A 70481-nucleotide genomic window follows, 5' to 3' on the forward strand; every position below is an offset into this window, starting at 1 on the left:
CTTTATTATTGTCCATTCGCACAAGCATACAGATCAAATCAAAGGTCCACTGTTGTTCCTTCTGGAAGAAGCTTGATATGTAGGGTGACTGACCCTTTAGTAAAAACTTTGGTCTGGCTCACACTAGTGAATGAAACACAACACTAAACTATACACAATGACATGCTTAGCAACTGGCCATTTGGAAGGTGCACTGCACTAGTAAACCTTCAATGATAAGTTCACAACACAACACCGCACAAGATGAGTGACTGATGATGCACATTTCCTCAAGATTACTGCCTTGGAAATAAGGAGTAAGGGTTGCCTTGTCGGTGCTCTTCATTCAAAAACACATTTTTCACAGACAAACTATAAACTGCAGCTTACAGATTCAAACATTCAAAATAACATTACATTGGTAAATCCTCTCAAATATTAAAGAATAATAAAATCATAACACTATGTATAGAAAAAAAAGCATCAGTGGGTGATGATTAGGTATGTATGTTTTTTTAACAGTCTACACTTGATGCTTATCATTGCCCTTTAAGAAGAGTCTCCTCCCGTTTGTGACTATAAAATGGAAACAAATTCATTTTCACTGTGGCTGGAATGACTTGAGTTATAAGAACCACTGTGACATTGAAATTTGATTCTCCTACTGTGGGAACCCCAACAAATACAAATTAAGATAATACATTCTTGAAACCCATACACACTATGGATTGAACTTGGAATAAAACAATCATTTGTACAGCAAACTAAAAACTTAATTTGTTTTAAATATATAATGAAAACTATATAAAAAACAAGTTGCATTTGACTAACAAATGATAACTGTACAAATCATGCAGTGCTTGTTCTCAATACTAGCATCAGATTCAATACGCTTCACCACTCAGAAATCCCTCGGGTCAGATTTCAGCATAAAAGGGAAATGCAGCTATCCTCTAAACAGAGGTGAGGGCAAGAGGGTTTGCATCCTAACTAGGTTCAGTTATGCTTACAAGGAAAGCAAGGGCAGAACCCCGACAGACTAGTAGTGAGCAGTAAAACATTCAGAATCAACAGCAGACACTCCTCTTGAGACGCTCCACGGATTGCAGCAGTTACAATTTGGACATACTGTGTGATGGCAAACCTAGGCTGGGTAGTGCACGAAAAACAATACGTGGCGAGGTGAGTGACAGGGTGGGTGGGTGGGTGGGTGTGTGTGTGTGTGTGTGTGTGGGATAGCATGCCGTGATGGATTCGCCCCTCCATGCTGCATTTCCACCCTATGGCTCTGCTCACTTCAGATCCCCTTCATCACCCTGGATGGACTTTTTGATGCGCAGCAGGAGGGTGGTGTGCCACTGGTCCAGGCGGGAGATCGAGTCAAAATCCTTCACCTGCAGACAGACAGGGAGTGCACAGATGAGCTTGTGCAGTCAGTCACAGTTACACTGCAGCTTTGCCCACACCGTTTTAACGTGGCATATTACATAATAGTGGTCATATTTTGTACTTTGAAACAATAACATATCACTATTTTGATGTTTTGCTGTATTTTCTGATGTATTTGGAAATGACAAAATAAATGTTTGTGGAAGTGCAATTCTTGCCACCAGTATTTTGTTTTTTTCATGTCTTCATTTTGATATATATATTTGCCAACCTCTGGAACAAGAATCCCATTGTTCGTACTCTGCCCTCTCTGACTTTGGGAATGTGGAAAAGCCTTTTTAGGGGCTCAGATGTATGTGTTTACAAATCAGTATGGCATTGACGCACTGCATCAGGCTGTAACAGCTCCAAATGCACAGAAGGTCCTGGAGGGCACAATCCATAAATTTGGATTTTGGAATCCGTCTTGTTTTCATAACAAGGGATTCACATAAACTATAAGAGGCTAAGCAGTGGGGTTTCTGTGCTCACCAATAAGAATGTGTTTATTTAAAAGTTTAGATAGAACAAGTGTACTCAGATCAATGCCAATGGAGGATGTCGTTATGAAACATCTGAACTAGGCCTAGTTTGAAACTTGAGGACTTCCTTAGGGTATACATGACTTACTGCATCTGTGAAAGCTTCGCTGTTCTGTTCCTCATGAGCCTCCAGAAGTTTCTGTCAAACAAAAAATGTAGGTTAGTCACAGAAACAGAATGGATTGTGGGGGAAAAAAGTAAGACTTTTATCAAATTCCTCCAAGTTCTAGCTACCTTCAACAGCTTGCATTCTCGAGAGTCTGAAAAAGCCGGGAACATCTCCTCATACTTTTCAACAGCAATCTGTGGAGACACAGAGTTTTAACATTCAACCGCACGACTCCTCATCCCAAATCCTGAGACTGAGCCAAAGAGGTATAAACTTGCCTTAGCGTTCAGCTCATCGACAATGAAATGGCAGAGGGAGGCTTTGAAGAAGTATTCTTTGGCGCTGTATTTCAGCAATGGGTTGTCCATGGTGTTGGCTCCAACCTAGACAAATCCAATTCATACGAAGTGTGTTAAAGATGTCAGAGCCACCAAGTCAGTACCAATTCAGCAACACAAGTGCAGCAATTACACAAACACACCTGCTCATAGATCTCAATGGCCTTCTGGTACTGCTCCAACTGAGCGCTGTAAGCACCCACCTTCAGCAGACACTTGTTGGCAGAGCTAAGAGGAAAAAGTGCATAAGACGAAGGAACACAACGCATACAGAATACACAAACATAAACTACATATATATTAGGAGTGGGTGAAATCGATTCATGTGAGAATTGCGATTGCTTTTTTGTGATTCTGCATCGATGCACAAAAAAAACCAAAAGCAAATGGAGATCTGAGATTGTTTACATCTGTCATTCATGTTAGCTGCTTAACTCCATCTTGATAGCTCATGGTAGTAACATTTGTACACACAATTCATTTTTTTGCGAGATTCAAGCAAAGAAAGAACTTTTAAGAGTCACACGGTATGTGAGCTGTCACATGAAGGACTACTATGAACTTCGCCAAAGTCCATACAACAATCTGGCAAATGGTCTTGCAGAATATGAACAGGACCTTTTCTGAATCAGTAGGAGCCATCTGTAGGTTTGGCATACCAGTGATCCACCTTTCTTCAACAAAAATGTAAACTTTTATAAGGCAGCTGCCCACTGTGTTACGACTGCTGGCCCATTTAGTTGTTGAAACTGTTCAATTATGTACAACCAACAGTTTTATGCTTTGTGAGTTTTGTTTATTATGCAGTCAAGAATAATGAAAATCACAATGCACTGATTGTGATGCATCGGGAATGGAAACTGAATCGAATTGTAAGGACCCTGAAGATTCATACACCTAATATAGTCTTATGAGTGATCAATACAAGGCGTGAAATGATACTACTCCCTCACTGCTGATACTGATTGTAAGTACTCAATTTTAAGCATCAGCCAATAAGGGTACCGATCCAATGCCTTACTTTTATTGAAAAATATAGTCTTACACCTTTAGTCTCTTTCGCTTTGATTTCTCCCATTTGCACATGGCTCTATCAGACTTTAGTACTGGAGAAATTCTCAGAGGCTGATAACCTACTGTGTTTTACCCTGGGATGAAACAGTACCTGTTTGATTCTTCTCCTTTGTAGTAGTCTGCTGCTTGTTCATAATGTGCAATAGCCTTTAGAAAAAGAAAAACAACGAATGCTGTAATCTAAAGTGATCCTCGAAATTAACATACCCAATAACGGTGATATTAATAATTAATGATAGCACTATGTAACTATTAAATGTACATGTACGCGTATACACATACCTTTTCAATATCCACCAGTTCAGACTCATAGATCTCTGCAATGCTGATGTGGTGTTTGGCTGCGATGGTGAATCTTCCCTGGAGGAGGAGGAGAGGAAATCATTACTAACTGGATCCACCCAGAGGAGCCTCTCTCCAGTCAATAGCAGTGCTACATTATATTCTCAGTGCAGAGAGAGGACAGCACCAGCAGCAGCTTGTGGCTTCACACCTAGAATGTATTAGCCTTTCAAATTAAACCACGCTTGAAGCACTAACAAGGAGGGATTTGATCGAGGTATCAATGCACCTAACTGTATTTTTCTCAAGACTTGTGCTTTATGAATAATGTTTTAGTGGGGGCTCAACAAGAAGACCCGGGATTGATCGATTAAAAAAGGGGGTGCTCCGATGAAGAAAGAAAGCCAACCTCCTCATTAGTGTCTCTGATTTGCCTGCTGCAACGATATGCATCTTAGCTTCCTTGTTAAAAGAACATGGTTAGACCCCCCAAAAAATCACACTACACTAATAGATACTTCACTGCTGTAGATATACTCAATATTAGCAACTTTCTAAGCACCACATGCAGACATATAATCACTTGGGTTGGCTCTCCACTGCATTCACGAGAGAAATTATATTATATTCTCTCATTTAACTATCATTTACTAAGTAAATATTAAAAGTAGTAAATATTAAATATTAAATAAATATTTGACTGTTAGCACAACACAATGCTACATGCTACTACGTCTCCAGAAATGATGATCTTAAGACAAATTATCTGGCCAATTACAGAGTAACATGCTGTCCACAATTCAAGAAAAATTCACATCAGACAGTGGGCACAAAGGTAAGAGAGATTTACTGTACAGATGGAAGCTTTCTGTCCATGTGCATCTTACCATGTCTGTGTATATATCGATGGCTGCATTTAAACACTTGATTGCCTCTATTGGCAGCATAAAGGGAAGAGGAGGGAGTGGTTAGACACAACATTTGTTAGCTTTGTTAAAATGAGACAGACCCTTCAACAGCACAGCATACAGTATCAATCTACATGGGATGTTTATTCAATGGGGTGAAATGGGGATGAAAAGTAAAAGCAAATAAAGTTTTATTATATCTTGCCTTTAGACAGATGTTAGATAGTAGAGGTTAAATACACACAACGCCAGCACATGCAAGACCCTGTGATCTAGGGCTAAAACCACCTTCTCTTTTTTTCCTTCTGGCTTGCTGAGAATCATCTGGGTGTGGGGGATATGAAATGTGAATTTTAGCTGCTGATGTGGTCCTGTATGTCAAAGCCACCCATGCATACAGCATGGCAAACAAAGCCAGATAAGACCCAGCCAGCTACCATCCCCCAGACCACTGGCTACTCCTATACTTAGGAGAATATTAAATGAAGCCGCAGAGAGGACAAAGAGGACCATAAATCAGCTAAATGCCATTCAATTCAAGGGCAATACGTTCAGCACATTGTAATTCATCAACTGCTTCCATTAGCCAACAGCGACACAAATAAGACGGATTGTAAAAGGCTAGATTTGCCTCATAATAAAGTGCAGCCTGGTAGCTAGAGACTGAGTGGTTGACTGTCCTGATTTCTGAAGCTCTGGTAAACTGACAACACTGTGAGAATTCAGCCTGGAGACGGCAGTCAATTCTGTACTCTAGGAAAATGCTTGATCTACCATGACTCATCTCTGGAGAATTAACTTGTTTCCCAGCAGAGGACTTGTCCCACTTTATTAGCCTTATTTCCACACTGCTGGCTGTGGGAATCCTCTGACTGGCCAACTTTACTACAGCACCCGAAACAATATTCATGAAACACACTAAAAGATAAGGATTCTGATAATGCATAGCTATTTTTTCAAGGAGTGACATCTAGAGTATACATCTAGAGAATACATCTGCGATAAATAACTTGATACACTAAATGCATCATTAACCTATATAAGTGTGAGTTCAAGGAGAATGAAAAATTCAGGCACTAAAACAGTGTGAGGTTGTTTGAAGTAAACGCAGTGAGTTAATAGTACAACAGCCAGTCTCACCGTTTGGGTCAGCCTTCTTGAAAGCGTTTCCTGCGTCGATGAAACTGGTGGCACAGTCATGCTTGTTCTGGAGCTGCAGGTGGAGACGAGCGGCCTTGCAGAAAGCATTTCCAGCAGCTGGAGACAGAAGAAAGTGAGAAGAAGGGCAGAAACATACATGCACACATACACTTTGCATTTAGCTTACACTCAACACTATGCAAATCGTTCCACCTGTTTTACTTGCGGCACCTTCAGAAGTGCTGTGCTTTGCAGTTATACCGTGGGAAGCACAGTGCCAAGAAACAGCACATAAGACTACAATCTCTCAAGCGTGTGGTAAATTATAGGTAAGATATCTTTAGTGGTATGGAATTAAACAGCCTATCGTACCGCTCCAGTTCTTGGCCATCTTGAACATGTTGGCTGCTCTGCAGTACATCTCACACGCCTCTTCCACTTTGTGAGGTCCTCTAGACAAAGACAGGAGAAAGAAAGCAGGTGTACATGAATTTAATAGACAGTAGTACAAGTTTTAATTTGGTTTCCAGGGAACACTAAAGTCAAACTGGTATAAAGATCACCAGCCTGGCCAACATAGTGTAATGATGGTTCTTACAAATTAAACTGCATCTTATTAAGAGGTTTAGGGTGATGAACAGACCACCAAGCTGTTGCATTTCTCAGGAAGCTGTGTTATTCAGACTGGTGGTCTTATATAAATCCTGCTATAGGCATTATAGCTCTCTCTCCCTCCGTGACATGAAGTGGGCCCCTGGGAGCTCACTGGGCCTGGACTTGTAATAATTCTCTGGCCGTCCAATCATGACGGACGATTACATCATTGCTTAGCTAGCTTTGTCATTCTAAAGCGCCTCAAGAGTTATCAGGCGCAGCAACTGAAGACTCATAACAACTGGGGTCAAAAAGGACGGAGACTGGGAACAAAACTGAGTCATGCAGGCCCACAAGCTACGAGCTTTTTGTATTTGCACACGCACACACACAAACAAAACCTCTCCTATTCTGTGTCTATTACACATTCATATATGCAAATGTTAGAAGAAATGCATGGTTTGGGTTGACAAAGCACCCTGTTAATGTCCTAAATCAAAAACATGCTTCACTTTTATGGGAAAACAGGACAGTTATTTCTAAAAATGCTACCAATCTTGTAATTTACAGCTATTCGTTCAACTGTTAATGTATATTTTACATAGAGGCAACTATTGTGTTACTAAAATGAAAGCCTGACCTAAGCCAATCCATCGAAATATAAGCTATGTCATGTGAAATGAAATCTCCAGCCTGCATTTTAACATCATAACAACATCTGGTAGCCTGCGTGTTTGCACTAATGAAAGAAAACCATTAAAGTTTAGTCATCCCATAATTGAATACTGCTGAGTTTAATGCAATACATGGACACACATTCCCCCACTGCCTTTGGGCTTATAACGTTTGCCAAGAGTGTTCACTTTGAGGGTGTTTCTTTCTTGGCATGTGAATGCTTGAAAATGATAACAAAAATCTGGGGTCAAGAGGCAAGTGAACAAAAAAAATCACCTTCACATAAAGTAAAACCATATATCTACGGTTGTATAAGATGCCTATGTTAGCATAAATTGGGTGAAATACCTGGAAGGTGATTGCAATCAAAATCTTGCAGACAGTCTATAGGCTTATGATTACAGTTGACTGCGTAGCTGTCTAGCAAACACTGACTAACGTTACATGATTCAGTGGGAGGGAGTCGTGACCTGCTGGCTTGTTTACATTGTAATAACGGTAACAGCTAAATGGTAATCAGAGACTTTTGAATGTCACACATTCTCCCTTGTGGTTTTACATCTAGCCACCGATTTATAACATGCCCTGCTAGTTAAAAAGATCGAGAAGTGGCTGAACGTGTGCTTAAATAGAAACAGGCTGCGTGCCAAGTTTGCTAGCTGTCATGAGCTTCTTGCTAACAGTTATCGCTAGCTAGCTGTTTGTTCTTTGGTGCAGTGCTGTTGTCAGTGTCTTACCCTCCAAACATCCCTCCTAAGAAAGAGCCAGAGGACTTCACTTTTTTGTCAGCATCAGCCATGAGCTGAATCGCTTCCTTTTCTTTCCCAGAGTTGTCCATTCTGTTGTATTTAGTAGAAATTCAAACTTATGGTTAGCCAAAAAAAAATACCCGCAGAGACTTCTGCTCTGGATAGTGAGGATTACAGTCGATGGTTTTACTCAGCGTAGGCGTGCACCTGTGAGTGGCTTTGGCGAGTAACGAGGCATCATGGGACTTGGAGTGTCTTCCGTGACAAACACAGTTGGCCTTAAGGCGCATGAAACTACAACTCCCGGGAAAATAAGACGCAGTTTTTTAAAGCCCGTGTTACGTAACATCAGTTAGCATTTCGCATAAAGGATGTTTTTGTGACAGTGTATTTTCAGTCACGAAATTTGACCCAAACCATCAAGTCACGTTTTATTTTCACACCTTCATAAAAAAAAAGAAAAAAGAACACTGTAAAAGAAGCAACATAATCTGTGTACATTGCATTCATGTGCAGCAGAGGGCGCTAAAATGTTACTGCTAAAAATCTACTAGATAAAACCACCTTCCTAAGGTAATCAGAAAACACAACCTTTTCCTTACTGACCCTGGATCAGAAATCAGGAATGTGGATGGTATAAACACAGTAGGCTATATTCACCACAGGCCGGCATAAATTGGGATTTAAATTCATATTACACATTAAAGTGATACGAGGATAAATCAGATAGAAACCAAAGAATAAATTATTATTTTTCTTAAACTGCTGCTTTTTGTTTAGATTGGTGGTTGTTTGCCTTTATGATAGTCACAGAGTGGAGGTCAAAGTTTAGTTTTTATTTACTACTATAACATTGCAGAGAATGCCTTTGACCCCACCACTTGAAACTTGAAAATATTTGTTCACATTGTACTGATTGCACATAATACAGCTAGAACATAAACAATGTTTCGTTGTTCAGCAGTTAAGGCATTGCTGACAGAAATCAAACTTCTGGTGTGAGCTGGATAGTGACAATTGTGGGAAGCTTTATAAGGCTTCATGGCTGTAACTGTGTGTTAATGTGCAGTTCAAAAACCACTGGCTGTGTTTGTGTTAAATCCAGTGACCCCAATGACTCCATTTTCATACCAGTTAACCCCACATGGAGTCCCAAGAGCCTGTTGTAACCCAAACCAAAGGGGCAATATGCATCTTGTAATTTTAAATTCTCATGAGTAATCTAATATGCAGTTCATGATCTAGTTTTGTATGAACATTTGATTTATACTTTAACAATACAGGACATAAAGAAATAAGATCAGTTTCAAGGTTCACTCTGATAGATAGATGATCCATTACTCAAGATTGTCATCCTGAGATAATGAAGAAAACCCATACCATCATTAGTGCCTACTATTACAACTACTGTTATCTCTCTTGAGTGTTTGGCTGTTATATAATTCATGATTAATTGTTCTGAGAAGTGATGAAGTCAGGTTTGTCCACCTGCGCACGTTGGCATATCATGACCAAACCTGCAGTGCCAGCAGCACATGGATGGCATGTCTGGGTACTTTGCAGGGTAAAGCTAACAGGGTGGAGATGCTATCAAGTTGTTGTTATGCCTTTAACATAACCTTACTAATTCCATTATGGACAAATATGTGAACGGTAACATAGAAAACATCATGACAAGCCAATAAAATCTCAAATTAGATTTTTAGAGTTAGCTCACAGAGAATGTGGTTTGAATGGGAATCTATAAGCAGGGATTGATTGTGTTATCGTCACCTAGCCCTAAAGAAAGAAACCACATCTCATTAACTACAACCATCCAGCTATGCAAAAGCTAATCAAACTGTATCACTTGACAAACAAGACTTGTGGCCTGCAGCAAAACAAAATGGATACAAAAACCTTTTAGTCTTTGTGAGAGGGGAAAAAAGCCACAGACAAAATGTGCAAATAGAAGCTTTATTTTAATTTATCTTCACCTTTTGTAATCTTCATTCTTCTGTCCAGACATGGCACTATTACTCGCACACTGGATTCATTCAGCCAATTATTCATACATACAGAGCATGCATGACTCAAACATTAGGTTTTGTAATTAGAGATTTCATAATAAACAGAAGTATACATACAGTACACGGATGGACTTCCTCTGCTGTATTCAAAATGCAGTAGTAGCATTGCATTATCCTGATGAACCATATTACCACTGAAATGGTGGATTATTTCCAGTGCAAATTTGAACAAAAAATGATTTTGCCATACAGTAAATATAACTTAAAGTATGGGTATTGTGAAGCGAAATCGGAAAGCATTTGTTCTTTCTATACAGGAAAGAAATAGCTTGGTCTATTGTGATAAATGATAGTGAGGTACTAGTGAGATCCAAACAAGCAGCAGTAAAACAGAAACTGAAATGATTTTCCCCCCTAAGGCTGTAGGATATAAATGTCACGCTTTGTCACAAATAAAGCATTCTTCAGCTTTTCATCAAATAACGTAGATAATTAGAAATCGTTAAGAATTAAATATATCCTTTACAAGAGCAGAGCTACAATAGCTTTGAATTCCTAACAGTGAATCAAGTTGGAGTTTATAGGTGCCGAAAGCAAGATGAACTAGTTTTAACAGTCCATTCAGGAAGTCATTAACAAGATACTATCAATCAGTGTCTTATTAGATCTAAGCACCTTAGAAGTGCTGTAGTCCAGCCACCAAGAGGTGAGCATTCATTAATGGCAACATGCACGGTCATTCTAATGTACAGCTGATTGAATTATATGTGTATTAAGCTCCATTTCCTTAAAGAAAACCTAACCCACAGCAAAGGATGTGATGGATATTGTCCTGAATGATTTTGTTCTTATTATTACACCAATATAGTAACTATTATCCATTGCTATTTGAGTACAACGAAAATAACACTGTTAAAGTATTGGCTATATGCAAAAAAAAAACCCCAAAAAACCTGAAAGACTGAAAAATAGCAGTTTATGATATCCTTTACTATACAATCTGCATGTAACCCTATGTGTCGTGTATACCTGGAAAATTTCATATGCGTTACATTTTAGCACTTTGGGTATGAACAGATGCCACATATTGGCTATACAAACATTCTTCCATTCTTAGTTTGACATTATTTCATAATTATGAAGACCTCTGAATCCTATCCTTATCCCTAAAGAGGCCTTCTGTTGTCCATCAACGTCACACTTAAAAAAAAAAAAAACACAGCACAAACATTTACATGGCAGACTTGACGTTGTTTTGGCAAAGTGTCCCACTTCTTTCTCGGAAAAAATAAACAGCTGTGAGGACATTGGACTGCGTTCAAAATGTGTAAATGAGTGCAGAGTGGAGTGGAGGCCGGTTCAAGCGCAGTCACGACTGACCATGTGTGAAAGGACGAAGAAGTGGCAGAATAATCATTCCTCGCTCAAATCTTAGCCGATATATACACGCAACCCTAAACTCTCATTTATGACCAATTGCATGCTTATTTTACCATCCCATTCCCACCTCAGTCCTCTTCAATGTGGATGTGCAGTGAGGGCCGTAGGAAGGTAGGTTTCTGGGATATTTAGGAGGAGCTGAGGCCAGAATCGGACTCGGCGCTGCCAGCACGGGCCTTGGAGGCAGTGCAGGGGGCCGAGGAGCAGGGGATGGAGTAGCAGGAACAGGCGCAGCTCTTCAGCGTCTCCTCCGTGATCACTTCCTGCAGGGAGTGTTGCTCCTCTACCTTGAAGATGTTGGGCTGCTCTCCTAGGTCCTCACAGATTCTGCAGGCACAGGAGGAGGAAAGCTCATCAGTCATCAGGTCAGTCACAATGGGATATATATCGATATCTCAGGGTTAATCTTTAAATTCTGTCAGTCATTCTCTATGCCACAGTGCAAAAGACCAAAGTGTTAACCAGCAGATTTCTTGTGATGCAACATTACATTGTAGAAAATAACAGTTACTCAAAGCTACAAGTAAGTATCACCGCACAGTACAGTGGAACACAATCTCACTATTACTACTACTAAGCTACAAAAACAATACTTCAAAGTTGTCAATTAATTTTGAACAGATTTTGACATGTTTTTATGTCAGATAAGCTAAACACAAAATGACAGAATCTAAATATGACAAGACATAAAAAACTCTCCAGGTCTACTCCAAAGTAACTAATTAATGAAGGGGAAATGTTTCAATAAAATGGCACCAAACTCATTTCTTCATGCATCCATGTTTGTGAATGGCAACTGCAATATGTCCACTAGCTGCTAGCAATCATATTGGCTTATTTGTTAAAAAAATAAATAAATAAATGAAATAGCAGTACAAGCAGATCCTCCACAAACTCAAGAGGAGCAAATAAAGTTAAAGTTCAATAACTTTATTTGTACCCGGTGGGGCAATTGGTTATGCAGCAGTGGGACGCATACATTTAGCACACATAAAACACAGGGCACATAAATACAGCAATAGACCAAAAGACCTAAATACACCGTAAAAATACACAGTCAATTAAAAAGACAACGTTATGCAGACAACTACCTTTTCCTCCTAGAGTTAAGGAGGGAGACGGCAGAGGGTATGAAGGAGTGTTTGTATCTGTTGGTTTTAGCTAGTGGAGGTCTGAGGAGGGTACCAGATGGCAGAAACTAAAGGAAGATGCACTTTGGCATCTCAACAAGATACTAAAACGCGAATAGCTCTACATATGAGGCTGAAATGCAGGCTTCCCTAGGATCCAGGTGTTATTTGAGACAATCCATCCTTTTCACTTTCATTAAGAATGTTTGAAAGTTGCACAAGGTGAGTGTGCTTGGTTGAAAAGGTAGTTTTGCGCTGTGAAACTTGCACATACATCAGCACATACTGTATATCGGCCAGTAATTAAGATTCAAGATGCAGTTAAAAAATGTAGATGTAAATACACATCTTGCAGTTCATACAGAAGCCGTTATTTCAAGTAAGACTTGTCTCATGCGCTACTCAAGCCACTCAGTCTTGGTGCCTCTTCTTCAAAATGAAGCTTAACAAGCATAGGATAAGATGCTTTGTATAGCATTCTCAAAACAATATACAGGCATGAATAAGGAAGGGACCTTTATCAACGAGGGAAACTATCCTAAAAAATGATAGACAGGGCAGTTGACCAATCAAATCATTTTTAGTACAATCCAACTATTGTGAAAGTCTCAGCAGATAACCAACAATAATTTCTATTGAAACTATTCTTCTAGAGGGAGAATGTAAAGTACTGTAGAATTAAGGAGTAGGACGTTTGAGAAGTCAACCGTCTTGCACCATTTTCAAGGAACACTATTCTGTTCCTGCTGCATATTAACAAGTGAGATGTGGGCTTTCAGGCATTATTTGAGGAGAGAACCAAAAACCATCCAAGGGGTGGGGAGTGAGTAAATCAACAAAACACAACGAGGAACCAGAAAGACATTACGGGCATCTGGAGAGCTTGAGTCAAAATTTGGCACCAAGCATTCACAAATTCTGAAAGAAAGAGGCACAGTTACGACAACACCCTAGAGATGTCAAATCTCGTAATTTGAGATGCTGAGCGAAGTTACACCTGGAATCAGCAGGGACTTAAGGGATAGAATCTGGGGCAAGATGCCTATGGCCTATTTTCTGTGGGGGGCTGTAAAGATGTGGGCCACAGTTCAAACATAAATATAGCGCAAGTGTCACAGTATGAGGAAACAGGAAGAAGGCTGAACAAACAGGGCTTGCTGACCATGTAGCTTCAGTCAGCTTCAGGCCCTGTCATTTAGTTACCCTAGCGTGACAATGTGAGTGCACTAATCAGCTTGATGAAAGCCCTGTTAAATACCCCGGGGTGTAGCTGATGGACAACACCCAAGCACACAGTGTTGCTTAATAGGTGGAGACTGCTGCAAAACAGAAGTCCGGGCAGGTGTATCAACACATAACACTAAAGGGACGAGGCTGTACATGTTCAACTGGATGTTTCACCTTCGACTGGAGTAGTAGTTCTAGCCAGACAACACAGCCTTACAATGACCCTTAACATCGGCTGTATATACCGTGTTTATGTCTCTTATTAGTATTCCACACTAAAAGATGTGATGTGGTCTTGTGGGCCTACATGGCAGGCACAGATGTGCGTGTTGAGTTTTGACCTACCTATCATAGATGAGCCCATCGATACCCTGCTCTCTCAGCTTCCTCCTGTTCTCGTGGTCGTTGTTGTCGTCTCCCCAGCTGAACACCACCAGGCCTTTAGACTGGGCCTCCCTGATGTAGTTGAGGTTCTTCAGCAGCTCCTCGGTGTGGCCACTGATTCCCTGGAGGGGCAGCAGAGGAGGTCCAGTCAGCGAGGAGAAAGACAGAGTTTGGTTTAGTTTGGTTCACACAGTTCCAGTTGAGACAAAACATTTTTACACATTCACAAATGTTGATGTACAAGTACCAGTGTAAGTCTTGCGGACACATTATGACAGATATTTGACTCCATACACTACTGCTCACCAAGATGTTTTCGCTCTGGGCAAAGCTCATGGCGATCTGAGTGGTCTGGCAGCGGATGTCCATGAGCTCGGGGTAGGTGTCCGAGATGCCCTGGGTCAGGAACAGGATAGGGTACTTGTTCTGCTTCTGACGCACCCTGAGGGAGGAAAGATGGCCCTCAAGAACTGCTGGAGAGCACGCTATCTATAATCTTATCCTGGGGACACAGCGCCTGTTGTCTGGCTAAATTGGACAAACAGAATCCTATAGGCTAAGAACCATCTCACCATTTTCCGTTTTGAGATGAGTCATGTTTTGTCACATTATAATCTAAACCGACTGAAGCTGCAAATGCAAGCTGGCACATTTTCATGTAAGGTTATCGTTTTTTCTGAATAGCATGCAATTTCCACAGTGTTATCTAATCTTAGAAGCACTTGATGTATAGTATCCTCAGTGGCCAAATGTGCTTACATGGTGCAGATATCTGGATCGAAGCAGGAGAAGACGATGCGTCTTTTGCCGGCTTTCTGCAGAACGCAGGACAGGATGATGTCGAGGAAGGTATTCATGTTGAAGTAGGATGACAGGTTGCCCTCCCATGATCCATCCTGTCAATAGCAACAACAACAGCTTATTTTGAAGTGTGGCTCAAAGGGCTTTACAGTGGACAGATATACTCAAAAATCTAAAAAGTGGACAGTGGATGAGAACAAAAAAGCTGAATGCACAAAAAAAATGTTTTGTCATCATGTCAGTGACTCACAAATAGACACACATTTTACTATGGACCCCCCCATTTGCTAAGCTTTTATCCCAGAGGCACCCATTACAAGATATTTTTGTTATTAGATAGGATCTAGTACAGAATATAAGAAATAACTGTCTATGCTGTCTATATGGAGAAACAACTGTGAGACAATTAAACATATGACTAAAAGAATTATTGTCATACGTTCTTTCACTCTGAGTGAATAAAAATAGTGAAATTATACTATTCCTTATTCTACTGGAGACCCCCCCTGAACCCCACTTTAGGAACAAATGATATAGCAACTACCATTATCCCTTTTTTCCCGCTGACTGACAATACCCACCTTCATCTGGCAGATCCATTTTAGCTCAATGTTGAAGCCCACATGCTCAGGAACAGCTTGGAAGATCTATAGAAGAGACATGAAGGACGCTATTCATTTATTTTACTCTGGCATGACAGTAGACCGTGAGGAGTAATCCAAGAGGAGGAGAAGTAAGTGAAATTTAACAGGAACTTGTGATCTTAGGCCAGACATGACCATCAAACAGACCAGGGATAGGAGTGGAGGGTTCCTGTTTTTTAATGGTTATTTAATAAGGAATGTTTGGAGGAATATTAAGCTATTTAATAATGATCACCATGAAGTTATTTACCTGTGAGAGTGAGGGAAAAGGCTGATGCTCATCAATTTCCTCTTCATCTTCCAGCAGATCTGAACAAAAAACAACCCAGATGACCCAGGACATTACTCACACACATTACTCACAAACTATCAACTGGCCTACTTATACATTCAGAGCCACTTTACAGTGATGCAATGTGGAGACATACAAAGCGATGTTTCATCACAATCAAGACTTGGATTTGTGCCAATCTTTTGATGTACAGTCTGTATGAGCACATATGCAACAAGACTAGAATGAATGAAAGCACCACCTGCAATAAGGGCGCATTGCCTTATAACATGTCAATATCAATTTTAAACTTAAACTTTACTTAATCTTAATTCTTGGGCAGACAGTGACAAAGTGAAAAACAGTGATGTACCTTTGTGATCGTTTCCTTTCATGGCAGTAGCATGGGCCAGCTGTGTAACAAAACAAACCATACATCATCCACTTCATAGTCAACAACTGATAACAGTAAGACATATTCTGTTACTCATTAGATCACTGAAGAGGCTCATAGGGCAAGTTTAAAAACACTGAGTAGTCTACTGTGTTTCCCTGTAATTTGTTTTTAGCAGATGGGTGGGGTTTGATTTGGGTTCCATGTCATTCATGTGTCAGTCCCAGCTCTCGTTACTGTGCTGGTTGCAGTGCCACATTTGTACTTTTTGGATATTTTATCATTATAAAATTCTTAACTCCAACCATCTGCATTCTGCTAATTTGTACTTTGGGGGGAAATTGGACTAAAGCTATGATGTTTTGTCCAGTCCCTCAACAACTACTGTAGTTGGCACTACAGTACAGACACTAATCCCTTAATTGCTCCAGTAAGCTGATCAGTGGCTGATGGTAGACGAGTGTGGTTGTACTTCCCAGGTAGCTCCCAGCTGTGTTTAACTGTGAGTGTGAAGGAGGGTACAGCCAAAAAAACAGCTTGCATGCTCAGTCAACTTTCCCTAGATAAATAATGGCTAGAAAGTTTTGTTCATTTTGTTTTTATATTCATCTGGAAGTAAAAAAAATGTTTTGCTGTGAAACCACTGATAAATGGAAGTAGGGGAAGCACTCATGTGACTGAAGACCATGAAGCCAGATTCAGTGCCTTTAAAAGCCACCAAGCACTAACCAAGCTCCAAGACAGATGTACTGTATGTTAGTCACTGTTTAGTCACACTGACATGCAGTTTTAACCAGCACAGGCTTTTTACCTTCAGAAGCTGAAGCTGATCAAATGTCAAGTCTTTGACTGGCACCTCAATAAGCTCCAGAGAAGTCTTGTCGTTTTTCTGCCAAGGCAGAGAGAGAGAGAATTATATTGACTGTTTTTCAGCCGTTTCTGTCAAGATCTGACACTCTCACAGGGACAAACGTCCAGTGCAGCGTACATTGGCTGTAATAGGAAAACATAAAACATGGCTATGTTGTGGTCTATTACTGCAAGGGGAATTCTACAAGAACATAAAAAACCTTTCCTATTAACTAAAAGAGCATTTCATCATGCAGTAGAGCAAATTACTTTGTGTGACATACATACATGCTGACCATTTTTCTAAACAGAATCAAGCCATGCTCAATTGATTTACTCAACAGAAATGCCCACAAACCAGTATAAAACCTCTGATCCCATTATACGGACTTGTAGAGCTTTGATTTCTTTTTTTAATGATGATGATTTCTTTTTTAATGCCCAGCATCAAGTACAACAGGCCTGTATTTACCTTCTTGGTGGATATGCAGCAGGTCAGATCATGGTATACGATGGGAATGGCATCCTTGGAGAGGTGAACATCAAACTCTACATAGGCAGCACCCTACAGGCACACAAACGCAACACCATGAATAAACAAAGTAATGAGATAGGGAAACGTGAGCATCATTAATTATTCATGCCTGTATCATCTGGTTAACTTACATGTTTGGCAGCACTTTTGAATGAGGCTATGGTGTTCTCCCTGACTTTGTGGTGCCTGTAAAATACAAAGATATATATATATATCAATATTGCATAGATGCCAATTAACAAAAACACAAGACAACAGATGTAAGACGGATGTTGCATTTCTGAATATATACCTGAAAACACACGTGACTGTGAGCGTGAGAGACAGGGCATGCGTGTTCAGAGTAGGGTTGGGTATCGTTTGGATTTTAACGATTCTGATTCCGATTCCGATTCTGCTTATCGATTCCGGTTCTTAACGATTCTTGATTACGATTCTTTGAGGGGCAGGGTCAAAACAGGTCACATGCTTATTTCACAGACATTTTTTTTTTTTTTAAATATGACTTTACACAAGTCATATTCAGAAACTTCATTAAAAAAAACAAAGACCCGGGTATTTTTCAAAGTCTTTGTAAGTCTTTGTCACTCAGACTCCGGTATGAAGAAAGGTATGTATGTTGTCTGTCTCTGGAGCTGTATGTGTGTGCGTACAGTTCAATCCTACCGCACTTGAAGTAGGTGTGGAATACGTGTTCCTTAGTTCACAATCTTCTTACTGCAGGCAACAGGTTCTGTATCTTGTGGGCTGGGCTCGCCATCCAGTGCTGGATTAGTTCAGAGAGCTAATACCTTTAGTAAAAACTCTATTGCAGCTAGCGGACTTTTAGATCGCTAACGCTTTTAGCATAACTCAATGGAGTTGAACATAGCGAAAATTAGCATCACGGCTAGCGGACTTTTAGATCGCTAACGCTTTTAGCATAACTAGACTAAACTGCATAACTAAGAAACAGGAAACTTATTCTTCTTCTTCATTGGTTTTACTGGCGGACTACAAACCAAAGGTGCATGCCGCCACCACGGAAAGTGAAACTAGCGCGAGTGAAATCTGTTTAGGAACCGATAAGCAGAATCGAAATTAAAATGTCTTAATGATTCCTTTGGAATCGGAATTTTGGAACCGGTTCTCGATGCCCAACCCTAGTTCAGTGTATGGCTCATTTACGAAATACATGTGTGTCTTTATCTGTGTGTACACGGGCATGTTGAGGTGTGTCTGAAATTTTATAACAGTAGTTAATAGGTGGTAGGCAAACTGACTGATTGCACAACACACCATATATGAGAACAGATGTTGATAACACATTCCGGATTGAGATGTAATGTGTTGATAGTGGTCCTTTGCTTCAAGATTCAATACAACGTGTTGTTGTTGCGGTTTTTTTGTTTAAATTTCGGTGACATCGTTGGTGATAAGCGGCCATTGCTGTTGTGTTTTTGTACTGCACTTCCCAGAGATCCCTACACAATCAGACAGTGCAGCCAGTACCGTGAAGTCTTTTTCCTTGGATTTTCTGTTGATGGGGTTTGAGTTTGTGTGGGTAGTGTTCTTTCTTTACAACAGCAAATGTAAAAACTGTAATGAACCAGATACAGGTTGTACTGGTTTAACACAAATGTGTTATATCAAAACATACCTCTATTCATATGAAAATGTTACTAATTATTACTTCAAGTCGTCAATTAACTGAATCTAACAATCTATTTTACATTTTTGTTCGCCATGTTTGAGCTTTCAGACATGGACTGTCTGTATATGTCTCACTTGGCTGCGTGTGTGCTGCCAGCTCCTCGGTGGCCCACATCCAGAGCGCTCCTCTTCCTCCAGTACTTGGTGAAGGAGGTGCTCATGTCACACTGCTGATCCCTGATAGGCCGGATGACCAGGTAGTCCACTAGAACAGAGTAACAAAGTTGGTGAACAGGTTTGTACATGTTGAGTCACATGTTTTTTAGATTTAGAAACTGGTATGCAAAGAGAGGCTTTCAGGTCTCAGGTTACAGGTTGTGCAGCTCCTTTCCTTTCACCTGCAGTCAGATAGCGTGACCAGCTTACTGTCCTACACTGTAGGGCAAGTGCTGTGGTTGAAAAAAACATCTTTGCAGGAATGTTAAGTTAACCAAAACTCACCTCTGACTTTCCCGATGGTCTGTCTGGAATTTCGTCCCATGATAGGAAGTGTGACCACTCCAGTGTCATTGCCACTCTCCACAAAGTTGGAGGAGAGGAGGCAAGCTGTGCCCACATGTCCTGAATGAGCGTCGCCCTGCACTACGTGCTCACCCAGGTCTTCCTGCAAACAGAGATGTGAGATTAGTACAATGCTGATAAAATGCACCTAGCTAAATCTAATCTTGATGTCTGTTTTGTCTTTGCTTATTCACATTTTTTTCCAACCCAGTGAACTGATACCAAAGATAAGATAAGACAAAACTGAACCTTTAGTTATCAGTCAAGAGTCCTCCAGCATATCTTAAGGACAATTTGGTTATTTTGGATTACTGGTTCATCAGAGCGAATATATTCCCATCAGTACTACCTCAAAGAACTCGAAGGTGAGCTCCAGGTTGTCTGGGTCCATGGTGTGGATGCTGTACTCCGTCCACTGGGAAGGCTCCAGGGCGTACCCACACTCAGGCTGGGAGTGGCGCGACTTGTAGCCGCTGCCACTGATCATACTGATCTCCAGAGTGGTGGTCATCTTGTGCCAGGATGAAGGGCTGAGCTCCTTTTCCTCTTCCTCTTCCTCCTCCTCTTCCTCCTCCTCCTCCTCCTCCTCCTCAATGCCCTCTAATGTCAGCTTGATCCTGGAGAGAGAAGTAAGTGAGCTACATGTTATGGACAGACTGATAGATATACAGATAAATAAAATACATATAAAAATATATACATAAATACTTAAGAGGTCATCTATACTATTCAGGGAACCAGTATCTATTCAGAACCAGTATCTATTCAGGGGACTACGGATGAAAACTAGCCGTTTAACTAGCAGTTTAATTTAGATTTCCAGATACACTTCAGGTAATAGCACCGCAGTAATGCTCCAGTAATCTGTCTCATGTCCCTTTCAAGTGTGACTTTCACCAAGTGGTGTTATATTCCATCTGGGTGTCTGTCCTACCTGAAGCGAGACTTCTTGTATTTCTTCTTAGTGATGGACACCGGAGACTTCTTGGAATAGTGCAGACGCAGGCGAATCTCTGTCTGGCACGTCAGCCACCCAGAGTCTACACAGTTCACCCCATCTGTAGAGAGGAAGGACACACACAGGAAGAATTTGATGAGAATTTCAACACACTATGTCTCCCATGACCGCTAACCACAGAACTGGTTGCAGAGACAACAAGGAGACAGGCTATCAGTGTTTGTTCTGTTATAGAGTGATCTCGAAAACGCAGCAGTCCAGAATAGGGGAAATGTCTACAATGTATTCTGTGGGGATTTCAATTTCCCAGGGGGATCAAGCCATTTAAAGGAACTTCATTTTTACAGTATTACTCATCTCATCGGGTTTTTACTCAAGCCACAGTAAGTTAAAGACTTCCTTAATGTATTGAGCGATGATAATAGTTTAAGTTTAACTTACTGTGGATTCCAAACTGTCCATCATCAATATTCAGGTGCAACTCTGCAATAAAGCAAAAAGGCATTAGGAGGATGATAGAAGAATCTCATCCATACAACAACTAAAACTGAGGATAGATCAAAACAGAGCATTTTCAGCGCACAATTATCTAATGATAACGTCAAAGAAATTCTCCCTGTCCCAATTTGGCCTAAAACTTGACTGAACTCGTCAAACCAGATGCCAAACTTAAGCACTCACTGGTTTGCTCTGAATTTGATTTGCCTCCCGAATTTCAAGACAGTTGATGGAAATTCATCACAAATTTAATTTCATTAAATGATCAACTACATCTCTAAGTTGATCACATCATTAAAGCTAATTTAACAGGTGGTTAATAACACTTATTCAAACTCAAACAAATGCCTCTGGATATAATACAGAAATGAACCTCGTGTTTGCAACAAATTTCAATTCTACTGGGAAAAGGAAGTGTTTTCATTGGGATTTGCTAGAAGAAAAAATATCAGGGATAGGGTGACAGGCCAGGGTGACAAAGGACAACAAGCAGGGTGGGGACATGGGTGCACCAAATGTTTTGTCTGAGGTAGGCCAACACAATGGTGTTTCTACTAGAGGGATCTACAGTATCTGGTTCTAGCATCTACTACAGTGTTTCCTCTATGGCTGTAGAGTATTCCAGCTTTAACTGTAAAGCTTTATCTCTGCCCCCCTGCCTCAGCAAAAGCATGTAAACACAGAGTTATACAAGGAGCTCCAGAGGCTAGAAAGACAAAAGGCATCTGAGGAGATGAGGAAACACTGCAGTCAGGAGCAGGTATGTTAACCTGACTCAGAAGTTGCCCGTGACAACAGATTTAAGATCAAATTAGCCTATCCCCAAAATACCAACCTTCTTCTTCAGTGGGATAAGCAAGATCTGACCCTGCATCAGTGGTGAGGGGCAACTTCTACTCACAGTGCTACAATAGGGGGCATGGGAGCTCTACAGGGCTTTTACTGTACGGCACACTTCACCAAACGCAACCAAACCGCTGTTTTCTGGTGTTTCTATACCTGTGGGGCTCATCGTGCGGGGCTGCTGATGGGTCTCCCACATATTGACTATCACTTGACAGGGACCACCTGCACTCTGAAATTCCAATGTTGAGTACAAGTGTTAGGGCTTTCAGATCAGATACAGCAAACTCGTTTCCAGTCTGGTCTCAAAGCTGCCCTTGGAGTGTGAGAAAGGAATTAAAGCTAGTATAGTCACCAATCCCCAGCTAGGGCAGTCAGCCACCATGGGTTGAAATCTGAAAAGCGGATTTGTTAGTGAAGAAAAAAAGAGTTTGGGGTCACTGCTTCAGTTAGACAATAAGTTGCTCTTTATAAATCTGTGTAGTAGTGATGTTACTAACTATAGCAACAATTTATTTTACAATTACATAGTAATAGAGTTTACACGCATAAAAAAATTGTACCCCCACTGTTCAAGTCTAAAACTATGTAAGAACAAAGTCAATATTGTATCATGTAACTGGTTTACAGCATATTGCCGCTACAGTTTTATTCCAGAGGCATTAGAGCAACTTCAATTTCAAGTGTGACTCAAAAATGTATAAATGATATACAAAGGTGGAAAATGGGTACTGCTCCAACCTGGCATCAACTATTAAAGGCAAGGCATTGGCAAGTTTTGGCTTGCATGCCCTAGGTTGTTTAAAGGACTAGGCCTCTTACAAAAAGTACAGTACAAACACATGAGGAATGAGAAGTCAGTAAGCCTCCTGCTCTCAAACAATGTGGGCTACACCCTTAAAATAAAAGCAAAAACAAACAAAACGACTGAAACTTGGCAAAGTCTCCACATCCTCAGGCAACACTAGAAGAGCGCTAGCTATTACTAGACAGTCTGACACTCTCTGTCTCTTTTTTTCCAGGAAAATTCTCTCCCTAGTATGTTTGTGTGTATCTTGGCTATGCTGGCTGGCTCAGCAACATGTGAACGGCTCACGTGCTCAGATTAGAGCGAGCCAGCTGGCAGCGTGCCAACGCCTGGGGTTATGTCTAAGAGGATAAACACAGATGTGGGGAAAGTGATACAAAGAGCATGTGAGTGTTCCTAGCTTTAAGTGTGGCATATATAATGCTCTGTAATGCTTTCTTCCAAAGTCACTGGACACACTTTGGTCATAGTAAGTTCATGCTTGCTTTATACAGAATCTACAAAGCAAACAGGATAGCAAAACCATTTCATTCTCTTCCTGCTGGTGAGCTGTAAAATCACATCAATCGACAGAGTACAAATATCTCAAATCAAACATCACATGCATCAATACTTTAGAAGGCAAAAATGACTCTAACAGCATCACACAATCAGGTTTAACAATGTCTATCTTTTAAACAAATAATAATACAGCTGTGATAAGTGTGCGTTTTGACAAAGATTAGCCATGTAATCAAGTTGAAGGCTACATACAACTTGACTTGGCTGTATACTGTGAGGCTACACCGATATACTGACAGCAGACTCTCAGCTCACCTTCGACTCGAGGAAGAAGCCTTTGAAATAGCGGTACTTTGAAACAGCTCCTCTAGGCACTGTGATGGTCTTGGTCCACATATTGCTATCAAGGGAAACAACATGCACATTGTTATTTTATAAAAGAGAAATAAACAGAAAAAGTAGGTTTCCCACAGTATGTAACCTGTTGGAGATAAACAAACATGGTCATATTTTTAAGAGCAAGCTGTTACTGAATCAGGTAATAAGAATAATGTTTAACCTACCCATCATCGCCAACAGGCTGTAAGGTCACGGCTCTTTGATGACACCAGCTTCCTAGGGTCTCACAGCTACCAACCACTGCAATCACCTCACCTAGAAATGTTCACAAATCGTTACCTCTTCACCAAAATAAAAAATATAACAGAAATTCATAATGATCACTCTAATTTCCAAATCACAAAACTCTGCTTTCTTCTTAAAACACGTTTGAGACGCCTTTCTAAACAAGGAATTGTTGTGTGTACTGTGTAGTGTCCCGAATCAAAGGGCATGTGTTAAACGTTTCAAAACTTGCTTGTATGCAAATCCTAAACATTAGCATCCCAACCTCCAACTTTTTTTTCTCTACGCACTGAAGACCTAATTGTGTAGAAAAACCTGTGTGCATATGCATCACAATTCGTATGACGATTGCAACATTCAGAGATAAATGCGATATGATCTTCTGGCAATACTGTCACAAATCAGTACAAAAAACAAACATACTGTAGGCCTATGTCTTTCCACAACAAAACATATCACAAGATGACACAATGAAGCATTTAACTGGCGGCTTCAAAGTCTAGCCTATGTTAGAGATCATCTGGAGGTTTCAGCGCCTTTATCTTATGTTGTGTCTAAAGTCCAAGGTCAGCAGCCATACCTGGGGATGTGTCTCCTCTGACTGCCAAAGTCACCTGAGTAGTCTCCATGGTTCATACAGAGTATGGGAAAAGCCACAGCACAAACAAGCTGGAAGCACAACAGAACACTCTTATCTCATGCAGTGACTATCAACAACACAATATACTGTAAGATAAACGACCTAAACAATACTGAGATTATCCTACTGAGCCAACTTCAGCTACAGGCTGTTTAGAGCTCTGAAGAGAAGTGACAGCCTGATGGTTGGTGGACTAAGATGCTGTTGAATCTCACCACTGGCACAAACATTCAAAACAGTTGGAACAGAGACTACCATTACAAAAGCAAATCATTCTAACGTAATGCAAACTAATCGTATACGTTAAAGGCTTTGTTTACCTTTTTGGTTTTGGTGGTCTTAGCAGCCTTGGAGATGGAGGATTCTCAACGAAGCCCGTTTAACGTTAGTTATCCCGCTGAGAGGCATCGTTCAGAGTGAAAACAACACTGACAAGTCGGTCCAATGCTAGCCATTGTTGTCCTGCAATCAAACAGGGAACCGATATATCAGGCCTACCGTTAGCTAAATGAACAAAAATATAGTTTTTGATGCAAAAATCTCTCCTGGCTTCTTAAGATAAGACTGTCAGAAAGCGGTGATGATAGCCACCTTACCCTAACAAGAGTATGTTAAACGACCGGCATATTTCAGTTCTGACAAAGGCCGGCGGCCAAACTGCCTCGCTACCTTCATACACTACTGTCAAGCCAATCAGAATAAAAAATATAACTTCCGGTCTCAACCTTCAAAATAAAACTCCCATGAAGGAACGTGTTTCAATGTTTTGTGAGTAATACTAGGTACAGAATTGTGGAAATAAAGAATGTATTTAAGGATGAATCTGTAGCAAATTAAAATACAACTGCTTTTCATAGCCTATACTAATAGCCATAAAAGCCTATGCAACATAGGTATGCCAAAAATATGCAAAGAAATTATCAAGCACATCTCACACCAAGCAATTTGGAACAGTGTCTATCTTATAAATAGTACTCGCTTAGTAAGTTTGGTGTTTGACAATTTGTGGACGTTGACATATGCTATGGCAAGCTTGGGGCATTTCATTACTAGCTTGTGACTTCACACCAACTTGCCACTGCTGAGGGTTTAATTCAATTTTTTTTAGATAGTAGACATTCTTCAAGTTTTCTGCCATTTTTTTTGTTTAAGTCAACACATATATTTAGCCTTAAATTGACCATGTACATTTGTAGCCCCAAGAATCAAATAGTCTGGCTAGGACCAGGAAATGTAACAAAATGTATTTTCTTTCATCAGAAAATATCATGCAACATAATACAATCCTCAATACAAGTATGTATTTAACATGTACAGTTCCATTCACTACATTTGTATGATTATTTAGATACAATTTTGTTATTCTGTGTACCCCAAAACTTGCATGAGTGACAAATTTTACACTTTTATTTTGAAGCCTCATTTCCTGTGTTCTGTCTCCCTCTCTGGGTGGCTGTACGTAACTGGTTCATACCGCCCTGCTCCGGTTCTGCTGCCAGCAAACTATTTCTATGTTGCCTTGATGAACTGTCGGAAACATCACGACTACGAGTTGAGCGAACATGACGAACCAACAAGCATTACTGGGAAAGTCGCAATTTTCCATGACATTCGAGTTAATTAGATATTAGGCACGGAGAGCGTGAAAATCGTGTCACTATATGATGGTAAAATTGATGTAACGTTATGTATGTTAGTTACACTGTTTCTCCTCTTCGTTCTGTCACTGAAGCACAAAGTAGCTCTGTGCCACACAATTTATAAAGTAAAACAGCTACAAATAACTATTTTTTTATTAGGTCCATTTTGTTTTTATTACCGACTAAGTTGCATATGTGTGTGCGTCTAGTCGTATTTACGACTACCAATCTCGGAAGTAGGAGTTTACGAGTAGAGCATGAACGCAGCATCAGCTAGCTTGCTGACCTTAGCTACCCAAACGAACGTTAGCTTACGAAGACGTACGATAAATATACATAACAATGTATGGTAACAAGGTGATAACTGAAATCAATATACTGTTACCTGAAATCGATTTACTGATACACCAGCTGAGGAAATTCGGCTTGTTTTGAAGCTGCGATAGGCGTGACCACAGGATGGAGGAGGAGTGTGAAGTTGTTTACATTGACGTCAAGATGCACACACAGAAAGAAAGAAAGAAAAACATCTTTTTCATTGACATGCTCAAAATATATCGCCAAATTCACATAAAATACAGTGACCTCTATAGAATGACCTCGCCTACGAAAGCTATAAATGACATCATTGAAATGTGAATATTTTGATATGGTAAATGCTATGGTTTACGCTGATGGGTTACCAAATGACCCTCCTAGCACAAGTAACTTCCTCCAGAAGATTTGATTTGAATTTTTGTTCAATTGTTACTATTCATCTGTCAGTGTCTATAATACCTGAATTAATACACAAGGCTATATTCTTTTTGCCAAGATATGAACTTGATAGACAGACAGACAGACTGACAATTTAGTCAGATTCAATAAAATTTGCAAATGAGGATCTTTTTCATGATAAAACATGTATTTCTGGAACTTGCATTCTTTGACCTCAGGTCATGATAGCCTAATTATAATAATTTTGTGAGTGAGGGAAGTTAGGCATGCAGACTGTAGGCATTTGTTCACACATAAGAATTCAGTGACCTTGTTGTGTGACATAACCTCTGACCATATTTACATGGGAAAAAATGGAGCCACCCTGAAGCAACAAAAGAATGACCCCTGAATGAATCATGGAAGTATTGTATTATCGGTCTGAACCTCTTACACAACTGGGGTTGGATGTGAGAGGGATCACAGGGGAAACTGTTACATCAGACAGAGAGTGAAAGGGAGGGAGACAAGATTATTTTTTATGCAGACTCAACCAAATTTTAGCCTGTAGCCCCCTCCAGTGTTCAAATGAAAATAACACAGCATGCCATAGAGAAGGGAGGAGGCAAAAAATAGATGAGAGGATAAAATAGTACCAATGGCACTTCCCAATAAAACATACTGTCGGGATATAAGCGTCTTCATATATTCATAAAAACACAATCCCTCCTCTTTGGCATGCATTAGGCCTATTGTCCAACACCAATATCTATGACGAAACACATTGCAAATCCTACATGTAGCACAGAGGGAAATCTTTTGATGAATCAGGGATTATAGAGTCCCTCTGTGTGGTATTTGTCTTGGAAGAGGCAGACACCGCAGAGAACTGATGAGTGCAATGAGAATTTTCATTTTTAGCTGAACTGTTCCTTTAAGTGGGCTGTCTTCATCTGTGTCTGTTCTTTTTAATGAACACCGTTGGGACTCCACTGTAATGAGTCAGGGGCAGGGCTCAGGGAGGGAGAGAGATATTCATCTGACCTGGCAAAACGCTCTGTAGCATTGCTGCAAAACTGTTTGATTCTGTTTTTTCGGAGAGAGCTGAGTTGGGCTGCTACAGTGCATGAACAGGTCTGTAACACTGGATTAATGCCCAGCAGTTACTGATGTGGCATGAGACAGGAGGGGGGGGGGGGGGGGGAGAGAGGGATGGCGGGAGAGCGAGGACTTGATGAAAGAGGGAGAGAAACAGAGAAACCATGATGAGTGGAGAGGCTGCAGCATTATGAATATTTAAGGTTCTTTCTCAGAGCCAAGAAGTAGTCTCATTACAGATCACGTCTACCAAACAGTTACAACTTTACAGCCTACCCAGTTTATCGTTAACTGTGTGTGTGTTTGTGTGTCATTGTCCACGTGTGTCTATCATAGTATAGTTTTCAATCATCCTTCAATATACAGTCATTTCAAATTTGGCAGACTGCTGTCTCTGAAGGCTCTGTGGGCTTTACTAAAATTAGTTGTTTTATGTAGCGGAAATCCTCTGAGGTTGGAGCAAAATTACCCCTGTTGTATTTGATGCTAAAACGGATGGTAAAACAGAACAAAAATTGTGCCACTGCAGTAGATCGTGATAAACTATTAGAACTATTATTGTCAGCAGCACTGATGATCAAATACGAGATACCGTAGCTTTGGCATTTATCTTCAGAGCCTGTGAAATCCAGGACACTGTTTAATAGAAATCTGTTAACAAGTCAAGCATATGTCATAAATTCAGCTAATTTAATTGATGTTGGTTCAGCAAGTTATTAATTTGCCAAGGCGCATTGGTAAAGAGCACCTTCACTCCATCTCTCTGTCACTGCAGAAACAGCAGCAGAAAGCCCTTGGCATTCTGCTAAAAACATGACATCACCCTAAAACAAGTGAAAATATTGACATTTCAAATCAACCGATAACATCAGGGGTTAAGGTTGTTGTATAACAACAACAAGGAGGCCATTAGTATTCTATATGCATGATGTAACTCACTAGGCTGGAAGTCTGCTACATTTCTCTCTTCATCATCCAAATTGTCTGAGGCGCTGGCCAAGAAAGGTAAAATCCACCACTTTAATTTCAAGGTTTGAGGACACAGATGCAGTATCCATCTGACTGGGGGTGGGGACAGTGAAACAAGACCCAAGTCTTTGCCTGGGATGTTGACCACGCAACATCCAGCACTTCAGTACTGCAGCTTCAGCAGCTTCAGCCAGAATCAGAGTCAGAATCAGAATTCGTTTTATTGACCAAGTTAGTTTGCATATACAAGGAATCCACTTTGGTGGGTTGCTCCCATAGGTCACATTATTCATAAAAGAACACATAATTATAAAAAAAATAAAGTAGAAACGTAAAGTAATTTAAGGAATAGGTCTCCTTTTTGAGCGAGTATAGCTATATAACGAAAGTAGCATATGAAAATATTAAGTAATTAACTGATTACACTGATGGGAAGCTGTTGAAGTTATAGAGAAAAAAAAACAAGGGACCCCATCACTTCTTCCATTCACAATGCCAACATACTTTTGATACAAAATAGCAGATAATATAAGATTTACCTTGCTACCCAAGTACTTTCTAAACAATAGATCTTTAACCTACCAATGAAACTAAAGGGTGGTTTAGCGAACTGGATGAAATGGAGTCACTGCCAGAATTTCCTTGGCCATGTGGGCTTATGAGCCAGTTTCACCATAGCCTGGGAAGTGGTGCCCATATTTTTCACTGGGGTTCAGGCCAGGAATGCAACAGCACCAGGCACTTCAGCAGTTGCTTCTAAAGTGGCACCAGTCTGGTGCCAGAAGTGAGTCTGTCAGCAGTTCTTACCACAAGACAATGAAAACAAAGAGGCCTTATCAGATATCACCTTATTTCTAATATAAATATCAGGGCTTTACTCTGTAACACCAGTCTGTTCTGTAGTCCTCAACAACAGCCAGTATCAGTGTAATATCAGTGACAATGATTTGCTTTACTGGATATCAGTAGGGATGGGACGGTATTCTTATCTCACAGTACAATTCGGTACGTGATATGGTGTTCACGATTCGATACAATCACGATACAATGTAATAAATGTTAAATGTTCAATGTTCAAATAAAAGTCCAATGACACGAAAGTATGAATTATGTTTATTTCTGAGCCACAAATCTTTCTAGCAATGGCATTGGCTTGCTAGAATGTAAACAACAATGTAAAAATGCCATTACAAATAATATAATTTGGATGGAGAGCTTGTGAGAGTGTGATGGACAAGCCGTCTCAATTGTGATTACTACAGCAGAATAAAATGTAGCTAATATTGCGATTCCGTTTCCTGCCCCACAATACAACTTGTCACATTTTTTTATTGATATGAATCGATATCCCTAGACACCAGCGGGGTCACTGCCTCCCTTGGTCAGATTGGGTTTGGTTTTCAGAGCCAATTTCTCCTTAACTTGCTGATTCTCTCTGAGCTCTGCAGGCTCTCCCGGCACTTAGACAGCAGATTTATCAGCCACTGAACTCAGGAAATGAGCAATCCTGATTCTGAGTGCCCACCTGAGAAGCCCAGGGCTGAACTTACCTTTTATTTTCCAGCAGAGTGAATCTACCATTGTCACACTTTGTCGTGTGAGGGTATTTCGCAAAGTTTCCTGTATTGCCAGAAATATTGTGCTCGATTTGAGTGTAATATTTGCCTCATCAATATCCCCTGGATGTCTGTGGGTGGAAACATATTGTTCAAATATCATGTTAAAATTGAAATGAAACACAGAACTGGGATATATAAATACTTCCCTCTATTGATGGATTGCTTGATTTGTTTCTTGGGCATGGTGTGGAGGGATGGATGATTTTAATTCTACTTGAACCCTGTAAACTGTAAACTGGGATGTCATTGCCTTCAAGGCATCCTTAAAGTTCAGCTTTGGGTTAAATTCTCCAGAACGATTTTCTTTTCCTGTGATCCTTAAATAAATGTGCTGATAGTGGAAAACAGCCTTTAATGATGGAGATCCAGCCCGCAAGGCAGGGGAGTAATATTGAGCCACTTCATCTCTATGCAGATTCATCATGATTACATTATTCAAATAAAATATTGGTCGTCTGAATAAATCTAGGGCTTTTACTGTATACAGGAACAGCTTGACTATGACTTATGTGTGAATTCATTGGATATATTTGCCTCATCCCTGTTTGTGTTTAAATCAATGAATCAACAAGAGTGTGTGAAGCAGTCTCTCACACTTTAATGCCTGCAGTGTGATCCCATCTTGTGGTCATGAATACAAAATCTCTCTCTCTCTCTCTCTTTCTCTCTTAGTCTGTGTGTCTCTCTTCCTGCTCGTCTACCTCCATTTGCAATAGGCCTAATGTCTAATTCATGTCAAGAAGACAAACTTGGTATTTGAAAGCTTTCAAGAGCTTACAATACCTCTTACAAAGCGGCTGAAAGTTCAGGGGATAGCGGTTATAATGTAGATTTCAAAAGAGAAAATAAAAGCAATTCCTCAAGGCTGAAGTCTCAGACTGACAAAATATGGTGCTGGAAATATTGAAGCCATCCCTGATGAGCAACAAGCGCTGAATTATCATTATCATTTCCCATTGATATGCAGATCAGAGGCACATCATTACGTAAAGCCCTATTGAGTATTTCTGCGCAAAATCCCTCACCACAACACAAACTTTACAAAATGTAATATTCAATAGGGTTTTCTCTATAAGGCATAAAAATGACATCCAAAGAAAAGGTGAGGATTTAAGTGGAAATTCCCCTTAGTAGCCGATGCTATTGTATTAGCTTGAAATAATATTAGGGTGGACAGCTGACCGCTGACAAGTGGTCAAAAGGGGCCTCAGGGAAAAACTCATGGCTCCACAGATCAAAGCATCACTTAATATCCCACCTGCCTGTCAAAGCCAGTTAGACAGAGGAAATGAATACTGAGACACTGAGATGGAGGGATGGAGGGTAAAGAGAAAAATGGACAAGATGTGTTATCTCTATTGGCTTTTTGTAAAGGAAGCTCTGTCAAGGAGAGCTGAAGTTATGGCGCAGACAAATACACACAAACACACAATGAGCACACAGTGTCACCCATTGTAAACACAATAACAGCTTGAGGGCTGCTACACTGGGTTTTTGAGCAGGTGTTTGGATTATTGTGAAGATAGCACTGTGTGATAATAAATTCATCCTGGGGCTATGTTTAATTTCCTTTGAAAGAGGAGAATAAAGAGCGCAACTGGCTCCAGTTTTCTGTCAGTGTGTGACCTGCTGTGACTCACAGTAATGTTTCTGAGTAATGACAGAATATTGTAATGCTTTGGTCTGTTTTATGGTTCTGTTTTAATAGGCGTTGACAGAATGTGACAGGTCTATTCATGCATATTAATTTCTCTGTCTGCGGACAGGCTCGCTTGGTGAAAATATTCCTTTTACAAAACAATATAAAACTAATTGCTGACAGTTTTGAAACATGGTATTACAAAAAGATTGGTAGACCAAAATGTACAAACTTAGAGACATTCTTTTTTTAAATGATCCTACTTTAGAAATTATTAGGCTACACGAGAGTATATAATCATCATTAAAACATGAGTAGTTCCCTGATGAATGCACATGTAGAAAAATAAACTTAAGCAGAGAGAGTGCCCAGGTTTACATTTTGCATTTTTGCTACATTTTAGGCATTTGGCTGATGCTCTTATCCAGAGAAAATCACAAGTGCAACAACAGAATTTGCTTCAATTCTGAGATCACCAATATAACAAGCAACCAATAATAAGGAGTGTAAGGGTCAGAGTCATGGTGTCCTGCCAGTATTTATGTGACCCTTGAATGATCATGTGAGAGACAGAAGTGCCAGGGAAAGACAACCGAGAGCTAAGAAGTGAGGCAGAAGGGGTTTATTTATTTTATTTCTCAATAAACTGCAGTAAAGTAGTCTGAAAGTATTTACTGAGGTTGGTAGCAAAGACTTGAGCTTCCTCTCACGATGAGTCTCCCAGTCTCCAGTCCATGAGTCCTGTACCTGCCAGAGTGATAGATGGTCTTGCCACTGACTAAGCTGATTCAGGAACCCACTCCTGAATTAGCTGAAGGGTTGTATTACTGACTGAGTTTAACTGACTCCATTTCACCAGCACTAATTCAGGGTTTAGAGAGATAATTCATGGATGACCTCTGAAAGCTCTGCTTCCCCAGGCAGGTGCTCACTCCCCGGAGACTTCACATCCTCCTCAGACTTGTCCTGAAAGCTGAGCTGCTCCTCCCACCGGCAGAAAGGGATGTAACGGACCCAAGAGTGGGAGGCGAGGTAAGAGCTTATGCCGAAGGGGAGGTCATACACATCTTCGGTTCCCAAGGGGTTGCTAGAGTCTTGGAGATGGGCTTTGTTCCAGGCTAAGATGCCACGCTCCTGCTTGGTTCCTAATGCAGCCAGAGAAATGGTATTAGAACAGCAGGTAGACCACTCCTGTCTTTATAATAACATTCACAGAATAGGTTAATATTAGTTCAGAGGAAAAATACATCAGAAACAAACTGCATGCCCAGAAACGGCGTGGGACTGCTAATGGTACCATGTGCATAAGTAACTAGAAGGGCACTCGGAGAGCGCAGACCTCCGCCAAGGTTCGTGCTATTATTGCTTGTTCGTGAATCAGATCCGGATCCACTCCAAAATGTAATGGGTTCTTCCTTGGTTCATGCTACACCCTTCTATGAAGTTTCATGAAAATCGGGCCAGTAGTTTTTCTGTAATCCTGCTAACAGACAAACAAACAAACAAACAAACGGCACCGAAAACATAACCTCCTTGGCGGAGGTAAAAATGCAATTTGATGCAATAATCATGCAAATCATTGCATTAATTTGCATATTTTTTTCTCTAAACATTCAATTTACAGCTTACCGGGAATTGTATTATCAAGGAAGAAAGCAAAAAACCCTCCTATAAACATGTTGGTGGTCAACAATATGTGTAACACTTGGTCCAACTCTTGAACACCTGAGTAACAAAAGAGCATAAATATCAATATAGTATTAAGTTACTAAAGGGTAGTCAAAAACATTTTGTTATGTGTAATTTGGTGTCTACTATCAGCTCATAAGACTGTGTTATAATACAAGTGTTAATACAAGTGTTAAATTTCACATTTTCCTAAAAGAAAAACAACATAGCAACATGTTGGCTAAGTAGCTTTCATTAAACCATGTGGAAGTCAATAGTAAGTGACCTGAAATGATGATGATCATTATACCTGTAGCTAAGAAATCAGGATTCTTGTGGATCCAGTTTGGAAAGACAAATGCAGAGAACATGGAGAATCCAAAAATGAATATATTCCTGGAGGAATTCATGTCTGCAAACTATAAAATGACATGCGTCAGTACACTTCCCAAAGTAAAACCGCAAAGCATTTGGAAACGAGGGAAATGTGGCAGAAAATATACTGAACATGCCCCAGTGAATTTTACATTTCATTTCATGGAGCCGTTTACCTGCAGATTAGAAATTCCAGCTGCAGCTATGACCCCAAACATGATGAGGAACATCCCTCCAATCACAGGGGTGGGGATGGTGGTGAAGACGGCTCCAATTTTACCCAGCATCCCCATCAGAATCATGACAACTCCGCTTATGAAAATCACTATTCGACTGCCCACCTGTAGCCACATGGACAGCACATTATGTACTGTTTTTTTAAACAGTGAGTATGAGTAAATACATTGGTGCATCGCAGAGGTGTGACCAAGTCAACTTTGCTCAAGTCTCCAGTCAAGTCCCAAGTCTAAATGTAGATTACCAAGTCAAGTCCATGTTATTAATGTCAAGTCTCAAGTCACCAAGTCAAGTCAGAACAAATCAAGAGTCAATTCAATATCTTAAAGAAAACAAAATATCTAGGACTTTTAAATGCAATATCGTTTTAGTAGGATAAAAACTTGGTAAGATAAGTTTGATTTCAATAATCAGTTTCAACTTCAATGAAATTCAATCATTCCATACAAATTCAGAAAACAGAATTTAAATTCAGTCATCTGGTGGAACAAATCTCATCACTTTCAATCTAAGTCATTTACACAAACACAAGACAACAACAGCAACTTTGGTCAAGGCTTTAGAAACCTTTTCAGGTCATCAAAGTTCAAGTCAAAGTCAAGTCCCGAGTCACCAGAGCCAAAGTCAAGTCAAGTCTCAAGTAATTAGAATTGTGACTTGAGTCTGACTCGAGTCAAAATCATGTGACTCTAGTCCCCAACTTTGATGCATCGTATAAAAAGTAATCTGCAATATCAGCCCTATTCATCAGGTGTTCCTCATCTTGCATGCTTGCTTGTTCTGTTGCTCCACTCCAAAGAGGAATTATTTGTAAAATCATGCAGGGCAAATGGATGCTAAACACTAGGTTCAGGGTGACTTCTGCAATCAATACCACTGTATGTATCTCACCTTGGTGATACCGAGGGCGCCCACATTCTCACTGAATGAAGTGGTGCCGTTGCCAGTGCCACAGGCGCCCGCCAACAGAGAACCGATCCCCTCAATGGCGATCCCCCGGTTGATGGCGTGCTTGGGAGGAGGAGGGGCTCCTGACAGCCTGGCACACGAATGGTAGTCTCCCACAGACTCTATCATGGAGGATATTATACCGGCCATAATGCCAATCACCCCTGCCAGGCTTACAGTTGGTACACCCCACTGTCCTTAATGTGGAGTCAAAATGTTGTTTGTTACTGAATATACAGGACAATGTAGTACTTGTAAGTGTTGTGAATAATCATACTTGATACTACTACTACTATTACTACTACAGTAAAATTACTACTAGTACTCCTACTCCTACTACTACTACTACTACTAATAATAATAATAATAATGATAATAATAATAATAATAATAATAACAATAATAATAATAACAATAATAACCTTTACTCTTCCAAGTTTAAAAAGCACCTTTCAAGAAATAAGTAATGGGAAATAAAATAAAATAAGGGAATTAAATAAAGAAAAGACAACTTGAAGTTATATAAACTTATGATCTTACCAGGATAAGGAAATGTGAACCAGGAAGCCTGGACCACCACATTTCCCTTCACGTCAGTACGGGCCAGGTGGCCATACTGGTCTGGATCAGACGGCAGGACATCATAGATAGTTAGGAGGTAGCAGACCAACCATGAGACAGCGATGCCCAGGAGAACCTAATCAATATGTAATATTAGTTTACAACTATGAGTACTGGTCACCATCAAATCCTACAAAATGTGGATTACAACATACAGTACATTCCCATCAATAAAGCAATAGCTATTGTCCATAACAGAGAAATTTACAGTTTTAGCCAAGTCACACGCTCTCACTGTATTTCCCCTTGTCACATTATCTGTGCAGAAAGTGTCACAAGGACTAAAGACTTTCCAGAGGACGTACAGGGATTATCTGGAAGATGTAGAGCTTTGAGGTGTGCAGTTTCTTGGTCTTGTTGTATGCAGGAATGGGGACTGGTATATGACAGAGGTACTGGGAGAACAGGATGATCAGCACTGCGGTCCTGTGTGTAAGAGAGCATCATCAAGAGCATCTTCATGAGCATCATGGAACCTCTTCATGCAAATTAGAGACTGATCCCATCCTCAAAAAAATGAATAAACAAACAGAAGGCTGTTGACAGCCCTATCTCCACTAAATCTGTCTTGTAACGTTACAGTTTAAAGAGAGCTGTTGCCCAAAATAAATATTTTTTCCCCCAGCTCTAACAGGCATATAGTTTTAGACTGCAGAGGAGGAAGCAGGTCAGTGCTAAATTTGCAGCCCGATGCTGCCTGTTTACACAGCAAAAAGATTTCCCTGTCCATAGTGCACAAAAAGACATTCACCATGACAGTGAGAGGTTACGTACATAGCAGAAATGCCCCAATGGTCACCAGCCTTGACTCCAGCTGCATCGTACAGTGACAGGCCTATGAGAGAGACTGTGGGGGCAATGGTAAGGGGGCCAATGAAGCGCATTAGGAAGCCAATGAGGCCGGTGAAACCAACCAGTATTTGGAAGAGAGAGCCCACCATGATAGAGCCCTGCAGCTGTGGACAGGGACACAATAGACCAAGATCATTATAGCATTAATGTCACAACTGTTTCTCTGTCTACGGTCACAGCAGTAAACTATAGCAATGAATGGGGCTGGTTGCTCCCTGGAGCTGCAACCACATGAGCTCAGAGTTACTGAATTAATAACGAGTTCTATAGAAATGCTTCATCCATCTTCATTTCCATCTTTGTTGGCTCCCCGTTATCAAAAGCGTTTGCGTGTGCAGAGTTTGTGTTGACTCACTGCTCTCATGCGGGTCTGCCACACCTCTATGAAGACAGGTGAGGAGGTGTTGACCAGGCTGGCGTTCTGGGTCCAGGCTGGACACTGCCACTCTGGCATGGACAACATGGCCATGGCGGGAGACAGCAGGACAAATGTGCCACCCTGGAGGATGGGAAGCCTAGAGACAGTGAGAGAGAAGAGAAAGAAGTCTCTGTCAGACTGAAAAACATATAATTTGAGCATGAGCATGAACTTAACTGGCCAACGAGAAACATGCCAGAAACAAGGCAGTTAGTGGAGTACAACATCCCATGTGTCTACTAATGTGTAAGCATTTGCATAAGGAGCTCTCAGTGGCCACAGCCCATACAGAGCGTGCTATGACCTACTTTTTTCTAGATCAAGGTCAGGAATCAATTTTTTTTACAAAGTTATTTTATTGGACAACCATATGGAAAATAAAAAACCTCACACACCTCTCTGTACGCAAGCAATTCTTTATCTGTGTTGCTGATGTGGGCAACATTTTACAACATCATTGCCTTAACTAATAGTAGTTAAATTAATATGTTATTGAATGGCTTAGTTCAAGTAGTTCTTCAGTATAGCACACACCCATAAAAAGTTGCAAACCAACGGTCCAAAGTCAGAATAAGTAATTATATGAAAGATGCACACTTCTCTCCATATGAAAATATTTATTTTACATCACCAGCATGTTTTGGCATTAGCCTTCTTCAGGGTGTCATGACAATAAAAGATCACCTGGACCTTAAATAGAAACAGGTGTCTATTATTAGTGACGTCATATGACCAGTGCCCAATGCTCCTTGATAACAAATATTAGGCTACTTATTTCACAATAGTCAGTAACATAAAATACATTGTAAAATATACTAAATCTTCACATTATTTGACCAAAAATTTTTTTGGATTTAGACCCATAGAAATAATATGTGCTACATCATTGAATGGTTTAGTAACAAATGGTTTAGTAACAAAAGGGGAAGTTCTGGCGAATCCATGTATTTACTGTATGCCTTAGTTAGGTATTAGTTCATTAACTACATCAATCAAGACAACCTATAAAGTTTTACCATGACATAAACAAAATCACGCCTTACTACGTCAGGGTTCTTTAAAGGTCCCATATTCTACACTTTCCAGTGTTTTATTTTATGTCTTGAGGTCCATTCAAAGCTGCTTGTGTCATTTCTCAATCCATTTTTACACGTTCTTTTTTCAGCATCTCTCTGAGTCTTACCAAGAACAGGCTGTTTCTGTTGCTGCGTCTTTAAGGCTCATTAATATTAATGACCCTCTATTCCGAATGGCTAACCATTTCAAGAGAGAAGCGTGAGACACCACAGCCCGGCAGTGACAGGTAGGGAAAACTCTCCGATAAACAGACAATGGCAACCGCTCAACTGCTTTGAAAAAAACACTTTGTTAGCCTGTTATTTCTTACAAAAATGATAATGAGCGAATCTTTGTGATGCCACAAATTTACGGAAGTCCAAACGGCTCATTTAGTGGCTCAGGTTTCTAATATGGATTGTGTGGATTTAGTTGCCAACCATGTGTTTTGATACTTTCTCGATGTTTAGATAGCACATCCAACTCCTTTATAATCAAAGACACAAGGGAAATCCTGTTTTCCATGATATGGGTCCTTTAATTCCAGTCCTCGTGGGCCGCTCTCCAGACGGTTTTTGTTCTTCCCTGGCAGTTAATAAGCCACACCTGGTCTCAGGTAGACACAGACCAGCCCTGCGTTCAGCCCCGACAAAACGTAGCAAAACGTTTATATAAACGGAAACGGTGGTGCGTTGAACACCCTGTTGTGTTACGCAAGCGTTGCAACTATGGCAGCTGAGGAGGCCATTCTTTGCGCTCTTTTCAAAGAATTTTCAGAGCCTGATGAAATCAGTTTAAATATGTGTTTAATACTGCCCTTGCCGTCCAGAATAGCAGAGAACATTTCAATGGAGTGAAGGGGTTTGTGGAAACTGTGGTTCCTAATTATAGTGATCCAACATTTGCCTCACATTTCAGGATGACAAGGCAAACATTTCAGGTGAAGGATAATTCACTTCTTACCTTCGAGACTGTGTTACGATCTATAAGAGCTAATTTTTTTATAATGAGTACTAGGCCTATCATTTTGTGATCACTGTTGTTGTGATATGATATTGTAATATTTACCATTATATATTTAGAGGAGTAGAGTGGAGTAGAAAAGTTTATGAAAGTGTCACTCCACAATGGTACATACAATAGCAAAAGATACAGACATGTCTTATATGTCAAATATGTCTGTGCGCACTGACTTTTTAATACGGCAGGGTTTATATACACGTCGCTGCTGATTGGGTAACACCTCTGACACACCCACCAAATGAGAGACAACGTACCTCAAAGCCCGTTGCACACCGTTTCACACCGCTTCGAGGAAACATGACGTTCAACCCGGAAACCGTAGCAAAACGGTGCACACCGTTTTCAGATTGAACGTGCCCCAGGTGTGGCTCATTAACCACCAGGGAGGAACAAAAACCTGCAGGTTCATATCAGGGCGTGATCTCAAAAACTTGAATATATGGTGCAGTATCATATCAAAAATTAACTTACATTGTTGATATGGAGATAAAACAAAACAATAAAACTGACATAATACAAGTGCACTTGCTCTAAAGTTGTTTGGGAGGGGTGGGGTATCAATGATTGAAAATAAGCTGACTATAAAAACTCCACCTGTTACCACTGAAGTGCTGTTGTAACTATGAGAATTGCTGAATAAGATATTTAATGTGTTGACTTAACCGCTACAGTTATAAAATCACAGAGCTACTTCCTGGTATGTGGCTGCCCCAGATACATGTTCCAACGTGTCAACACAACACAACCTCCTGCTCACCTGACTCCAAAGGTGACCTGCAGAAGGGTGCACAGGCCAGAGACGAAGAAGATGGTGCTGATGAGGCGGCTCTGGGTCAGGCTGTCGTGCTGCAGACACAGACCCTCTGACAGAATTAGAGGGATGGAGATGATCCCACCAAATGCTGTCAGGTAATGCTGGAGAGAGGAAAGGACATAGGACAGGACAGGATAGGATATGATATGATATGAGAAGACAGGAGAACAGCAATGATGACACCTCCTACCCCGTAATTAACTAAAGTAAGACACTAAGAAACATCCAATGACATTCACCTACTTTTGATTTTTAACCCCTGAAACAACAGAATTGTCGATTTAGCACCCAACACAGTTCAACCTATGCACTTATGTATATGTGGAGGTAATGCCTGCCTAGTATTATTGTCTTCTATCTCAAACAACACCTAGATATCAGTTAACATCTCAAAAACATCTCTGACCCTTTTAAATGGTACTGATGACACCAGGATGACTCCCCTCTCAGTCTCCAAATGAGCAGGAACTCATTAATTGTAGAATGATTTGTAGCTATGATGTTGTGTGTTTTTATGATAATGCTAATGCCTTAAGTATTGAAAAGAATTAAAGTTTATCAATTAAAACTTAAAACTCTCAATTACTGTATGGCTCAATGGCTATACAGCAGCCTCTTGAAGCAAGCAAGTTATTCACACAAGACAACCAAAGAGATCCTTAAGTGTGAAATCCAGTCATTAATATCTGGTCAGTCTAACTGTGGAAGCATTTCGCCAGCGAGTACAAGATTAATGTCTATTTCCTGGATTGTTTGATTTCATATTGTTTGTTGTGAATGGGTTTAATCCTTTGAGGATGTGACATCACTGTAGTAATAATAATATAATAATAAACGTTTTATACAGCACCTTTCTTACACAAGTACAAAGTGTTTCACAAGTTAAAAGAAAATAAATACATAAAAATACATACAAACAATGAATATATAAGTAAAGACAGTACAAAGTGCTAGCAAACAAATAGCAATTAACATTAAATAAGCATTAAATAACATAAAACAAGCAACTAGTTAAAAGTTATCCTAAAAAGTGAGTTTTTAAATTGGTCTGAAAATCCATACAATTTTAAAGTCCAATATCAGGTCACAGCATGGTTAGGCTTACACCTACCTGAAAGGCCAGGAGGATACACAGGTACCAGGGGGGAATGTCAGTCACACAGTAGACCAGTTTGTTTCTGTTATCCTCCGCTACACAATCGCTCCCACAAGGCTGGCTGTCCTTTCCCCTGTGCTGATCGCTGACATGTTCATCCATCTGCAGCACCACAGAAAAACCACACAGATGCAGACAGATAACAAAAGGTCACTTGAGGACTTAATGCAGTAGTTTATATTGTTGGATTATGCCAAAATACTCTACAACATGAACAGATATTGATTTCTGTTGATTTACTGAGCAGTGCAATTTTGATACTATATAATTAGCCTCAAGACATTCTGGAAACTGAATGATTGTTAAGTGTACTGAGACTGAAAATCTGATAAAAATGACAAAAACTGAGATAAGATTTGGTGTCTCTCTTGATCATGAAAGCTCTAAATACAGGAGAAATAAATGCATCTAGCCTATGATTGCAGTTTTGCCACACTGATTAATTAAAACACAAGAACATATGAAGAGGTTGATTCCAAAATACTATATATCCATTATGAGTTACCTGAAATTTATGACATAACATATATATATTAAATCAGACGATTCTATACAGTGAAAAAATAAGTATTTAGTAGACAATGGTCTTCAGATAGCTAATAACTTTAATAACATCACATAGTTTAACTTTCTTGCCAGCAATCATTTTGTCAGAGTAAGTGTCAGATTATTCAAATGATGGTTAACTCATTTTGTAATTAAAGTCATCATATGTTTGTGCTGAAAAAGTGGAATTTAGATCATTTAGATACTAATATAATAGTGTTTGTGTAAGCTCAGGGAGAATCTGGCTTAGGTATGTATGGAATATCTACTAGTATTTTATAAACAATTTGGTAACACTTTAATAAGATCTAAAATTAGTTGTGGTCAGTATTGCTTGGCTGTGTGTTGTTGCTTCGTGTTGCTTGCATGACTATATGTGCCGAAATGGTGTTTGTTGTTGCTGTATTGTTGTGCTGATGTTTTGCTGTTTCCTGTTGCTTTGCATGGCTTGTGTTCTGCCTTGAGAGTTCTTGTTTTGTTGCTGTCTCTATGGCATCTTGTTGTCTTTGTTCTGTACATTTTTATCACTTTATAGGTTTTAAAACATCTTGCCAACGGGACTACGGGTGAAAATTAGCCAGCTGGCTAAAACTGGCACATTTACAGAAATGTTGATTAATGTGTGTTGTCCTTATAAATAAATAAACAAAAACAATTTCAGCCCTCATTCTAAATTATGCCCCAATTCTCTAAACCATTGCCTATTGTGTGGCTAGATTAATTAACTCTGTGGTGTGCCATTTTGTTAATTTAACGCAAGCACAATTCAGTGATTCTTCTGAATGTTTACAGATGCTACTTTGCATGAATCAGTTTAGTTTTTGTACTCACATCAAATGCATGATTGTTGAAACCACGGCTTTCCTTCCCTGCAGCCATCGCAACTCTAGTCTTGAGTTGAAAGCTTGGTTCTGGGTCCTCCAGGCTGAGTTGCTGCAACAAAGGACAAATAAGAGAAAGAAGAAGCAGATATAATATAATTTGTCTATCTCAGGACAAAGGTCGCCACTCAGTCACAGAGTAATCGATATAGGGATCAACGTTTAGAAATCATAAAAGATGGGCTTGATGTCCTACTGTTTGATAAGGATTATGTGTGATGCCCAACCCATTGTATTGAAAAAGTACTGGCTATGGGGTATTGCTGAATTTCAACAATATGTAAACATAATCTTTGAATTTGATGTTGGCTTGGCATCATATCACTACTGATTATCCACAATGATGCTATATTCCTATCGGGGAGATACTCACTATGTAATTGAGAAATATTTACTTCCCTTTCTATATATCTTCATTTTAGGGCCTTTGTTGCACATATTCATCTATTTTGTGATCACTGATCAATTTTCATAGAAGACAGGAGCTGAATTTATATTACACACATCAAATACAACTTCTATTGAAATGAAGAACGCATTCATCTTAAACAATACAATACAATAACTTATGAATGAATGGGCGTAGATGATGGATGGATGGATTGTTTTCTTAATGGCTCTAGAGAGATTTAATAGGTTTACGACTGTAAGCTAGAGCAAGCTGTATAGTTCTTTAATTTCATTCAATTGATGCTCGGATAGGAGAAACCAAATAAAACTTAACCAAGTGCTCAAAAACAATGTTGACAGTTCCACTGGATCAATTGTTTGATCATGACGTGCATTAAACACCCACCCCAAAATGTCACAGTCAGTTGACAGGGCGAAATTTGGAGGATGATTAGATAAAGAGATACAGATCTTCAAAGGGAGGATGTTTTCCTCACTCAGTGGGGGAACAGAATGTGGAGAATTGATGTGATTTATGTGTGTGATGTTGACAAATGCATGAAGGCAGGTGGAACATCTGGAAAATTATCATGGGAAAACACATCTTGATGAAGGTCTCCAATGTTCTTATGAATACTATAGGACCTTAATAGTTGTAGGACAGCAACAGGGTTCATTCATTCATTCATTCATTCATTCATTCATTCATTCATTCATTCATTCATTGTCAGTGGGTATCAGACTTGAGTTGTGGTGTCTGATCCCAGGTCATATTAACCCAGAATGTTACTGAGAGTCATTGCTCCCCTAATGCTCAGTAAAATCCAACACGGGGATGAGCACATTATCTCTCCTATCCCTACTGAATTGGATTAATGACACCAGCAGAAACAGTATCACACAATAACACTGGGTCAAACTGACATATGCACCCCACACCTCTTCTCCCTATTTGCCACAGAATGAGCAGGAAATCATCATCATTTTCTGGACGGCACAGCAATACAATAAGATCTGCACTTCACGATGTTCTCTGTTTTAATAATTATGCTGATGTGTTTGGCTTCATTTGGAAAGTGCAGTTGGGTTACGCACTCAGGGAGTGATTTATATTATAAAGGATGCTCTTTGTAGAACACTAAACTGTTATGCTGATGGCTGGGATCTAGCACACCATTAACTCCCCACAACATTTTTAAAGATAATGCAGCTTTATTATTTTGTAGATTAAATCAGACAGGTTTATTTTCATTTTCTGAGTTTAGAGAAGTGATTCACACAACTTGCAGGGAGAGACTGTAAAAATAAAAACTCATTCCTGCATCCTCCACTGGTTTGAGCTCTCACTCAGCTTACTGCCCATTAAAGCAGAGATTTACTCCTTAATGAGTGATGCTAATGTGGCGCAACCACAAAAACATGTGAGAAATCACCAGTAAGGTATCTGGTACTCTGTCAAATCTAGCAGTGCGTGAAATAATTATATATCACTCTGGGCCCTGCAAGATGAATGTTATGGTGGTTATAAAACAAACTGTGTCCCCTTTTCCTCTCATTGATTTCTCCCAAGAAAAATCACAGATCAACAGGCACACTACACCAAACAAGCATGCATTATCCTGTGCTGTATGACATTTCATTATTTCAACTATGACAATAGTGGTGATGCAGCCACTTTACATTTGCACTTGAATTTACAGTAGCATGGCCGAGCTTCATTGCACATCAAATTGCACAATGCCACAGTCTATCTTTTTTTACACATTATGATTTGATAAAGAAGGATGCAGAGAAAACTGCACTAACATAGGGCGGGGGGTTTAAAAGCTTTGGAGAATATTTAATCAGCACACATCGCAGCATAGGAGATATTTGTTCAATCAACTAGCCATTTCACACCCAGTGGAGCCTGGGGGAAGAAGTGATATGAAATAGTATCTCCATGGGAGCTCTTTCTAACCACACAGTGGCTGTTCACGTTCTCTGATTTTCACTCGACTTCAGTAGAGCCGAGATATTTATGGGGACGTAACATATTAGAGGAATGCAGCTTTTTGGCAAATAAGCTCTTTGATCAAACTGAGATTGTGCCACAAGAAGATTGGTTGCACTTTCCCCTCTGTGTCCAATATTTAGTGCAATATGGTGCATATCGTCGCTGCTGGGTGAAAACCTCATGATTTTTATGTTTTAACTTCAATTGAAGAATTACATGCTCCTCTATGGGTAGAGAAAATTCTACGAACCTTGGACTTATGAAACCTTTTCAAAACCAATTACATAAACTCAAAAATGCATGGTCATCAAGCTAAAAAGCTAAAAGTCCCTGAAAAGCAGATACAAGGTTTTCAATAACAGCGATATGCTAATGCATCAGAAAGAATATTAGGAAGACTTGTACAGGCCACTAAACTCCACCAAACATTGTGCTTAAGCAAAGCAAACTATTTAAATGCTATTCTTGATTACTTGAACCTGCCCCCAGTATTCTTGGCAGGCTCAACAGTAAGTTAATCAAGGAGCTTATCTCTAATGAAAAAATCATTAAATATTCTGATAATATTCCTATAGGGACTGTGGTACTCAATAATGGGTTTATATTGCCCTTATGTACTTTACGGTATTTTTTATCTCCTATGGTATCACTCTTATGGTGTTTCCTTTGGTATCGCTGCCAAAAAGTTACTGTATTCCTTTAAGATGGTACTGCTTTCTCCTCTGCATGCATACACTCTGTCAGTTAAATCTCACTGTGTGCAGTGAGGTATTAATGTCTTCCCTCAGACAGACCAGTGGAGATTGACTAAGCCTGAGGAGAAGCTGGGAGCTTTCCACATGAAACATTCATCTGTATCTTGCCCCAGCTCCTCCAGCTGAGTAAAATCAGATTAATGGCCGAATGGTTAAAACGTGTCTCCAGTAGAGAGGACAGACCTTTTCTGAAGCAAACAAGTGCCAGCATCAATCCATCCAAAAGTGAAGTCAGGGTGAGAAAAAACACAACTTTGCTCCGAAATTGCCATTGATCTTGACACCAGTGTTAGTGTTTTGGCAGTGAGGCAGATTCAGTGCTATTGATTTAAATGAGAAGCTTCCTTTCATTTACTACAAAGTGCACCATGCAGCTAGCTGGCTTTTAGACTGGATTTCAGGCTTATTCAATCTTAGTAACTCCTCTGAACTACCAACAAATGCCAAGTGTTACATATTTGTTACATGTTGTTACAAGTTACATATTGTAATATTACAAGCTGAATCAAAGCCAGTAGTAAACTATCTCTCTATCATCACTCATCATAAGTTGTAAGCTATGTAGGCTCTATTGTTATCTATTTCTCCCTATGTTTGATGCAACATGTTATACAGAACTTGCTTATAGAAGAGATCTACTGTAGGCCGTAACTTTCCTATTGAACTAATGGATAAAAAAAGATATTTCATATTGCATGTAATCAAACTGAATAACTCCTACAAAAAAGCCATGTGAAATAAATGAATTTTCACCTGTAAAATGTCTCTTTCAAACAAATTTTTCACATGTGAAACAGATATTGTCACATGTAATAACAGGTGAAAATGGGTGGGGGGAAAAAAGAAAAAAAACGTTTTTATCTCTGAAATGAAATTTTGACATCTCATGTAAAACTGTTACCTGTGATGTCGGAATACAACATGTGACAAAAATTGTTCACATGTGAAAACCAACATGTGTCCATTTGAATTCATTTGTGTATTATCATGTGTTTTTTTTTTGTAAGGGAACACAAAGGAATATTCAGTAACAACTAAATAGGATTACACTTCTTCAAAGTGAGACCGTATCACTTATGTTCATTTAATATTCAATGATTAATTTGCACAACAAAAAAACAACATGCAGGTTTGGCTCCCTTGTTAGGCAGATGAGAGCGAGCCTGTCAGAGATGATAAACCCTGTGGGGCGATCCGATCTCACTGGTCAGACCCAACTAATAACACCCTGAGAGAGCGATGCAAGTCAAATGAGAGCAGCAGGACAATGTTAGGTTAGTCAAGGACAGTCGCTGATTACTGTTGCCTTTAAAAGATTTCCAATGGGGTTGAACTATCGTCTGGATAGTGTGTGTTGTTAGCTATATTACATACAGAGGCTTGAAGAACACAACAAATTAAACAAATCAAAGTGCTTAGATTTGAGCCAGTAACAATTAGCATAATACGATTTGCCATTTATTGCCTGGTCAAAGGTTACCTTTCGAACCAAAAGCCCTCACTGAATGCCATCCTGAACCTGGGGGAGAATTTAAACAATACAATCTAATTTCTCTCTCTCTGCTGTCTCAGTCCTCACTCCATATTACTTGTTTTTATCACCTCAGTGGTTCCTGTGAAGAATACCTCAGAATCAATTTCACCAAAGTGCTGAAAGGTCACAGCAGGAAAGATGCTCTGGATACTTTCAGGAAGCATCAATCATCTTTAATATCATGTCTGCATAAACAGACAATGGCAATGCTTGTGCTAAAATGAATTAAGACACTACATTACATTGTGAACAGTGAGAAAGCTGTATTTAATTCTTTCCCAGCAACTGGTACAAATTAGAATTTTTGCTCATGTTATAAGCAAAAACTACCACCCTCTCCTATATAGAAAAGTTTACATCACCCATATTGAAATGTTTTAGAAGCTTAATAGTCCCAACAAAAGTGGACAGTGTGGTTCCTGCAGGTATTTTGTAAGTGGTTTTGGGGTACTGAATCCATAATCACAGTCCTAATTATGCAACACAATAACGCTAGATAGTCCCCAGTGGTGGAAACAGAGGGCCAAACAAACCAAGACCACTGAAACGATTACCTGCAAATTGCAGCTCTCCGGCACACTGTATCTCAGCTGCCTTTCGTCAGCGGCAATTAGTGGAGAAAAATCAATGACGCGGAAAGTCAGTGGTACTTTGTGATTAAGAGAGCTCTTTAAACAGGGTGTCTCAAAATATTGAAGAGACACAGACCTGCCTGTGAAATCTACCCTTTAAGAAATTGTGCATTAAAAACACTCCGACGGCTGCGATTTATTTGCCAGCTGCCTGAGTTTCTAATAACCTGATTTATTTTTCATGCGGTGATTTCTCAAGATAATTGCTGTCTTTGTGTGCTCTGCCTAAAAAGAACTGACAGGGGCTGAGCTATTGAAAAGTCTCGTCTCTAGGCGAAAGCTCTTTCATGTAACCATAAAAAGAAAAGAAGAAAAGAATCAGAATCACCTTGTCAAGTACAGTAAACGTGCTGGAATATGTCTTAGTGCAAAACAACCTATCGACAACTGAGATGGCAACAAAAAGTTTATCGACACACAAGGGAGGAAGGAAGGAAGGAAGAACTTTTTAGCTTTGGACTCACATCCTCCACATCATCCACAAAATGCCATAGAGAAGGAAACACATCCACTGCTTTATGTAAAGATTAATCTTGGTACAACAAACCTACATGCAATCTAGCACCACTGTGTGCAAACCAACAAGATCACACAGTTCAATAGAAAATAAAATAATTTTTTAAAAATCAAATTGTCGGCCTCCTTCACATGTTAATAAACCATCTGATGCACTGAGGTAAGTTTGTATTGATCCCTTCTGGACAACTGTGTGTAGTCTAACAAGGCCAGTTTTACATTAACACATCCAAATCAATACACATGATGAAAACACAGGGGAGGAAAGCAGATTCAGCACTACTGCCCCCATTAATGTTTAATATTCTACAGAGGTTGAGTATAAAAGGTTTTGTAAATAGCCTCAATTGTGTGATAAGCAATCTTTTGTTAAGTTTAGGGTGATGAAATATGAATGATGAGCAGCCATAACAATAATCTGTGAAAGAGTACAGCAGGAAATTTGGAAATCATCACAAATATGAATAAATAAACAACAACAAACATCCTGTTAAACTATTTTTCAGATGAAGTCATTATTCCTTCATTGACCAATTTAGCCTAATGAAAGCAGTGGAAGTCTGGTAAATGCAGTGCAAACATTGAGGAGGCTTGTTCATTTGGAATAAATCCCTAATAAAACCCTGCACAGATTTTTAGGTATCATTGGCATTCTGCGAGGGTAACATCTCAAACTGTGGAAACTCTGGGTCTCAGTCAGGTCTTTTCAAACAGTTACCAAAATATTCAGTCTCACCCCAAAGCTGTTTGGCCTACTTAAGAGGGGACAAGGTGTGGTGTGCATGTCTTATATGAATATGTAATTCTTAGAGAAGCTGAATCTATTGCCTAGGTATATATCCAATCATTTGTTACAAGATAGAGTCTGCACACTAGAAATGGTTCCCATGGCACTTATTACCACCACATGTGACATTTTGAGCGTATGCACTTCTTCAAACATGAGTATGTACAGAGATACACCTTACAAATACCTATTACTATTATACTAAATAGTCTTGATCTCACAGCTAGTAGAGAGCATGTAGAGAGCTAGTAGAGAGCATAGAGAGCATGAGAGGTATAAGCAACATGACCCATACACACAACAATACACAATACACAATGAACTCGATAGGTCAAACAGCAGAATGATCTATTTAAATGAGGCCTTTGATTTGAGGCGTTTTCTTTAATGACTCTCCTCCGGTTTGATGACTTCTTATGTTCAACCTTTTTCCAATTAGCGTCCTCCATATGCTGCCCGTGTCATAGATCATTCTGCTGTTTGACCTATTGAGTTTATTGTTTATTGTTTATTGTGTATTGTGTACAAAATGGAACTCAAAATTGAAACTATAACTTGGAAATCAATTCAAATCATAAACACAGGGAATAATACAGATGATAAATCAAACCCTTTGAGTCCCCACGCGTACTATGAATTAGTTAGACACTTTTCCATCAACATGAACTGTTGATTGGAGAGGAAGCCTCTCTTCCTAAATTAACCTCCAGATTACACAGAATATGTATTTTAATAGTGCTAAAAGTTTAGCCAAACTACTCTAAAAGTAAAAACTCTGGCTTATGCTGCTCAAGATTTTTTCTCACTGTTGAGTCGTATTGACATTGCATCATCTGTGCCCCTGTGACTTTTTAAAGAACATTTCAGCAGGCCTACGCAGCTAGCAACATAGGAAATGAGAACTGGCCCTGTAGTAAGTGCTACTGGTCTAAAATCCTTCAGCAGACAAGTCTGGGCTTCATGGATACAGTTATGGAGTTTGACAGCCTCCATGTCTTGGCTCTGAGTTTCCAAACTGTCAACCAATATGATGATATTATCTAGAATGTATTATATATGAAGCCATCCTTTGTATCTAGGCAACCGTACACAAAACTGTCCACAAAATCATGTGACCATAGGAAGAGTAACCTTGTGTTGACAGCTGTATTTTAAATAAATATACAGTTATTTTACCATTTTATTAGCACAAAATGGCAAAAAGTGGCTCATTTTACCCCGTTCTCCCCCTACCATTTTTTACACGTTTGCTGCAGTGCTACTGCACCGCTGCCAAACCCACAAGATGAACTGTTTGGAAAACCTCACCGTAATTATTGAAGATAGAATCAGCAGCTAACAATACACTAAGTACCACCTAAGGTCACCTCAGCACACTGTGCAACCGGCTTAATGGCCATTATAGTTCCCAGAACAGTACTGTTCGAGTTATGACAATATTTATGAACATTGGTCTGTTCTGCCCCGTGTGTAATTTATTCTGATTTATCTTTCCTCAGTTGTACTCAGTGGTCCTCCTGTCCCCAAAGACCTCATTAGGATCTTCATCTTTACTCAGATTACTGGTTTCACAGTTCATGCTCAAATTAAGCCTTTTCACTAAACTATGTATCAGTGAAAAATACTCCTGGGTATGGCATAACCATGGAGCCACTATTATAACAGATTTCAGAATTTATGATTAGGTCCTCAAATAAGCAAACACTCATAGACACAGACACACACACACACAGACACACACACATGCACACACACACCTACACACACACACACACACACACACACACACAATATTCTCTTCTTTCACCATTGAAAGAGAGTGCCTTCAGATTCAAATGCACCAGGATTCTTCTGTCTCATTTTCCATGGCTCATTTCAATCTCTGTCCAGGATGTATTTAATTACAGAGCTGAATCCTACGCTAATTTACAACAGAGAGAAGTGATAGTATTGTATTGCTGAAGGATTTGTTAGGGAATACCATAATTAAATATTACGTATGAGTCCATTGAGTGTTGTATTGAGAAGGCTACAATAGTGATGCTGTGGCAATTTGGGAAATCGAGTGTGGGAGCAGAGAGACAATAGTTAAAGCGCTACAAAGACACAGATACAAATACAAGCCCTCCAACACCCTGCTTCCTGAATGTATAAGCAAGCAGCTAGCTTTGAAATTACACCTGCATGGATCATTGCGACCCAGACTTGTCATTCTCCGCTCTCCATCCTCCTCCATTGTCCGACTCTGCTTAAGCAGGCAGCCTGTTGGGCGGCTTATTCTACCCAGCATCTGACAAAGGTTTGAATCTTAAGCAATCTACCCAGGTGTGATAAATACATGTTTGAAATACAGAACTTCAAAAATCTAGGTTTGGACTAGAGCATACTGAGAGAGAGAACTGGTTGAAGTTAGTCTGTGGTGATCAGTTGATTTTCCCTTTTCATTTAAAAGATCATTCAAAAATACTTGCTCATTTACGAGAAGCTTCTGTAGCTCTTACACCTGACTTATAATAAAAGACTTGGTTGTGTGGCTCATCAAAAGAAAGAAAAAAAACACTTGTGAGAGAAAGAACAAATCAAAATACAAAATTGCCTCCTTCTCAACAGAATGTGATCTAAGACAAGACCCACACACTCAACGACAGAAGTCCATTTGACCCCAGATGACCATACACACGCTTCCCTATTGTTCTTGGAACATCATCAAAGTCTCTCCCCCTTGAGCCAAGCGTAAAGCTTGTCGCCACCAAGATCAAAGCCTCCCAACGCTTTCATGCAGTGAATTGTGCTCATCGTGCACTACTCGCCTTTTGTTCATGCATGTAAATGGTTGTGATGAAAGGGCGGCAAAAAGAGAAAGTTGCTGTGGACAGGGACGGATCTGAGGCACGTTCATAGACCCTGTCTGAACGCATCGAGCTCCACTCTCAAATCCCCCTTCACTGCCTTTAAGCTCCTGTCTTTATGGCTCACTAAAATATTAATCAGGCCCTGGAGCATTGGGAGCAAGGCCACAAAAACACACATATATAGTGTCACATGCGAATGCACACGTACACACACGTACACACTCGCGCACATACATGCACACATTGTTCAGAGCAGGGAGCTTTTATAATTTATTGGTTCAATGCTTTTGAAATCCAGTGCCTGGATGGCTCACTTCGGAGGTACAGTATTAAGCCTCAGTCACAGACATAAGTTCCTCCCTGGGGACAGGAGAGGAAACCACAGAGCACTGTTAGCCTGCTGCTGTACACTGTGCACACATGTGAAATTGAAAATTGGCCTGCCATCATTCACCGAAAAGCTATAGGTTCAATTACCGTTTTGGATCAATGATTAATGCTGCTCTAAGCAATATATTTCCTGACATAACAGTGCTATGCTTTGACAAGTAATTATTTCAGTCAACGTCCCCAGTATCAAGGATGGATGTCAGTAAGCAATCATGTAGGTATGAATAGCACAGGCGTGAGAGCAGAATTATGGTGTGCGATGTACCCATTGTGCTTAAGGCTGTTGCCGTTTATGGGTTTATGGTTTCCAAGACATGATTGAATTAGGCTGTACATTATCATATATAACGGTCAGCCCTTGGTGTATAGAAACAACATTCAAAAAATGTTTATCATCATGAATTTAAATACAGAGGCTCAAAGAGAATTTTTTGGTTTTTGATCGTTGAGACTACAGTGACGTTGTCCAACTCTCAAAAGGGGTATGCGACTTTTTGTGATGTGTTCTCTCTTTCTATACCAGTTTCTGTTTTCCTTGTGTCGAAAACAAAGATGTGCACAGAGGAAGGATTGCTGTTCATGAGAGGGAGAGAGTGAAAAAATCATGCTAAGTTCCAAATTGAAGATGCCAGCAGTTGTCAGTTTGAATGTTCTGAGCTGAGCTGAGCTGAGCTGAGCTGAACATACAAAGTTTGAGCTGTGGCTCTGTCACAGCAAGTGTCAACTCATCCCAAGCCATGGTTTGCTATGGGGACAGCAGTGGCAGATTAGGATATTGTCAATGCAGAGCTTGGTTTTATGAAAAGTTGAGTCTCACAATGGAGGGAAGCAGGGTCTCCAGTCAAACACATGGGGGAGATTGGGAGATTTACAGGGGGATGACAGAGAGGGTTTGAAATCAGCATCAGATTACTGTCCTCGCTCACAACACGCACACACACACACACACACACACACACACACACGAACGCACACATACACACTTTTTCTCCCCAATGCAGTGGATACATTTTTCATGTTTCTCTGCTAGCTGTGATGTTTTTAAGGCATTTTTATGCCATTGTCAGTTTAGATCAGTGTACAACATATGTAAAAGGCTTCATATCACATAACATTCCTGAACAGTGCAATTTAATATAACATGAAAAGCACTGTGTGTCTGCAACTAATCACATTACTAATGAATGAATATGGAGAAAAGGCGCAAAAAGCTGTGCATACTCCTCTAGTGCACTCATGTCACTTGAGTTTTAACCATGGCATCTATTGATGTGGGTCTAATGAGTTTCCACTACCGGTGCTGTAGCTCCGTGTTTCCCATGGGAAGCTGTCCTAGCCTGCAGATCATGGCATCATGGGATGTGCTGGAGATTGAATGAATTATTGAGGAATGCAGTTGGCTGAGTTCTGTCTCAGACATAAGCTAGATTTCTACTTACACGTTTGGCTCAGACATACATTGTGTCTATTTACACGTCCTTTACAAACAAAGGGATACATACACACACACTGAGTCATGGTGCGTCACATTAAAATACTTAAGCAAGCATAAAATGTAGGATACATTTGGAGTTGGAAGTATTACATAACTTAATCCAGAGGCTGGTGACAACCTCCTTTCAAAGACGACAAAAAAAAATGCAAGAAGGGCTTTTCCTGAATGAATTACCTTGCCCGTCTTCAGGCATGTCACGACATTAAACACAAACTTATTGCGTCGACCTAATTCTGACCACTAACAAAATCTGTCCGGATTGTCACTAATGAATCGTGGCACTAATTAAATCAACATTGCCCTGCACAGAGTGGCTACTTTTGTGCACGCATCTAATTTCGATGATCACCTTCTTCGCAGGTCTAATGAGTCATGACATAACACAGCCTAAAGCCTTCCTCCCACGCCTCTTCCAGCCCACTCCTCTCCGTATTTGAGGCGCTCCTCTCCTCCAGCACTCAGAGCAGAGGCGCACAGCCAGCGGAGCTCACTCCTGCCGCCAGCTCCTGCTATACGGAGGGACGGCAGTTTGCTCTCGAAATATTTTGTCGGATATACCCTTATCTCGCCAAGATGAAACTTGTTTTTGTTGTTGTGGCGGTTGCGTCCATCTTCACAGGTAGGTGATAACGTCTTCTTTCTCGCTGAGTAGCATAACTTAGTTTCAGCACCATGGACAGAGACGCGGACTGCCGGGACGGGCTGCATTGCGCACACTTTTTCTCTCAGTTGATCCTTTTTCCACATTAAATTAACAGTGATCCATTTACTCTTATAACCTGTTACGGATTTTATCATGCAGTATCGCAATTATACATTGTACTCACAAATTTTGACATAACTATTTTTTAATCGTGCAGAAAATCTAGCGCTTCCAGTTGGAAAAGAAGGGCAAAGAGAAGATGTGGTATGTTTTTCTAATGCAATTTGACAATTTGATAACTGTGAAGCAGTATCGAGAATCTAATGTCTGAAAAGGAGTAGAGGTCTGTCTTTTCCTGAGAGAGTCCGGTTATTTGTGTATTGCAGGTAACACGGTGTTTGGTTGAAGTCTTGTCCAAAGCTCTCTCCAAACCGGACTCTCAGTCGCTGGATCAGGAATGCAAAGAAATTCTCCAAGCAGGTTTGTAGTACAAGGCGACCTATTACAATTCAGCTGCAGTCATTTATATGGAGATAGTAAATTGTTGATAATTGAGATACTATACATCAGGAAAACAGATCAGCCAAATAGTCCAATGAGTATGGAGATAGGACACAAAAACTGAGCCAAGCACTTATAGGCTATACCGTGCATATTGAAGTGAATCCATAGTGACCATTTAGGGACAGTGCAGTTTGTTGACGCAGCACTTTTTCACTGTCAGGTCTTCACTGTGAGGCACTGAAGAGCTCCTTGATTCAGACAGAGAAAATAGTAGCACAGTATGTCTTGGCAACCAGCTGGGGACATAAATAGAGCAATTCACATTAGCATGTTCACAGTTTTCATGGCACTTCACCCTCAGATAGGGCTGGTTACATTAAAGATACATATTCAGGATTCTCCTTGTTGTCTTTGAATACAGAGCAAGTGTAGACATTTGATAGAAACCAAATATTAAACAAGTGATTCACCAAATCATTTGTATATATGTACGAGTATAAGAATCTATAGGGGTTTGGTTTAGGGCTGAAATCAAGTAGAAAAGCAATTGTAACATGTCACTAAAAGCTATAGTAGGAGATTGTTATACTTCCTCTGATCTTCCTTTTCTTCTGTTATAGGGGTTAAACATGCCCCACTGGACAAGAAGAATGAAGAGTTCAAAGGGCACGGAGAGGAGCCTGAGGCGAAGGGAGCAGATGTGAAAGACATCGAGGCGCTCCTGAAATCTGTGGAGGAAAAGAGAGAAAACCCAGAGGATGAGCGCAGCCAGGAAACGTGGGACCTGGGCAACGAGAAGGAGAAGAGACATGAGAACGAGGAGGAGGATGAGCGAGAGAAGAGGAGCAACTGGAGAGCTGGAAGATACCACCAAAGGAAACACAAACGAGGTGAAGAAGATGAAGACGGTGAGCGCAGTCAGGAGTCCTGGGGCGTCGATGATGAGAAGGATAAGAGATCAGAGGAGGAAAGTGAAGAGAGAGACAAGAGGAGCTGGAGGCCCGGAAGGTACCACCAAAGAAAACACAAACGAGATGAAGAGCCCTCAGAAGACGAGAGGGAGGAGCAAGAAGAAGAACGTAGCCAGGAGTCCTGGGATCTAGACAAAAGGAGCGGAAAAGAGGAAGACGGAGAGAGAGACAAGCGCATATGGAAACCCACACATCGCTACCACCACAAGAAAAAGTATCACAAGCGCGGTGACGAGCTATCAGAGGACGAGGGAGACAACGAACGCAGCCAGGAGTCCTGGGGTCTCGACGATGAGAGAGACAAGAGGGACTGGAGGGCCGGAAGGTACCACCAAAGAAGACACAAACGTGATGAAGAGCGCTCAGAGGAAGCAAGGGAAGAGCCCGAAGAAGAGCGCAGCCAGGAGACCTGGGGTCTCGACGATGAGAGAGACAAGAGGGACTGGAGGGCCGGAAGGTACCACCAAAGAAGACACAAACGTGACGAAGAGCGCTCAGAGGAAGCAAGGGAAGAGCCTGAAGAAGAGCGCAGCCAGGAGACCTGGGGTCTCGACGACGAGAGAGACAAGAGGGACTGGAGGGCCGGAAGGCACCACCAAAGAAGACACAAACGTGATGAAGAGCGCTCAGAGGACGCAAGGGAAGAGCCCGAAGAAGAGCGCAGCCAGGAGTCCTGGGGTCTTGATGACGAAAGAGAGAAGAGGGACTGGAGGGCTGGAAGGCACCATCAAAGGAGACACAAACGTGATGAAGAGCTTTCAGAAGAAGCAAGGGAAGAGCCCGAAGAAGAGCGCAGCCAGGAGTCCTGGGGTCTTGACGACGAGAGAGACAAGAGGGACTGGAGGCCGGGAAGGTACCACCAAAGGAAACACAAACGTGACGAGGAGCGCTCAGAGGAAGAGAGAGAAGAGCCAGATGAGGAACGCAGTCAGGAGTCCTGGGGTCTAGACAAAAGACATGAAAAAGAAGAGGAAGAAGTAGATAAGCGTATATGGAAACCGACACATCGATACCACCATAAGAAGAAATACCACAAGCGCGGCGGAGACTCCTCTGAAGAAGAGGAGGAACAGAGGAGTGATTCAGAGGAATACGAGGAGGCGGCCAAGGGGGACAAGGACGAAGCTCTGAGGTACTTCTATTTGATTTCTCACTCACTATATAGACAGTAGTTTTCAGGGTGTCCCAGAATCCATAAACTTCTGAATTACACTTTATACTATTCAATTGTGCAAGTGTATATTCTGCAAATAAAATTAATTATACAGAGTTCAGCAATATACACAGTCACCAACCAAATTCAATTTGGCAAAAGAGATGACTGAGACCCACAGGCAGTTTACATGACTGACATGAAACCTTTGAGAGTCGGGGATCTAACTGGAGCCATTTGTCAGGTATCTGATGGAGAAGCGCAATCCCTGGATCTACCGAGGCTACTACCATCCTGCCTGGTTCAAAAGGGACACAGACGAACACACTGCAACCTCAGATAAGGTATGTGTGGTAGATACGTTTTTGTGCTTCATGTAAAATAGAAATGTACTTGCAAAATGTTTGTAGCTTTCTTTTTAGAAACTTCGAAGACTCTAAGAGACTTGGGATTTTACCTAAACGTGGATAGAGGAAATGAACCCCCATTATCAATTATATATTTTTTTTTACAAAATTTGGGCTGAATGCTTCACCAAATAAGACAATAATGAGCCACTCTCCCTTCATAGTGAGTAATTTTTGACCCAGCACCTCAACATCATTCAATGGTTTACACAATGAAATAACTGAGTCCATGTTTCTTCATCCATTTCAATTTTGCCATTATCAACCCATGCACTTTTTATAGGCATGCCATCATTTTGGTCTATATTCAATAGTTCAGAGAGATAAACTAGGTGTGCCTTTATATCTTCAGATGGAGGAACTGGCCAAGTTGTTGAGCCATAAGATGAACCAGCTGGCCAGCCATTCTAATCAAGAGGAGAGGAAGAGGAGCACACACCAGAGACCACTTACCCCTCAGGAGGTAAAATTCACAACAACTGCATCCACTAAATGCAAACAAATGACCTTTAAGGCTGATGTGGAAGATGTATTTGCTGCCGCGTTGAACTTATCAAATCACTAGCTACAAACCACTGAACTGAAAGAAAAAAAAACTATAGGCACTCCATATACATCCATATAAGTCCATATATTATACAGTGGAACCTCAACTATCTGAAACTTGGACTGATTTAGTGACTTATTTATGCAGAAGGCCTCATAAGCATAAAATATGCCAATGCAAAAATATATGCTGATCGCAACTAGTAGAAAAGTAAAAGCATTTAACCTGCAATAGACAGTGCAAATCATTTTAGATTGGATTAATTTGCATGTTTCATATTTTGAATAACCTTCGGTCCAGAATGTCAATAGATTTCATTCTGATCGTCTATTCCACAGGTTTTTTTCATAAACAATTTTCTTCTGTATATTCAACTGACCTTGCAAAGCCATTATGCACATCGAGTACCTCCACATGACGGTTTCGCTGGGGATAGAAAAGCCACGCTTATTATGGAAATCTCAAGGGTACATGGAGATGTCAGGACTCAGATTTAGCCTTCAGAATTACAGAGCCCCAGTGAATATGCAACTGTGCAAATGCACATTAAAACAATGCCCCACTTGAGCATGTCCCAGATAGGTTGCCCGGCCAGTAAATGAATAATGTAATCAATATATTCATGGTCATGGAGTGTTCTGCAACTCTGGCATGCTTAAAGGGATGAAATAGTACAACAAAGATATCTATTGCCTTATTCAAGTCATTTGCTATCTCTTCTGCTCTCGTTTTCTCAGCTTGTCTGTCTCCTTTTCCTATTTATACTCCCCACACCGTGCTTTTATGAGTACTGCAGCAATTGCACTAAAAACCTCATGATTACATCCTCTCTCCCAGGGCAACCTGAGTGTCATAATACTCCTATTAAAAAGAGGAATGCTGTGGCCTGCGGAGCACTCTCGATCTTGTTACATTCTTTGGAGCAGCAAAACAAATCAGGGAGTGTGGGGAGGAGGGAGAATGACGTATTAGTTGTACAGCGCTACATTGCTACATCCAACTCTTGGGATTTTATTAAGAAATGCTTCAAATAAATGACCAGTAACCAATTAAGCAAATTTAGCAGCAGACCTGGGAAAACAAGGGCAATTTGACATCATATGATGCTGATTTCTGTTCCATATTGGTTCTGTAATGGATGGCCATGAGTTGCTGACTTACACATTTTCCATGTTTTTCAGGAGAAAGAGCTGGAAAACCTCACAGCGATGGACATGGAGTTGCAGAAAATTGCTGCCAAGTTGCATGAAAACAGGGAATAAGCCATGACAGACAGCATTTCAAGACTATCAATGGATTACAGCAATCTATGGCTACCAACTTAGTGTGCTTACAGTGTTTTAAAAAAAACAACAAAAAAAACAAAACAAAAACAAAACCCTGGAGCCTTGCCAAAAAGATTTTATCAACTTGTTTATCATTGTATTTGTGATATTCTGATGTCATCAAAATAATCAGCATGGGAATGGTTTTGATGTTTATATATACATATTAAAATATGAAATTAATAATATATAGCTAAGCCAAATTGTTCAGCAATTTCAATGATTGTGTTCTCAAGTTTGTTCAGTCTGCACTCAATAAACGGAAATATTCTGGGACCAAACAAATACCTCTCACATGTTAAATTATTTATTGATGAAAAAAAAAGTATCTTCCCACATCAAGCTCATTGCAAAGATTATTTCATTTTTAGAACTGAGTTTATTCTGGGCAGAATGCAGATATAATCCACAGTATAAAGCTGCATAAGCAAATGGCTCATTTTCTACATGGCACTTTCTGCTGAGGAATAACAAAATAAAAAAAGAACAACTCTGTTAAAACCTAGAAGCAGGAGAGGATTAACAGGGAAAAAAGCCTTTTTTACACCTGGTCTCAAGGGATGAGACACAGAACTATCGCTTATTCTCCACAACACACAGAAGATTCTGATTTTAGCAGTTCCTTACGCAACACATGGGGCTCGTATAGCCTAACCTGGCATACAGTACACTCTTCATCTGCACTGATCTGAAAACACAAGACGGGGGAAACTAATGATGAATGCAAACCAGACACACTGTCTCCCTTATTCCAGATGTGTCAAATCAGTTTAACTGAAAAGAAAGTCATTGCCAGAGGAAACCACTACAGGCCATTGGCAGTGTGCCCTTATAGAAGTCAGAGATGTCTGCAGTTGTTTATCCTTCAGCCTCTGTCAGTTTGAGTCTCTTTGGCGCTGGCTCCTCAGCTCTCCGGGAGCCTGCGGGTTTGGAGCTGTCCGTGGCAACCGTTGTCCCTGAGAGGAGGTAGCCCCCACCCCCGCTCATCAGCAGCACAGGATGCGTCCTGTTAGGCAACACCTAGGGACACAACACAGAATTACAGTCAGAGGTCATTAGTTCTATAGGCAGAGCAGGAGGAATAACACTTGGAGCGTGAGAGGAAAAAGGCCCTTTGGCCACTCATTATAGAGCCAGCCTCCACTGAGTACACAATTTTCAAAGATGTGAAAAAGTGTGTGTGTGTGTGTGTGTGTGTGTGTGTGTGTGGGGGGGGGGGGGGGGGGGAGAGAACGAATAGGGGGGATGTGTGTCTGTGATAACAGATCGCCCATCTCTACATGGGGGTAATTTTGTGGCAAAGCAATTGACGCTGCCAAAGGTGAAACCCTAACCCTAACCCTACTGATAGAGGTAAAGCAAATGGCTCATTTTCTACATGACACTGCTGAGGAATAACAAACAAAAAAATATATATCTCTGTTAAAACCAAGAAGCCGGAGAGGATAAACAGGAAAAAAAGCCTTTTTTTAACACAAGAAGTGGCCAGAAGTGCAATACAGTTGAAGGTTTCAGCCCATAAAGCAGTGCAAATGATTTTATGCCCCGAGAAGACTTGAATCGAAAAATTTAATTAAGTACAGGATCAATGCTTATCGCTCTATGGAAGCCATATAACCATGTTTACAGCTCAAAAAACATGATTTAGTGCAGATTCGCACTTCATTACCTGGTAATGTCTGAGCCAGGAATCGGTGAGTCTGAGGTTGACAGTACCGCCTTGTTCCTTGAGTTTTGTGTAGCACTCGATAAGAGGCTGCAGGGAAGAAAGAATGAAGGGAGGTTGGGTGGGAAGAGATGGAAAAGCGTCATTAAGAGGAGAAGTGCAGGGTCAAAGAGTAGATGCACACAGAGTGGGCTTTTTAGCAACACAAGCACAACGGAGGTAATAAGCGCAGGGGTATGATGGGCATTGCAACTCGTCGGCAGTGACAGGGACGTCCACTGCAGTAATGTAATAAGGACATTTCCCACTGGAAGTCTGAGCAATAAGCCTGTGTGTAATGGCAGTTAATCAAACATCCGTCTAAGAACGCTAATTGGCCTCGTTCATCGGGAGACCATCAACAGTGCTGCTGTGGTTCTAATATACACTGCTACACATGACGATCTTACCTCTTTGTATTGGGAGTACACTACAAAGGGCCTGGAGGGGGCGAGGAATTTGAGCAGCCCCATTAGAACGGGACACGGGTGAAACCGACTGGCTATGACCAACCTGGAGGTGGGGAACAAACAGATGATCAAGCAAACCTGCCCAATCTGAAATACATTCTCAACAGCACGGTCCCTTATTGGAAATGTAAGCAATATCGTAATTTACCTTATCTGTGCTATATCTGAGCTATAGCCATACAACTTAGTGATATAGTACCTGTTGTGCACATTAATGTCATATTTAATGGAGCTGGGTGAGAGGGTGATTTAGGGAGAGGCTGGGGAATTGTGTCACAGAGGCACTGTTTATGGTATGGCTGCTATGATGTTAGAGGTGACCCAGAGGAATATCAGTTAGCGACCAGATCAATACTTGCACCGTACTTGACTCTGACGACAGCCTCACAACACTTCACCCATCAATCACAAAATGGCTACCAAGCAAATCCCTTATTTTGTAGGACAGGAAACTGCAAAGCAATCACTTTGTTCACCTTGTGAGGGCAACGAACACTAATCATCACCGGATGAATGCGAAAGATTTATCATGACTTTGATGACAGTACTTTACAATGGTCGGATAAAATACTGTTTAATTAAGTGTTTGTCAATTTTTCCATCTCCTGTAGATCAATTTTAATTGTTGTGGCTCACTATGAAGGTCCAATCCAGATTTAATAAAGCAGAGGTGACAGAGAAGCTGAACTGAGGAGAACGGTGCAGAGGAACAGAAATGTGAAATCAGGACACAAATGTGACACTGACCCGTCTGCATTCCTCCCCTCCAGCTGGGCAGCAGCTGCTGCCAGCTTCTTTCTCTTCTCCTCCATCTTCACCTTTTTCTCCTGAGCCTAAAAAAAACAAAGTCAAGACATTAATAGTTTCATCACTTCTCTGTCCGCCATCTGATTTTGATTTCTCCATTTTTATTGTCTTCAAGTCAGGAGTATAACTTAAGTGTGATTAGTAGGTGATTGGACATTAGGCTTGGGCTAATATTTGATATTACTGAAAATCGCAATATTTACTGCGATATCGAATACAGTACCGCAATATTAGATTTTGGATATCACCCAAGCCTACTGGACATACTTTGACCTCCTTGCGTTTCTCCCTCTCCTCTGTCTCCTGGTCCTGGGCTGGGTCAGTGTGGGTCTCCATGCTCTGTTCCTCTGGCTGGGTCTGCTCCTCCTCTGCAGCCCTGTCGGACTGCCTTGCATCTGTAAAGATGGAGGAAAACCAGAACTGTCAGAACAGTGTCACGGAATGGATGTGATGATGTCATTGTGTCATGATGTAATTTATGGAAACAGTCTTCCTGAGGAGATTCGGTCTGCCTCTTCTCTGAGATGTTTTAAGACTCACCTTAAAACTCACTTTTCTACTTTCTATGGTCTGTAATTTTATATTTTATTTTATTTATCTATTTTATTTTGTTATATTTACTGCACTATGCACCATGTTTATTTTAGTCCTTCCCCTTATTTTATTGTATTTTGTATCCAATGTTGAATTATTTTATTATTATTATTCTTGTTATTATCAATCAATTAGCTATCAGGAGATGTTTTCAAAGGCTGTGCTGTACAACCTGTCTTCTCTTTTGGGTACAGGTATGTTGACCTGACCCTGGTCTTTCTGGCATGTTTAGCAGCAAAAAAATAGATTCATAAATTAAGAAAATTAATAAATAAAAACAAAACCTGACCTAAGTGAGCCCCGGTGGTGCGATGGACTGCAAACTGTGACTTGTGACATCATGGGTTTGAGTCTGGCTCACAGCGTTGTCACATCTCGCTCTCTCACATCTCTGACTCACTACTGTGTCTCTAAAGCAGCAAGGCCTTGATCTTGAAAAAAACAAAAACACACAGGCCCTACCAGCAGTGGGGTCCTTGGCAGTGGTGTCTAGCGTGCCTGCCAGCAGAGCGTTGACATGGCAGATGGGAAACTCATGCAGCGTATCGTGGAAGTGAGCGGGGAAGCCAAAGCTCTCCATGCCCGCCCGGACCGGCCCGCCTCCTGGGTACATTTGGATCACTGAACCGTAGCCTGGATGAGGAGGCGAGAGAGGGCGATTATATTTGTGAAAAGGGCAGAGGGAAAGGCTTTGTTTAGAAAGACTGTGTACAGAAGGCAGATACTATGTAAAATGAATTCTCTCTGCAAAAAACTGAAAATAGAATCCTCTGGTCAAAACAATATAAGTAACGGGGGCAAGACATTTCAGGCGATTTTCAAAATGAATTCTCTCTGCAAAAAACTGAAAATAGAATCCTCTGGTCAAAACAATATAAGTAACGGGGGCAAGACATTTCAGGCGATTTTCTACATACTGTAGCAGAATTCTAAAATTATTTTACCACATAAAAATCACCTGCTTTCATGGTGAGTGATGTCTTAAAATTGCTTACTTAGTCTGAATAGCAGCTAAAAAAAACCCAATGTATTAATTTTGTAATGATATGAAATGGAGAAAAGCAAGAAAATCTCAGCATTTACGAAAGCGGTATTTTTACTTGATAAATGATTAAATCGATTGATTATCTAAATTACAATCGATTAATTGGTCATTTTTACCTACTGCTATTTCTTTGTTTAATGCTCAGTTTGCTCAGTAGCTGTGGGGGTGGGGATTGGATGTGGACAATGGTGATTATTCTTATGACTATTTTTACTGCGTCTTGTCTTATCTCATTTTGTCTTTTGCGTTTCTCTTTCTCTATTGTCTCACCGGATTGAATTTCCCTGTGTAGGATAATTAAGTTTATCTAATCTAATCAAATTTTCTGCCGATCGACTACGCACCTCCCATCCTCTCCATGACGGATCCCAGCACGAGGCCAGCGCAAGTCTCGAACACCAAAACTTTGCTGCCAGCATGGATGTTTGCCAGCGTCAACATCTGGGCAAGTGTGTCGTACCGCAGGTGGCTGCAACACACAGAGACACACACACAGAGACACACACACACACACACAGGCATAAATCATCTCTTTCTGGTACAGCAACACCAATCATTTTAATGGCCTTCATGTTGGTCTTTGATACTGTTAATCCATCAATTGACTCACCAGATCTTCCCCGGCTCGCGGCCGTGGTACATCATGGCCAGGATGCGAGACGAAGGCTTTAGAATCATCACAGTGTTTTCATACCTGCAGCAGCACAAGACAGGAATAAGTAATAACACCGCCATTACCACAGCCTACATTATATTTTATGTCCAGCACAGATCGTGGATGAATCACCAGCAGTGACTCACTTCTTCTTTTTCTTCTTGATGTACTTCTCCTGTGCAAACTCGGTCTTATCCCTGAATGTTGAGCTGTTCTCTATGAGCTTCTGAATGATTTCCTGTGGAGAACATAAGAACAACATAGGGTTTTAAAAGCACCATAAAAAATGCATATTGTTTTTGACATACATACTGAAGAAAAACATGAACGCAACATGCAACAATTTCATTGATTTTACTTGGTTACAGTTAAGAAAATCATTTTATTGAGAGAAATTCTTGGCAAAGCAGAAATGCTGAGTAACAGGGATGTAAACAAATTTATGCACAAGATTAGAGATAGATAAGCAAGTTTTGGGGATGGGATATTTTATTTTAGCTAATGAAACGCGACCAAAACTTTACAAACTTAACATGTTGCATTTATATTTTTGTTCAGTATATTGGCACTGGCTCATCATTGCCATTTCGATTATCTATTTATATTTTATGTGATAATTTGATATATAAACAGAATAATACCCAACACAAGGCAGTGCTAATATACTTTCCACTCATATGCAATTGCAAGTTTATTCATGTACCTGACCCTTCAGACCTTCCTCTTTGAGTGTCTCAATGTCATCCCTGGTAAGTTTCTGAGATTTCCCATCATCCACTATGTTTCTGTTGTCTGTGCCTGCCTCCTTTGCATCTGGGGAGAACAAGTGAACAGATTAAAAGAGAAAAACTAGTAGGGACTCTAGGTATCAAAGGTTTACACAGGTCTGCCAGACAGTGCACTCATTCACTATCTCAACTGTATAGCTCCAACATTAATGTGACTGGTACATAGGACTGAACAGCAAGTTAGATACCACTGGAGCTCTCTGTGTTCTTGGGCTTCTGTGGTTGTAATGATCCTCCAGACACAATTTCAAATGTGGTGCTGTACAGCTGTCCCACTGCCTTATCCAGGAAGAACCACTGCTTCTCAAAGACCACCTTCCTGTGTGTTCATCAGACAAAATCAAAGATGATATCAGACGAGACAAAGACAAAACAGAATAGAAGTGAGTGAATCTTTATTGCAAGCAAGTAACTGGACTACAGCTAACCAGAAGCTACCTCATAAGCTGACACTGACAACCTACAAAATGTGAGCACTAACTGATAGCTTACATTTTATGCCATCAACCCCTGCCCAGAGACTTGGTGATGTCCCATTAACAGTTTACCTCCAAAGCTAATTATCTAACGTTAGTAAGATGTCAGCTAAGGCTTAGTTCATGTGACAGAGGCATATTTTACAGCTTCAGACTTACTTCTTCTGTTGAATCTGCACAGCTTTGAAGATATCTCCCCGTTTCAATACAACGTAGTCGCCCTCTTTCATTCTGTACGGGGAATCATCGTCTCCGTTGTCCGCCATAATAAGGGCGATACACTAGCTCAGTGTCCAGCTGTAAAGCTAATGTCACCTTCAGCAAAATGTTTAGTGTCGCCGTTCACAAGGCACAGTTCAAAAAGGCACTAGTCCACCCTGAAATACAAACAAAATACGGTAACTTACTATTCCCACGTGCTAGCTTGCGTTTCCCTAGCTTCACAGGACGACTAGACGATAGCAGATTGTACTACCGCTCTTCATCGTAGTCGCCTGTGATTGGCTGACTGGTTTCCGTTGCGCTTTGTAGCCAATAGACGCGGAGTGCGATGATTCCTCACTCCAGCCCCTCGGGCCAGGGAGAAAAAGTAGAGTCGAGAATTATCGATAAATGTCAACTTCTTGTCAGGTCTACCTAACGTTACATGGACATGAGCGGGTACTGAAATAACAAGCCACGATATGAATGTACTTTACACCGCAGTTATGTCTGTTATGAAGGGCATTGATATTAAAAATCACCTGTTATGTGGCCACAGGTGTGCGTTTATCAGGTAGGGGAGAACGGGGTAAATTTAGCCTGTGGGTAACATGAGTCACCCCTTGTATCTAAGTTACCATACACAAAATTAATCGTGTGATCACAGATTTAGGAGGAGCAGTTCATAGGAAGCTTTAGTCAGTCATCCCTGCCTGGCTTGGTTGACTTCTGTCTATTCCAATACATTACAGATTACAAATTGAAGAGATATTGAGAAAATCGACAAAGGATATTGCAAGAATAGGTTATGACAGATGGACAGACACACACATAGACTCATCACACAAACATTGTGTTAAGCATACATAGCGGTTACTGTTTGAAATAAACATTTGTTTTGCCCAAAATGCTCAGTGATTCATTTTACCCCAATCTCCCCATTTTACAACAGCTTCAAGTGTGACTCAGCTAATCAGAACTGAAAACCAGAACTATCTGTTTCATAAATGTCCACAGTCTCATTTCAGAATTAGAGTCAGAATTAGTTGATTTATATGGTTCATTTCATCTCATTTGTGAAATTACAGTGCGTTCTTTGTAAACAACATCAATTCAACTTTCAATATGAATATGGCAGTGAGGCCATCTGTTCAGTAAGATGTCGTCTATAAAAAAAACCCTGCCCAGTAGCTGTAATTTCTATGAAAAGACTGAAAGGTCAGTGCTATAATCTATGGAAGTGATAAATGAGTATTAAACTTTTAGATGTAAAACCTCACCACCAGTTCTGTTTGTCTTTCAATAAATGTACTAATGTGAAGCAAGTTGTGAAATATAAAAACACCCTTTAATGTTTTTTCATAAAAAAAAACTTTCACTGTTGAAACAAGCAAATCTTTTCACCTGAAACAAAATTAAACAGGCTTAGTTCTTATAGAAATTGTGCCATCAAACTTTTGAGAGAAAGACATCCAAATCTGTCTTTACTAGATATTTACATCAACAACATTGTCTTGGTGCTCGAGCAGGGAACATTGCTAAAACTGTTCACAATGAGATCATTTATGATTTAAGTATTAATTGTAAACACTGATGCTACTGTGTGTTTTGTGGGTGAAAAGAGCGATTAATTCTATTGCTCTTGTAATATCACACAGATGAATGTGTGACTTTTACATTGTAACATCTACATATGAGACAGAAGTACGATAAGAGGCATTATATCCTGTCTCATTCCTGGCCCCCGGTGAGTTTATGGAACAGTTCTTCGTCTAGCGTCTCGTTCTGGTCTTTGGATCGCGTGGAGAGGAAGATGTAGCCGCCGATGTACTCGTGCACCACCTTACAGTCACAGCTCACACAGGAGAAGGCTATCGACACGTTCTGGTCAAACTCTATGGCCACCTGGAAGAGCAAATACAACATGTGATTCCCACCACACAGTCCTTATCTGTAGTGCAATGGCCTAATCTCTGCAATAATGTATTAGACATTTCTTTTCTTTTCTCTGTTTACTCCCTTGCATGAAGAAAAAGGAGAAATCATAATATATAATGCAACCATCCCTCACCTGTCTTATCTCCCAGTTGACATTCCACTGCTTCATGTTGGCGAACCTCCAGGTGGTGACAGGGAGGCCAGTCGACATGTCAATACGGATCAGGCGGTTGTAGGAGATGCCCAGAATCTCATCCTTCTTACTGCCTCTGAATCTGGAATACACATAAAATGATGACGTCTGAAATTACTATTCATAAATTAGATGGTGTAGATGTTAAAGTCAGATTTTGAATGAAATAGATGCATTTGGAAATGAGGTTTTACATTTTCTCCTGTATTTATTTTATGCGTGAAATAAATTAATGTAACTTTTATGACAACCTATTGTAATCAGGAGTTACAACTGACTTCCCATGACTTATTATTTCCTTGCAATGTACAGTAACACGTAACTCTTAAACACATTATGTATATCATTGGAGGGTTATAGCTCAGGCACAACCAGGAGCCCCGGAGCCTGAAGTTTTTACAAGGCCAATTCTATATTCACCAGCTCACCGGTTTTATGTGTGCTGTACTTAAAGATGTGCACCGTACCTGACAATGTAGTACTTGATGCCAAACTCTGGCAGTGACTGCCAGGCCTGGATAAAGCGCATCTTGGCCTCCATGAGCGACAGCCGTGCGATGTTCTGATGGGCCTCCAGGATGCGAGCTGTCAGCTTCAAACAATCACCACCGGGAATATAAAAGAGACAGGTTTAAAACAATCTATTCAATGATAATGGACTGATGTAGCCTTGATGTTCGCAGGCAAAGGCAGGTGTGTTGCTCATAGCCCATAAACAGACCTGTTTGGTCTTGTACTTCTTGGTGTAGCGCGGGGAAACAAAACTTTCCGCATTCATCTCCATAGCGTCGAGGTTGGGAGCGGCCTGGCCAGCAGGGGGCGCCAGGCTCTTCATTTGCAGGAAGGACTGGATGTTCTTGACTTCTGACCTGTAGGAGCTGTAGGCCATCGTCTTGCCTTTGGAGGCCAGGATACACGCAGCTTTCCACTTGGCGTACTGTGTTTCCTGGGGTAATCACAGCACGCAGTATCAGCTACAGTTATAGCCCCAAACATCTTATATGGATACTTTGCAGGGATTTGAAAAAGAGGCAGAATCACTGGGTTATCACAGGAGATGTGGGTGAGGAGGTGGGCCTTACATTGTCACATCGGATGTACACCTCATTCATCCCATCAGCAACTGGCAGCAGGAGCTTGATGCCAAACTTCTTGTCAGTCACGTTGACGTCGGGGACGACCTCACAGCCTGTCCAATGAACAGGGAGAGACAGTGACTTTAGGTTCAGAAGCACTACAGCAAGGTAGAGCTACTGGTATTATCACTATAGTAGGTAATACAGAAAAAACCTAAAGGGAAATACCACTGAATTTTAGTTAGCAAAAATAGCAAAGGGCAGTTTGGACTATATTAGTAAACATCTATTGCTGTTTCCCTTGGCCAATAATAGGAAAAAAGAGTTTGTCCCATTCCTCAATCTGTGATGTCACATCAATTTACACCTCCATACCCAAATTATCCTGTAGATTGTTGTAAAATTACATTTACTATATGATAAATATGGTCAACCAAGACTGTGTTCTAGCTTTTGTAGAGAATTGCTCATATTCAATATTACTCATTGGCCTGCTCAAGGACAGAACAATAACACATGGGAATGGTTAAATTCAGTGGTATTGATCCTCAACAATAAAGCACACATTAGGCAGCGTTAGTGTTTCTGTCCTGACCTCGGAGGTGAAACTGCTCTAGGGGTTCTCCACTGGAGTTCTCCTTGTTCTTGTAGTAAGAGATGGTGGTATCCTTGAATACGAACCAGTACTCTTTGTACGGCCGCAGCGTCAGTCTTTTGGGCCTGATTTGTAAGATAAAAATTGGAAAATATTTTGAAGACAGTGAGTTCACAATGCACAATGCAGTTCATGAGCTTATCTGTGCGGAAGACTGA

At 40.5% G+C, this 70481-nt stretch overlaps 6 protein-coding genes across 10 annotated transcripts in view; 1 reads left to right on the forward strand and 5 right to left on the reverse strand.

Moving 5' to 3' along the window:
• Positions 1-886: 886 nt before the first annotated feature.
• napbb (N-ethylmaleimide-sensitive factor attachment protein, beta b) lies at positions 887-7975 on the reverse strand. Of its 4 annotated transcripts, none has more exons than XM_071522229.1 (11): positions 7807-7975; positions 6173-6252; positions 5801-5917; positions 4640-4686; positions 3753-3830; positions 3562-3617; positions 2540-2624; positions 2337-2441; positions 2184-2252; positions 2038-2088; positions 887-1373 (listed from the first exon to the last, which is right to left on the reverse strand). In XM_071522229.1, the coding sequence occupies exons 1-11, from the start codon at positions 7905-7907 to the stop codon at positions 1272-1274; spliced, it is 891 nt and encodes a 296-aa protein (XP_071378330.1). In that variant the 5' UTR covers positions 7908-7975; the 3' UTR covers positions 887-1271. The 4 variants fall into 4 exon arrangements, with proteins under 4 accessions (XP_071378330.1, XP_071378331.1, XP_071378332.1 ...); XM_071522230.1 differs by having other exon boundaries at positions 6161-6252; XM_071522231.1 differs by lacking the exon at positions 5801-5917.
• Positions 7976-9760: 1785 nt separating this feature from the next.
• gpcpd1 (glycerophosphocholine phosphodiesterase 1) lies at positions 9761-26658 on the reverse strand. 2 transcript variants are annotated; one of them, XM_071522255.1, is made up of 21 exons: positions 26593-26658; positions 24888-25029; positions 24508-24596; positions 23867-23957; positions 23619-23703; positions 22151-22226; positions 21095-21136; positions 20630-20753; positions 20045-20312; positions 19636-19798; positions 19270-19399; positions 17634-17688; positions 17440-17532; positions 16930-17007; positions 16098-16137; positions 15704-15762; positions 15391-15456; positions 14768-14904; positions 14315-14450; positions 13970-14130; positions 9761-11594 (listed from the first exon to the last, which is right to left on the reverse strand). In XM_071522255.1, exons 3-21 carry the CDS (start codon positions 24554-24556, stop codon positions 11396-11398), a joined length of 2052 nt encoding a protein of 683 aa, XP_071378356.1. In that variant the 5' UTR covers positions 24557-24596; positions 24888-25029; positions 26593-26658; the 3' UTR covers positions 9761-11395. The 2 variants fall into 2 exon arrangements, with proteins under 2 accessions (XP_071378356.1, XP_071378355.1); XM_071522254.1 differs by lacking the exon at positions 26593-26658 and having other exon boundaries at positions 24888-25237.
• A 6443-nt stretch (positions 26659-33101) lies between these two features.
• Positions 33102-42821, reverse strand: LOC139646284 (solute carrier family 23 member 1-like). Its single transcript, XM_071522269.1, has 12 exons — positions 42774-42821; positions 41352-41498; positions 40184-40341; positions 37285-37444; positions 36852-37033; positions 36383-36503; positions 35997-36153; positions 35400-35653; positions 34448-34612; positions 34207-34315; positions 33858-33953; positions 33102-33373 (listed from the first exon to the last, which is right to left on the reverse strand). Exons 1-12 carry the CDS (start codon positions 42819-42821, stop codon positions 33102-33104), a joined length of 1869 nt encoding a protein of 622 aa, XP_071378370.1.
• An 11824-nt stretch (positions 42822-54645) lies between these two features.
• chgb (chromogranin B) lies at positions 54646-60004 on the forward strand. Its single transcript, XM_071522257.1, has 7 exons — positions 54646-54789; positions 55031-55077; positions 55200-55293; positions 55938-57420; positions 57686-57785; positions 58201-58311; positions 59577-60004. The coding sequence occupies exons 1-7, from the start codon at positions 54744-54746 to the stop codon at positions 59655-59657; spliced, it is 1962 nt and encodes a 653-aa protein (XP_071378358.1). The 5' UTR covers positions 54646-54743; the 3' UTR covers positions 59658-60004.
• A 19-nt stretch (positions 60005-60023) lies between these two features.
• trmt6 (tRNA methyltransferase 6 non-catalytic subunit) lies at positions 60024-66738 on the reverse strand. The gene is made up of 12 exons (XM_071522258.1): positions 66420-66738; positions 65973-66103; positions 65700-65809; positions 65143-65234; positions 64952-65035; positions 64686-64810; positions 63759-63929; positions 62970-63097; positions 62643-62728; positions 61836-61938; positions 61390-61476; positions 60024-60740 (listed from the first exon to the last, which is right to left on the reverse strand). Exons 1-12 carry the CDS (start codon positions 66524-66526, stop codon positions 60579-60581), a joined length of 1386 nt encoding a protein of 461 aa, XP_071378359.1. The 5' UTR covers positions 66527-66738; the 3' UTR covers positions 60024-60578.
• A 583-nt stretch (positions 66739-67321) lies between these two features.
• fermt1 (FERM domain containing kindlin 1) overlaps positions 67322-70481 on the reverse strand; it is an 11309-nt gene continuing 8149 nt past the window's right edge. The window contains exons 11-16 of the mRNA XM_071522233.1: positions 70264-70388; positions 69675-69781; positions 69314-69538; positions 69060-69184; positions 68533-68674; positions 67322-68366 (exon numbers count right to left, since the gene is read on the reverse strand). Of these exons, the coding sequence (XP_071378334.1) occupies positions 68193-68366; positions 68533-68674; positions 69060-69184; positions 69314-69538; positions 69675-69781; positions 70264-70388 (898 nt within the window). The 3' untranslated portion in view covers positions 67322-68192. The remainder of the gene's footprint in view (positions 68367-68532; positions 68675-69059; positions 69185-69313; positions 69539-69674; positions 69782-70263; positions 70389-70481) is intronic.

The sequence above is a fragment of the Centroberyx affinis genome, unplaced genomic scaffold (genome assembly GCF_046629955.1).
Source record: "Centroberyx affinis isolate AG114_WGS23_722 - 3 ecotype Tasmania unplaced genomic scaffold, CSIRO-AGI_Caff_v1 ptg000969l_1, whole genome shotgun sequence".
NCBI lineage: Eukaryota > Metazoa > Chordata > Actinopteri > Beryciformes > Berycidae > Centroberyx > Centroberyx affinis.

What these genes read in the sequence shown, in the direction of transcription:
- napbb (XM_071522230.1), bottom strand. Translation starts at nt 7,907, where the DNA reads ATGGACAACTCTGGGAAAGAAAAGGAAGCGATTCAGCTCATGGCTGAT. An exon ending in TCGATATATACACAGACATG is followed by an intron (nt 3,831 to 4,639) that starts GTAAGATGCACA and finishes CTCCTCCTCCAG; the next exon opens with GGAAGATTCACCATCGCAGC. An exon ending in GAGAATGCAAGCTGTTGAAG is followed by an intron (nt 2,089 to 2,183) that starts GTAGCTAGAACT and finishes TTTGTTTGACAG; the next exon opens with AAACTTCTGGAGGCTCATGA.
- gpcpd1 (XM_071522255.1), bottom strand. Translation starts at nt 24,556, where the DNA reads ATGGAGACTACTCAGGTGACTTTGGCAGTCAGAGGAGACACATCCCCA. An exon ending in CAGCCTGTTGGCGATGATGG is followed by an intron (nt 23,704 to 23,866) that starts GTAGGTTAAACA and finishes TTCCCTTGATAG; the next exon opens with CAATATGTGGACCAAGACCA. An exon ending in TACAAGAAGTCTCGCTTCAG is followed by an intron (nt 20,313 to 20,629) that starts GTAGGACAGACA and finishes TTCTCTCTCCAG; the next exon opens with GATCAAGCTGACATTAGAGG.
- LOC139646284 (XM_071522269.1), bottom strand. Translation starts at nt 42,821, where the DNA reads ATGGCTGCAGGGAAGGAAAGCCGTGGTTTCAACAATCATGCATTTGAT. An exon ending in TCAACAATCATGCATTTGAT is followed by an intron (nt 41,499 to 42,773) that starts GTGAGTACAAAA and finishes GTGGTGCTGCAG; the next exon opens with ATGGATGAACATGTCAGCGA. An exon ending in CATTGGGGCATTTCTGCTAT is followed by an intron (nt 36,504 to 36,851) that starts GTACGTAACCTC and finishes TCTTACACACAG; the next exon opens with GACCGCAGTGCTGATCATCC.
- chgb (XM_071522257.1), top strand. Translation starts at nt 54,744, where the DNA reads ATGAAACTTGTTTTTGTTGTTGTGGCGGTTGCGTCCATCTTCACAG. An exon ending in AAGGGCAAAGAGAAGATGTG is followed by an intron (nt 55,078 to 55,199) that starts GTATGTTTTTCT and finishes TGTGTATTGCAG; the next exon opens with GTAACACGGTGTTTGGTTGA. An exon ending in ACACTGCAACCTCAGATAAG is followed by an intron (nt 57,786 to 58,200) that starts GTATGTGTGGTA and finishes TTATATCTTCAG; the next exon opens with ATGGAGGAACTGGCCAAGTT.
- trmt6 (XM_071522258.1), bottom strand. Translation starts at nt 66,526, where the DNA reads ATGGCGGACAACGGAGACGATGATTCCCCGTACAGAATGAAAGAGGGC. An exon ending in CGCGAGCCGGGGAAGATCTG is followed by an intron (nt 64,811 to 64,951) that starts GTGAGTCAATTG and finishes TGTGTGTTGCAG; the next exon opens with CCACCTGCGGTACGACACAC. An exon ending in TGCCAAGGACCCCACTGCTG is followed by an intron (nt 63,098 to 63,758) that starts GTAGGGCCTGTG and finishes CCATCTTTACAG; the next exon opens with ATGCAAGGCAGTCCGACAGG.